Below are 72,089 nucleotides of genomic sequence, written 5' to 3' on the forward strand. Positions count from 1 at the left end.
AAAAATGTGTCGTCTAAAATTGTCGCTTTATATTTTTCTTTATGAATGTCCGTTGTCCAATTTTTTAATTTCCAAGGGGGGAATGAAATCCAAAAAATAAAAAACCCCACCTTGATACTCTCCTCTTTCTTCTTCTTCTTCGTATGTTGTAAATTTTTTTTTCAATAAAAAGAAACCCTAAAAGCATTGTGTGTAAAAAATCGATAATTTCACACCTGAAGTTCCTAAGATCTTCATCGATCAAAAGAAACCCTAAAACCCCGTCTGATACCCACCTCAACTACCTCCAACCTACACCGATTCTTCAGGCCTCGCATGACGACGATGTACCAGCCCTACCAAGCACCACTTCATCCACCATCACCATTTGCAACTCTCTCACCCCATCCTCAAGGAAACCGAATCGCTAACCCTCACGAAAGCGAAAACAAAAATGACCTATGATTAGGATTACTTGATCGGTTTTGTGGTCAAGATATCGAATCACTATTGCCACCACCTCTCGCCCCCTCACCATTTTCGTTGCTACTCTGTTATATATTGAGAGGTAACACTCTTTCCCAATACAATTTCAATCTGATATCAGATTCATCATTCGATTGAAATTTGAAATTCTTCTGCAACAACGATGAACAAGGGACCATGACTCTTCTTCGTTATTAGCAAAAAAGCAAAAGATAAGTTAACTAATTTCAATAATCTGATTTTTTTATTAATATTCATCTACACCTTCTAATCTCAATTTTTTATTATTGTCCCTAACAGTGTGTGGATTTGAATGTGTTATTGATCCTGTTTTGTGCATAGATTTACTAAAAAGAGACTACATATTGGATCAAATGTTTTTTTTTTGTTTCAACCGCAACTACAAACGGAGCTGTAAGTATTATCTATTCATCTACACTCTAGATTTACATTGGTTGTTTAATCTTGAATAAACTTACAACATTAAATGCTCTACTCAAATACTTGTTCTTCTAATTCATTATCCAATTCATTTTTAAAGGAAATACATTGTATTTCAGATATTTAAAATGATTTTTGTATGTAGCTAATACCAGCAATCAATTTGCTAAATAATGAATATGCCTGCAGTCTGCACAGTGTGTGTACATGCTCAAGAAACTTGTACTAGATACCCTTATTAGTTTAATTTAAATTTTAACATACACATAAGCACACATGTTATATCATATGTGGCAGATCTATAAGCTTTATGTTTGTAGCTTGCTGGTGTTTTTGCTCTCGAGGTTACGGATAACTCTATTATTATTTTGTTCCTCGTAGAAAGGTATCTTCATTTGATCACATATTTGATTTTTTTTTTAATTTTTTCTCTTTCATCTTCATATGTTTTCCTTGAACCTAATTAAAGAGAATAAATCTCTAGATCATTTAGATCTTTCACAGGTATTTTAACAAAGAACAAACAATTCAATCACAATACGAATAAGAACACAATATGGCATCAATATGAAGCTTATGATTCAAATGTAGTCAGGCCTCAGCAGAGCTCGATAAAGAACTTCCACTGTGGAGGTGAGCTAGGGTTTACAATACTTTGATAAGAAAATAATTAAAAGCATTTTCGACTAAGGATGTGTCACACCCCAAAACCGAGAACGATGGAAACGTTTTGGGGCGGAGGACGTCATGTAATGTATCACAACAATGTAAAGTAGTAAACAAGCAACAACATCATCCATTGCATTAATAGTATAATTTTAATTACACATGTGTTCTTTCATAATATTCAACAATAAAATGAATAATCAGAATAAGATGAGTCTGGACTTCTCCGTCTTCACAAAACCTGGTCGTCGTACCTGTCTATTTGTGACCTGAGAATACAAGTTATTTTGACAGCGAGTATCAGCCAAAAAGCTGGTGAATTCATAAGTATTAATGTGTCTTTGATTTGTAAAACTTGTAATGAAAGTCTTTGACATTATTTTGAAAGAAAATCGTATAAGTATGTAAATGTTTGTAAGAAATGGAAAGCGTTTGAACAACCCTAGAAATCCCTATGATCCTTATAAAAGAAGTCTTCTACCAAGACCCTACTATTTTGAAAGAAGTCTTCTACCAAGACCCTACTGTTTTGAAAGTAGTCTTCTACCAAGACCCGACTGTTTTGAAAGTACGCATCTCTGTAAATGTGATGGTTTTTTCCTGTTTAACTATTAGTATAAAACTATAGTATACCTCATCGTTTATGTGTATGAGTCACAATATAAAGGTAATAAGGAAAATAGTTATCTATCTCAAATATATCCTACCTCGTCGTTTATGTGAATGTGTCACAAAGTAAAGGAAGAAAATAATATAATAACTTAAGTACTATCCTTTTGCACTAGGATAACTAACAGTGTTAACTTAAGACATCCGTAGTTGTACATTTACCTCTGTTGCTAACAGCTGGGTATAGGAATACTTAGTCCCTTAAATTATACCTGTAATGGTATCAACCTAAGACATCTGTAGTTGACAGCAGTGATAGGAATGGTTGGTCCCACAAAGTATCCTTTGGTACTAAGATACAAAGTCTAATCTATCTCATCGATTACGTGATTGATCATAAGATAAAGGTAAGAAGGAGAATTATATAATAGTATCTACACATATAATATGTAATAGTAACTCATCATATATAGCCTATGTAAAAGTATATGAACGTATACCTTTGCTACCCAAAGGTACTGAACTGACTGATTAGAACTATTATGTCTATATATGTACACATGATATATAACTGATATTTAAACGACCTTCGGACGGATACCCGATACCCTACCAGACCACATCCCAATGGGGAAAAGGAAATAAAGCGGGTTAGCCTTCCTAAGTCCTTGAAACATTATTTATATATCTATACATATACAGACATGCTTTTAACAAGGTATCTATGTAAAGGTATCATGTAAGTGTATCTCTACAAGCAACATGTATTCGTATGGACTCATGAATGAACTGACTATAGTGTAATTCCTTGTAATATGAATAGCAAGTAGTATCTCCTAACTATACCTATAATAGTTACTATAAATGTACAAGTATCAACGAAAGTATACCTTTGCTAGCCAAAGGTACTGAAGGCACTTTTATGTCTACATATGTATACATGATATATAACGAATATTTAGACGACATTCGGACGGATACCCGATACCCTACCAGAGCACATCCCAACGGGGAAAAGGAAATAAAGCGGGTTAGCCTTCCTAAGTCCTTTAAAAGTTTCTTATATAACTATACATATGTGGGCATGCATTTGATAATATAAAATCAAAAAAGAAGTTTTGTAAAACCTTTGAAAAAGATTAATGTCTAAGAAAAGATCGACTTGATGTCAACTTATAAATCGGTTTGAAAGTATTTGTTTGATAAAACCAGTTTAAGTATAAAGGAACCTTTGTTTGAAAACACATTTGTAACTGAGTTTAAAAGGAAACTTACAGTATGTAAGACAGTTTGATAAAGAGTTTTGAACATGTAAAAATGTTTAAGAAAGTCATTTGAAGAAATCTGTTTGGTAAAACAGCTAACGTATAGTAAATCCATTTGCTATAAAAATTGTTAGTTATTAATCACATGTGATTGATATAATAACTAGCATGTTTCAACTTGTATTCCCCCCATAAAGCATTTAAAAACATTTAGAAACATTTAAAAGGTTAATTCAAGGGGTATGAACTCACCTGCAGTGAGCGGATCGGAAGGGAGTGTCGGACAAGTGCTTGGTGTCAAGTGAAGACTTAGACATACACAATGATCCTAATAACATATGAAGACATATGTATATAACCAATTAGTGATTATGACACTAATTAAACATGTATGAACATCCTATTTCAAGGAAAACACTTTGGTCAAGTGCTAGGAGGCTATCAGGTTGCAACAAAGGAGTGCAAAGCCTCATACGGGAGTTTATGGTCCAATGACCATCTTTATTGGAGTTTACGGCCCAGGGGAGTTTACTCCTGGCCATAAAATATCCATTGGTCACCAAAAGGGGCTTAAAAATCTAAGGGGTTAATTGGTTAAGTGCTCCAAAGCTTTAAACAAGTGTTTAGGTGGGTTTAAGGTCCTAAAATGACCTTGCTTGGTGTTGACGGCCGTGGGACCACTCCCCCATGAGTTTACGGCCGTAAACTCATGGTAAGGAGTACCATTTCATGAATTGTGGTCCTTAAGTCCATGGGGTAAGGTTCTATGTCACTAACCAAAGCTTACTAAGGTGTTGGGTGTCATTTGCACCCTAAAAAGGGGTTTACGGCCCAAGAACATGCCTTGGCTGTAAACTCCTTGAATCCCATGATTTCTTATGTTTTCTAAGCTCTAAATATGATAAACATGGTGTAAAATGAGTTGGATCAAGAGTACTTACAATCTACGAGCTGATTTTGGCCAAGAACACTAGTGTGTGTTCTTGGTGCTCTTGGTGAAACTTGAAAATCTACAAAATGGAATGATTTCACGGATGAAATCATGTAAGATTACTAGTTCATGCAAGATATAAACTAGTTAAGACAATAAGATTATGAGTTTTGAAGATTGGGGACGAAGATCGGGATGATACTTGAGAGGATTTGGGCCAAATGGAAGGAAGGAATGAATAAATGGCCACCTCTTCATCATATAAGCAAGAGTTTACGGCCCACATGGATTTTACGGCTGTAAACTCCCATGTGTTGGCCGTGAACTCCTTGCATGAGTGTTTGAGGTCATTTCTTTGAGCTAAAACTTCAACCGATTAACCCCGACACTTATTCCTTAAGTGTACAAGGCTTAGAATGCTCAAATAAACTTCTATTTGTGCTAAAAGATAACAACAATGAGTTTGAATTTCAAAGAAGTGTTAGACTGAACTGGATGGAAATTTCGGGTTTTCACAGGATGCATGCATGCACCTTAAATACTAAAACACTAGAATAAAATAAAGCATGGTTGGACAGGCCCAAACCAGTTACAAAACTGGGCTAAGACTGAGCCCATGACGCAACACTATACAACTCAACAGCTTTAAACACCCGAGGAATGATAGCAAGAAGTGTCTGCCGAAATTGAATATACCATCGTAGCATGTCAGTAAACAACTTCTTGTGAACTGCAGAATTCTGATTACACCTATGATGATCTCCAGAATATGCTCCAAGCAAGTAGTTGAGAACAGGTGCTTATCACAAAGAGAAAAAAGAGATTTTTGATTTTCACCCCTGATGAACATCACTGTATGAAATTGGGGGTCGATTTTACCCTTGACCATCATGTTCACATTGCCAGTTTTCCCAATTGGTTTGATCGTTGGTCGCTTGTGAATGGCAGATGCAATTTCTTGATCCATTTTCGCTACTTCATGAATGTAGCAAGCAAGCATTTGCTTGATGTGGTCAATTATCGGCTGATACTCCTAAGGATTGGACAGCAGAATATTGTTGAGGAGTATCCAGTCGTGAGGGTTAAGGTTCAGTAGATCAACCAGGGAAAAATTATGAACCAAGCCTTTAGAGCCTCGGGTCACTTTAAATTTGATGTTTTCAAATTTCCCGGCTGAATAAGGCTTTAGTACCTTGAAAATAGTAATCTTCTGTGAGCTCCAGGTCAAGTACTATGGCTGAGCGAATTCCTGGTAAAACTCCAACAGATCCCGGTCCACCTTCGGGTCCGGAGAGGGAATGACAACAGTTGAGTTGAAGCAATGAAAGATAAATGTCTTTCAAGTTATTGGCATATCAAATTGCGCGTCCTTCGAGTTTTCAAGGTTGAACGACATAACAGGTTCAAGCCAACGAGTACTCAGTTCATCTATAGCTTCATTCTGGAGCGAAACAATGGTCCATTCTGGAAAAATGGACTTCTTTTTCTCCAAGAGCTCTTTTTCTTTTAGCTTTTTCTCGAGCTCAGCTGTTTCCTTCTCAATCTTTTATGCAAGCTCCTTGTCAGAGAGTTTTGTTTTCTGAAATGGTTTAGAGGGATTTTCACCCAAGGTATCTTCCAAATCACCATCATCATTAACATCATCTTCTCCAATTTTCTTCCTCTTCTTATCCTTTTTGCTGACTGACGCTACATTAACCTTCGGTGCAACTGTTGATTTGGGTTCGAGAGGAGGTTGAGTATTAAACTTTTCCTTTACCTTTTCTCCTCCTTGTTTCGGCTAGACAGAAGTCACAGAAACACCCTCTATCCGACTAAGGATATCCAACGCAGGTCTGACTTTTCAGCTAAATGACGTCTGATGGATATAGTCAGAATAGAGTCATGGGCGTCAAGAAGATGTAACAAAATGGAATGAACATCACCCACGGAGCTTCTAATTACTTCTTTTTCAGACATTAAATCATTAAGCTCAGTTGTGGTAGAACGAAGCTTAAGATTTTGAATTCTAAGCTGAGAAGTACGTTTGTCAAGCTCATCCATAATTCGATTTTCAACAGCCAGTTCGGCTTCCAGCTGAGTCAGACGGTCATTAACATTGGCATGAAGATTTTCATTGGCAGCTTCAATGGCCTTTTGAGCTACTTAAATATTAGTCCTTTCGTTTTGAAGAGAACTCTAGAGATTATCAACCGAAGCATTCACTATCTGAGAGTTCTTTCTAGCAGCAGCTTGCAATGAATCGAGGAATATCTAAGCCTCAGAAATTAGTTTTTCGACTTTTGCGGTCGCATCTTTGCATTCTTTCGTGGAGGCCTCAACAGCAAGCGAGGCCTTCTAACATTGAGATGTAGAGGCATTGATAACCTTTGCTGCAACAGAGAGAGAGAGGCATCATGCTCTTGAACAACTAAAGAGAACAAGGCCTTAAGAGCAACTTTGGAGTAAGCACTCATGGAGGAGGAAGAGAGTAGCTTATCAAGCTTATCAGTAACAGCCTTGAGGTGGTGCTTGGTAACTGGAGCATTGTCATCATCATCAATTTGAACGCGATAGGGACTGATGTAAGTGGAATCAAACTCCAAGTCATCTCCTCCAAGAACAGTGTTGGTTTCGGTAGATGGGGTAGGTGATAGTGGTTCGATAGTTACTGAAGGTTCGGTAGTGACAGGGGGTTCGGTAGTGACCGGAGGTTCGGGTGTTGAAGAACGAGCCCCCGTATCAGATATGTTGGTTCGAACTCCAGTAGTGGTGGTAGTAGTAGGCTCAGTGAAGATGTGTGCATAAATGGGAATGGTAGAGGATGGTTGAGATGTAATGACATGAAAAATGGGAGGGATGGAGACAGGTATAGAAACAGGTGGAGGAGAAGGTGCATGGGACCGAACAGGCATCTCTGGTGTAGACGAGCGAGGCGGTGTATCACCACACACCGAACCCTCATTGTCTGAGCTTTCGTTGTCAGATTCACTGGGAAGAAATGTGGGTTGATTAGGCGGCACATATTCTGAGTCAGAATCACTTGAGGATTGAAGAATTAGTGGGCGAGCGGGTTTCTTGACTTTCTTTGGCTTAGGTTGAGCTGGGGCTGCCTTCTCAGAATTTTGTGTTATAGGGGTTTGAACTTTTAAGGATTGACCCCCCTTATCTCCCTTTTTCACTTCTGGCTTTTTGCCTCCTTTGGCAGGTTTGTCAGCGTCTTCAATTGATTTCACCATGTTGGCAGTGAGTTCCCTTGGACCAGAGGAGGGAAGATTCTTCTATTCCTGAATAATCTTGCTCGAAGGAGGCACAAAAGCAGACATTGACTCAGGAATGGACCCAACAAAAACAAATTTTGAAGGATGAGTCACAATGATGTTGGTAGTGTGAACCATAGCAATGGAAGAAAGCATGGAGTCGACCATGATAGGAACATGAAAACGTTCCATTATCCATTGAATGATAACAGTCCAGAAGCGAGCATAGGAGATTTCAGTGTGGCGAGAAGAAGATGATAAACTCTGAATAAGTTGGAGCCATAAAACCATTCCATAATCCAGATTAAGACCATGGTACACCCCATAAAGTAGAGTCATGAAGGACTTACTTGCACCGTCGAAACCATCATTTCGTTCAGAAAGCCCTTTGAAGAGTAGAGTGAATAGGCCATTCCATTGAGGAGGAAGGCAAGACTTTTTGAACTTGGTCATTGTGGTTAGGTTTTTAGTATAACCCAAGTTGTAGAACGTTGAGAAGAGCTGACTAGTGGCAATAGAATCAGGATTAACCATGGAGTCTTCATATGCAAGCCCTAGAAGAGAGCAAAAACGATTCTTGGAGATTGAAGCTTTTTGGTTAAGAATATCGAAGAAAATTTTATCTGCCCCTTTGTCATACGTTGCAGTGGAGTAGATTTGAGAGAGACAGGACATTGGAACAACTTCGACTGAGGTTAGGGCTTTGGTGAGTAGGGAACATTTCAGACATTCCACCACTTGATACAAGTTCGTATCATAGAGGAAAGGGGAGAGATCCATCAGCAGGTTTTGATTAGGTTTGATTACAAGAAGAGTGGAGCGAGCAATAGTTTCTTGAACTGAGGATGATTCTGCCATTAATGAAGCTTGTCGAGGAAGAAGATGATCAGTGAGAAATTGATCGCCTGCTTTTACTCTAGAGAATTGAAGTGTGGTAAGGAATAGTCGCACGGAAATTAGCCCTTATATACGATCCTAGAGACAGAAAAATCATAAGTGATGATTTCTGAAATCATGGAAACGACTCTTGAAAAAGCATGATTTGACATCTTGCAACCCCGATAAAGTAGATATGACGCATGATGACCGATTCAAATTGTGGCGCCTTCGAAACTTATCCATCATTCAAATCGTCAAGCGTTTAAACTTCCTGCTGAGTCATCAGATGAATCTTCAATAAAATTTGTGATTTCCATAATAGCTCAAAAAGGTTACAGCAAACCATCGCTTTTAATTTGCAAACTGTCTGCATGAACTCACAAATAACCGAACAAAACCTTTTTGGGAATTTAGAAAGTGTGTGCATAAAAGTGTAAATAATAATGAAATAAAGCAAAGTTTTTGTGGAAATCTGTGATGTCTATTGAGACATTAAGCAGTTGATCTCGGTCACAAATCTCTTCCTTCAAAGTCAAGAGAGACTTCAAAGTGCTTGTGTGTAGGGGTGTAAATGAGCCGAGCCGAGCCCGAACATACCCAAGGTCGGCTCGAGCTCGTATGATTGTATGTTGGCTCGAGCTCGAGCTCGGCTCATTTCGAGCCCAATTTCAAATCTCGTGCTCGGCTTGTAGGAAAAATAAGAAGCTCGAGCTCGGCTCGGGCTCGGCTCGTTTAGTTTGTCATGCGAGCCTAAATGAGCTTAGGCTCGACTCGAGCTCGTTTATGGTTTTTGGGCCCATTTAATTTATTATCATATATTCAAGGGAATAATCCAAATTCTAACTTCAAAACAGACATTCATAGATTCTCCATTTGCATTGATTTAATGTCTAAAATATAACCAAATATAAGAACATAAAGAGTAAAAGCTCAAACTACAAAAATAGTAGTTAAACTCCTAATTACTGAACGACTAGAAATAGAAAAATCTTCCTTTATGCAACTTCACTCCTCAGATACACAAAACCTGCAAAATGTACAAAGGAATCATTTATTGAAATATTTTTCAGATTAAGAATTTGTTGTTTAACAGATCTAATTACCTTCAATTACTTTGTGTTCACCTCAGATAGTAAAACTTCAATAGGAAACTCCTCCTTCTACAAAATAAAAAGGTTGACAATTAATAATTTAAACTATTAAAATAACAATTATAATGTGGTTTTGATTTTTTCAAATATACCTTTTATTTTTTCTTGACTCCATGAACTTGCCTAATCCAATCTCCTCCGCAAATCAACATTTGTACCGTGTCGGACCCCAATGAAGCTCGATATGGATCAATAACTCTACCGCTGACAATAAAAGTTGCTTCAGATGCAACCATAGAAATCGGGATTGCAAGTACATCTCTAGCCATCAATGATAAAACACGCTACTTTAACTTGTACACATTCCACCACTCTAAAGCATTAAATGCTTCCATTCCTGTTTGTCCTTTCTCGCTATAAACACCTTCTTCTAAATACATATCATGCTTTGACTTTTCTGGTCTCTCTAAATCTGCAGTCTTTATGAACTCTCCAAATGCCTCCCATCTAGATCCAAGTGATGTACCTTCATTCAACCCTAAAACATTTCTTTCATGTTCTCTTCCATGTGCTGCAGATTCCCTAACTAATGTATCATGCATCTCTAAATACTCTGAATACATTTCATAAAGTGCATTCTTCACTTCTTTAATGTTCTTGTATGAATTTTGATAAAGTGTTGGAAAGAAAAATTCAACCAACTTCATCTTGAACCGTGGATCTAACACATAAGCTATTGCCATTACAAGGTGGCACTCACCCCAATACTTGTCAAACTTTTCCTTCATTTTCTTCACCATATCACAAATAAAATCGTTTGTACATAATGAACCTTTATCAAGAGTTTGCTTCACTCTAAACACTTCAATTAGATATAAATTAGCAGTAGGATAATCACTGCCCGAGATGATATTCGTGCACACCTAAGCATAATCGTTGATTTAGTCAACAAAGAAAACCATTTATTTTTAAAATATTATGCATATTAAACACAAACCTTAAAAACCTTCAAAATTTCACATACGCTTTGAACATTTTCCCAATCTTCGTCAGTTGGCAAGTGATGAAAATGTGGTTCAGACTCTTCATACCTGAGAAAACCACAATTAAAGTGTTAGTTAATATGAACATGTGTTAAAAACTTTAAGGTATATTTGACTATACCTTGGGAAAGCATCTTCGAACTTTAAAGCCATGCATAACATATCATAAGTTGAATTCCATTGTGTTGGAAAATCAAGCATTAACTTTCGATCATGTATTTGCATTTGATGTGCAGCCTTTGAAAAATTTAGACGTCTACCCTCCTAATTGTTAATATAATTCATACCCTCACGAACATCACTGATGATATGATCAATTATTGCAAGACCATCTTTCACTAGAAGATTCAATATGTGTGCGCAACATTGTATATGAAACAATCTACCACCACATGAAAGTTTTCTTACACGTGAAAAAGTTTCTTTCAATCTTCTTAAAGCTTTGTCATTATAAGCCGCGTTGTCAACTGAGATGGTGAAAATCTTATCTTTAATTTCCCGCTCTTGCAAACACTTGTAAATACCATCAGCAATATCAACCGTACTACGAGGAGGAGGAACATGTACAAAACTTAATACACGTTTCTATAAACAATAGAAAAACGTTGAGATATAAATTAAAATATGATAGAAAGAAAAAGATAAATAATTAAATATTAAAATTGAGCAAGTTGTTAAACCTCCAATTATGATCTAGAAAGTGTGCAGTAATAACCATAAACTCAATTTCCTGATGCGAGGACTTCCAACAATCAATTGTTAAACTAATTTTAGAGGCAACTTTCGTAAGGGCTTTCAACATTTTCTTCTCATGCTCGTATACCTTAAAATAGTCTGATGTAATTGTAACTCTGCTTACTTTCACAAACAATGGAGTAGCTGTCTTCATCATTTTCACAAACATGACATCTTCCACAGTAGCAAACGGTTGCTCAATACTTAGTATCCAATTAGCTATGGCCTCCCTCATCTTGTTTTCATCATATTTTGTATCCAGTCCGATCAATGGTGGCATAGAATCCACATCACACCCACTAGGCTGAAAATTTAGTATTTGTTGGTTTTCTAGCGACTGTTTATGGGGGATGCAGCTGTTTTGGTGTCTTTTATATGATGATGTAGGACCTGAACCAGTAATAGCCAACCTTGACTTACAATGTCTGCTGTTTTTTGATGTTTTTTCCGTTTTCTCCTTAATTGTACTTCATCTTCATCGGTTTCATTATTTTTTCTCTCACATTTTCATTTCCATTAGGAATTTGACTAGTTGTTTCTTCATTTGGAGTGGTTGTGTGATCCATACCATGTTTAGTTTGTAATGACAGATTATCAATCCCAACACCTGTTTCAACCCCCATTCCTTTGTTTGGACTTAATAGGTTTGTTGTAGACCCTCCATCATCCATTGAATCTTCATAAGAAAACAATACAAATCATAGATACTTCAATCTGAAATAATATTTATGTAACAGTAAACAACTCACTAGAACACCATGAACACCAACAAGTACACATAATATTTTGTCACACTCCGAAACCGAAGGCATAATCGTTCCAGGGTGGAGGTGACTTCATATTGAGTATCATAATCAATGTACATAGTAAGCAAAGTAAACAACCATTATATTACATATGAAATTTACAATTGTTTGAAAACCAAGTGTTACAGGTGTCATATATATATATATATATATATATATATATATATATATATATATATATATATATATATATATATATATATATATGAACAAAAGTAAAGACGTATCTTCTACGTACTCCGTCTTCGCCAAAAAGGATCGTTGCATACCTGACTAATGCTGACCTGAGAATACAAGCAGTTTGAAAATCAGCATAAAGTTGGTGAGTTCACAAGCAGTTTTGTTTTCTGAAAAATGAACAAGTTTCCTTTCGGTTTCTGAAAAAGTTACGAATCCAAGAAAAATCCCATATTTTCTTATATGTAAAGTTTGGTTATCTTTTTTGTTACACAAATATGGTTATGAACAACTGTTAGCCTAGGAAAATCCCATATTTTCCTAAAAGTTGGTTACCGAACTGAAATGTAATGTAAAAGATGTATTCTGAAAACCTGGTTATCCTTGTGAAGTGTATTAGTTTTATCATGTATATAAAACTAATAAGTATAAAATAAACTAGTTACCAACCCATCATTAATTAACAAGTAAATCTCTGTTATCAAAATTGCGAGTTCCATAACCATACAATAGACTAGATATGGCAATAAGTAGACCACATCACTTTATGACTTTCGTCACCCTTGAACCTTTCGGTTTGGCTGTAGCTAGCACCCAGGTGTGGGGTAGTCAGCCTCGTATAGATCTATACACTCAAGTCACGCTCCCTATCTAAGAGATTGTCGTTACAGGCGCAGTCCTCCACTCGCGTATCTCTGTGGAGTGTTTCCGATGACGTGTCTCCAATTTATAGGAATAACAAATTTACTAGTAATAATACAGAAAAATCTGTTACAACCAGTGAATCCTCCACTCGCGTATCTCTGTGGAGTGTTACCGAGAGCAAATCAAACGTACCAATATGTTGCTTTTAAAAATAATGATATGGAACTAATCATTTGTGAAATATAAAACATAATAGTTTATAAAGAGTTTCACAAATAGTTTGAAAACTGACTGTACAGGTTTAACGTTTGGTTAATACTATTTTCCAATGCTAAAAGCATGTGAATATCAAACATTTTAAATGTAATAAATAGTTTAAGTACAAGATATTATTGTACTTTTGATTGTATTCTCCCGCTGAAAGCATTGAAAAACACTAAAAAAGGGTAGGGGTATGAACTCACTAGACAAGAAAACGTATCGGTTTGGATGCTAAGTGTCGGTTCGAGGCTTGATAACGCGCGAGGTTCCTATGTAGTATGAAATGATATACAAATGTATCTAATTAGACTTTAAAACACTAATTAGATATGATTTTACACTCCAAGGTGCGAAAACACTTCAAATCAAGTGTTTGGAGTGACCCGGGTGACATCTACGGACATATAGGTCTTAGATAATGAGTTTGATCTTTAAGAGTAAACTCCTTACGGAGTTTTCGGCCCTAAGACCATGACCACATGAGTTCACGGCTGTGAACTCATGGTTGATGGGTTTTAAGGTGCTCAATGGTCAAATATCACTTGGGGAAAGTTGCTAGGATTTAATCTAAGGCATAGGAAGGACTTAAACCACGAAAGGAACCATCAAAGGGAGTTTACGGCCGTAAGCTCCTATACCTTCCTTCTATTAGTGATTTGGTGGCCTTAGATCATTCACATTTGATTCAAACTAATTTTACAAGCCTTGGAATGGATTTAAGACATCATTTAGCCATGATATTGGAGTTTACGGCCCAGGAACCCATCCTTGGGGGGTTTACGGCTGTAAGCTCCTATGGAGGTAGTTTTCATCATGTTTCAGGCCCCTAAATCGAATGTGGTTTCTTCTAGACTTTAATCCAAGGCTTAGGAGGTGTTTAAATGGCATTTTAACACCTCAAAAGGAGTTTACTCCCCAAATGTTGAGTTCAAGGTGTTCCAAGTCCATTCCATTAAGTCTTTAAGTCATTTCTAAGCTCCAAATGTGATTTGGGAGGGTTTTTGGGCTCCAAAATGCAACTTATATGTGTTTACGGCCCATGAGTGTTCCAGGGCCGTAAACACATGTTTATGGTCCATTTTCATAGTTTGAACACGGATTTGGAAGCTGAAAAGGTTCTACTACGAGTTAGGATGATTACCTTGATGATTTGGAGCTTGAATTTGGATGATTTTGGCCATGAAATGAGTTGTAGAGAGAGAGAGAGAGAGAGAGAGTAGTGAGAGAGGGTGCAAAAGCTTCAAATGAAGTCAATTGAGCTTTATATATGGTTCAAGTTTTGGACACAGTGGAATTCTAGCCGATACTGACGTTATATGATGCTTTTGGTCGCACCCAATAAAGTTGTCGTAAACCGATATGGTCGAAACTAAAATTTTTCTAATTGTTGATTTGGAATATTTTCGTAAGTTATTAACGTGTTTAAGCACCCATTAAGTCATAATAAATGACTCAAATTTAATGACTTAATTTAATAACGAAATGGAAACAATTCAAAAACGATGAATTTTATTGACGGAACGGGTTACAATGACGGAAAGAATTTCGGGTTGTCACATTATCCCCCTGTTAGAGGAAATTTCGTCCCGAAATTCAAGATTAAGATACAAATCATGGATTTGAAAAGAGATGCACATACTTCTGTTTCATCGAGTCTTCACGCTCCCAAGTGAATTCCGGTCCCCGCCTGGCATTCCAGCGAACCTTCACTATCGGGATGCGGCTTTGCTTCGTACGTTTGATCTCTCGATCCATGATTTCAATTGGTTCCTCCACGAAGTTTAGGTTTTCGTTGATCTCGATTTCATCAAGACGAATTACTAGGGTTTCATCGGATAAACACTTTTTAAGGTTCGAGAGGTGAAAGACGGGATGGATGTTACTAAGCTCTTGGGGTAGTTGAAGTTTATAGGCTACAGGACCGATCCTGGTGAGGATCTCGAAAGGTCGATTGTACCTTGGGTTAAGTTTCCCATGCTTTTCAAAGCGTACCATGCCTTTCCAGGGCGAGACCTTCAACAGGACACGGTCTCCAACCTGAAACTCCAGAGGTTTCCGTCGTATATCGGCGTAACTCTTCTGTCTATCTCGTGAAGCTTTCAACCATTCCCGGATTTGGATGATCTTTTTGGTAGTTTCGCGGATAATTTCAGGACCAGTGAGAGCTCTGTCGGGGAATCAAATCTTGGCTAGCTGCGTGTCTCCTACCTTGGCCCAGCACAGAGGGGATCTGCACTTGCGACTGTAAAGGACCTCAAACGGAGCAGCCTTGATACTGGTGTGGTAACTGTTATTATACGAGAACTCTATCAAAGGCAGATGTGTGTCCCACGACCTTCCGAAATCAATGACTCATGCTCTAAGCATGTCTTCCAAGGTTTGGATAGTTCTCTCAATCTGTGCATCAGTCGGAGGATGATAAGCCGTGCTCATGTCTAGTTTAGTTTCAAGAGCTTTCTGAAGGGACTGCCAAAACCTTGAGGTAAACCTGCTATCTCGATCGTAGATAATGGATGCAGGCACACCGTGCAGTCGGACTACCTCCTGGATGTAGATCCGCGCGAGTCTTTCCATCTTGAATGATTCTTTGATCGGAATGAAGTGAGCAGATTTTGTCAAACGATCGACAATTACCCAAATGGTATCGTACCCACTCGGACATTTGGGTAACTTGGTGATGAAATCCATGGTAATCATCTCCCATTTCCACTTGGGTATCTCGGGCTGCTGGAGCAAACCCGAGGGTTTCTGGTACTCAACTTTCACCTTGGCGCAAGTCAAGAGCTTGCCCACGAATGTAGCTATCTCGGCTTTCATGTTTGGCCACCAGTATTGTTTCTTGAGATCCAGGTACATCTTATCTAAACCCGAGTGAACATATTATCTGGTCTTGTGTGCTTCCTCCATAACAACCTCCCTGAATCCTCCGAGGTGACGGTAGACTCTGTCACCTCTGATCTCAAGTTTCTTATCCATTCCCCTCAAGTCTTCGCTTGACACGTTCTCTGGTTTGAGGGCTTCTAACTGGGCATCTCGGATTTGCATGGGTAAATGGGAATGGATAGTCAGCGTCAGTGTCCTTACTTTACGGCTTGAACTTTCCTTTCGGCTAAGGGCATCTGCTACCACATTGGCCTTGCCGGGATGGATCCACGTGAATACCCTCCTCGCTTACCACGTGGCCGAGGAAAGTTTCCTTCCGAATCCAGAATTCACACTTGGAAAATTTCGCGTACAACTTTTCGGATCTAAGGGTTTCCAACACTGACCTTAAGTGTTGTTTGTGATCTTCTTCGTTCTGATGTAGACAATTATGTCGTCAATGAACACGATGATGAACTTTTCTAAGAAGGGACGACACACCTGGTTCATCGGGTCCACGAACACTGCCGGTGCGTTGGTTAGACCGAAGGGCATCACTAGGAACTCGTAGTGTCCATACCGAGTCCTGAAGGCTGTTTTGGAAACATCACTCTCATGAACTCGTAGCTGATGGTACCCTGACCTAAGGTCTATCATTGAGAAGTAGCTGGCTCCCTGAAGTTGATCGAAGAGGTCATCTATTCGCGGAAAGGATATCAGTTTTTGACGGTTAACTTGTTCAACTCACGGTACTCGATACACATCTGGAAGGATCCATATTTCTTCTTCACAAACAATACCGGAGCTCTCCAGGGTGAGGAACTCGGTCTGATGAACCCTTTGCTGAGTAGTTCGTTGAGTTGGCTGGATAACTCCTGCATTTCTGCTGGAGCTAAGCGATATGGAGACTTGGCTACGGGGGTAGCTCCAGGGATTAGGTCGATGCGAAACTCAACTTGACGTTCAGGAGGAATTCCCGGGAGCTCTTCAGGAAAGACGTCAGGAAAGTTGCAGACTTCGGGGATGCTCGCGAGGTCTTCAACTTCCTGTTTCTCGTTAATGACATGGGCTAGGAATGCTTGGCACTCCTTCCGCAGAAGCTTTTGAGCTTTGATGCAGGAAATGATACGAAGATTGGAGCTAAGCTTATCTCCATAGATCATGAGAGTCTGACCAGAGGGGAGGTTGAGATGGATGGCTTTTTCGTAACAAAGGATATCAGCATGATTGGTACTCAACCAATCCATGCCAATGATAACATCAAAGCTCTTTATGGAGAATAGCATAAGATCAATGGGAAAAGAATGGTCGTTCAAGGTAAGGATACAACCTATGAAGATATCGCTAGTGTTTTCTTTCTCACCATTAGCCATCTCGACGGTAAACATTTCGGTTAATGGTTGAGGATTATGTTTAAGGTTATGTTTGAATGAATGGCTAACAAAGCTTCTTTTAGCACCCGAATCGAAAAGGATACTAGTATAAGAGTTGTCGAGAAGGAACGTACCCGAAACAACGGTGGGATCGGTGACTGCCTCCTCCCGTCCCATAGCTAGGACTCTTCCAATGTTATCAGCTGTTGCCTTTTTGGGGCAGTTTCTCTTGAAATGCCCGAATTCTCCACAATTGTAGCAGGCTTGACCAAAACCTGCTCTGGAAGATTGATTGGCTTATTGCACTGGTGCTTTACCGAATCGAATCGTATGCCCCTTTTTACCACAGTTGGTGCATGACAGTTCACGGCAGGGGCCGGGGTTATGGTGGTATTTACACTTTTCACATTAGGGAAGGTTACTAGCATACCTACTAGTAGGTGTTTGAGCTGTGGATCCCACGGCAGAAGCAGCAGCAGCAGGGATAGTAGCAGCATGGACTGCTACAGTTTGTTGTTTCTTTGAGGATCCTTGAGAAGGATGACTCTTCTTTTTCTTCCAAAACTTTATTTTCTCACAACTCCTCTTGGTCGGTTCAGGAGTAGTGATTGCTTCTTCGTGGTCATCACTGTGGTCAATCAGAGTCTGGGCTAAGCTTTTGGTGTTGTCATATCTATTCGGCCTTGCAGCTAAGACATTTGCTTTGGTCGGTTGGGTCAGCCCCCAAATGAATCTCTCGATCTTTTTACTCTCTGGGGTAACCAATCCCGGACAGAGTAGCGGCGATATCATAACTCTTCATCTTTAGGTTCCAGAGTTCATGCTCCAGCTTTTGTATTTCGCCCCGAGGGCAGTACTCAGCTAGAAGAAGTTCCTTCGTGGCCTCCCAAACCATAGCATTAGCTACAGTTAGAGTTAAGGATTTGACTCGGCCATTCCACCAAGTCAAAGCTTTATCGGTGAAGGTACAAGCGGCGAACTTCACCTTATCAGACTCCGAACAAGCACAGATTTCAAAGATAGATTCGATTTTCTCGAACCATCGGGTGAGGGAAATGACACCTCCAGTGCCATCGAAGGACGTGGGTTTCGCGTTCATGAAATCTTTATAGGAACACTCCTTTCGGTGTCCCTGGCTACCTTCCTGGTTTTGGGGCTAGGGACCACATCTTGAACCACCGGGGTTCATTTGAGACATGGCGGCTGCCACTGTGGCAGTAACAACTGCCTGGAACATCATAGGATCAAATTGAGGAGGAGGTGGTGGCGGAGGAGGATTGTTGTTCTTTGAGCTGGGTCTCTTTCTTGGAGGCATCTTGATCTATAAAGATCAGGAAAGAGAGGAAGGTAAGTCCTCCGAATTAAATCAAGAGATATGACAGATATTGAATTCTATTAAGCGATAAAGTAGGAATAAGTTATCAAAGCAGATAAATTATCGCTAAAAGAATGATCGAGGAGCAACGTGGGAATGAGGATTTCTATAACGAAGCTAGCTCTAGAAATACTCCCATAGTATTTCATGATTCGCTGCGACGACGGCTCATTGTTTTGGTATCGGGTAAGTTTTAGGCATGCTGAACACTACAGTCACTCCCAAGCACATGTTGGCCATGTCTCGAATGAATATAGTTGGCCAGGCTATATTGATCCTACACACGACTACATAACTGCCCAGGTTTAACCGCATCGTAGAACTCCCATTTACTTATGTTTTGTTCTACTTGTAGTTACGGATTTCGACAGTTAGGTATACTTATATACTTTTTAAAAATACTTATATTTTAAAGTATACCTTTAGTTCAGAGCACTTAGGCCCCTTAGTGTTTATAGTCTTATACCATGTAAGGTTTGGTATACTTAGTTCACTATAAACAAGGGCTCTGATACCTATCTGTCATACCCTGAAACCGAAGGCGGAATCGTTCCAGGGCGGAGGTGACTTCATGTTGAGTATCATAACCAATGTACATAGTAAGCAAAGTAAACAACCATTAAATTACATATGAAATTTACAATTGTTTGAAAACCAAGTGTTACAGGTGTTATACATATACATATATATATATATATATATATATATATATATATATATATATATACATATATATATATATATACATATATATATATATATATATATATATATATATATATATATATATATATATATGAACAAAAGTAAAGACGTGTCTTCTACGTACTCTGTCTTCGCATAAAAGGATCGCTAGTTACCTGTCTAATGCTAACCTGAGAATACAAGCAGTTTGAAAATCAGCATAAAGCTGGTGAGTTCATAAGCGGTTTTGTTTTCTAAAAAATGAACAAGTTTCCTTTCGGTTTCTGAGAAAGTTACGAATCCAAGAAAATCTCATATTTTCTTATATGTAAAGTTTGGTTATCTGTTTTGTTACACAAATCTGGTTATGAACAACTATTATCCTAGGAAAATCCCATATTTTCCTAAAAGTTGGTTACCGAACTGAAATGTAATGTAAAAGATGTATTCTGAAAACCTAGTTATCCTTGTGAAGTGTATTAGTTTTATCATGTATATAAAACTAATAAGTATAAAGTAAACTAGTTACTAACCCATTATTACTTAACAAGTAAATCTCTATTATCCAAATTGCGAGTTCCATATCCATACGATAGACTAGATATGGCAATAAGTAGTCCACATCACTTTATGACTTTCGTCACCCTTGAACCTTTCGGTTCGGCTGTAGCTAGCAGCCAGGTGTGGGGTAGTCAACCCCGTATAGATCTATACACTCAAGTCACGCTCCTTATCTAAGAGATTCTGGTTAAAGGGGCGGTCCTCCGCTCGTGTATCTCTGTGGAGTGTTTCCGAGGACGTGTCTCCAATTTATAGGAATAACAAATTTACTAGTAATAATACAGAAAAATCTGTTACAAACAATGAATCCTCCACTCGCGTATCTCTGTGGAGTGTTACCGAGAGCAAATCAAACGTACCAATATGTTGCTTTTAACAATAAAGATATGGAACTAATCATTTGTGCAATATAAAACATAACAGTTTATAAAGAGTTTCACAAATAGTTTGAAAACTGACTGTACATGTTTAACGTTTGGTTAATACTGTTTTTCAATGCTAAAAGCATGTGAATATCAAACATTTTAAATGTAATAAATAGTTTAAGTACAAGATATTCTTGTACTTTTGATTGTATTCTCCCCTGAAAACATTCAAAAACACTAAAAAAGGGTAGGGGTATGAACTCACCAGACGAGAAAATGTATCGGTTTGGATGCTAAGTGTCGGTTCGAGGCTTGATAACGCGCGGGGTTCCTATGTAATATGAAATGATATACAAATGTATCTAATTATACTTTAAATCACTAATTAGATATGATTTTACACTCCAAGACGCGAAAACACTTCAAATCAAGTGTTTGGAGTGACCCGGGTGACATCTACGGACGTATAGGTCTTAGATAATGAGTTTGCTCTTTAAGAGTAAACTCCTTATGGAGTTTTCGGCCCTAAGACCATGGCCACATGAGTTTACGGCCGTGAACTCATGGTTGATGGGTTTTAAGGTGCTCAATGGTCAAATATCACTTGGGGAAAGTTGCTAGGATTTAATCTAAGGCATAGGAAGGAGTTAAACCATCAAAGGAACCATCAAAGGGAGTTTACGGATGTAAACTAGGAGTTTATGGCCGTAAGCTCCTATACCTTCCTTCTATTAATGATTTGGTGGCATTAGATCAATCACATGTGATTCAAACTAATTTTACAAGCCTTGGAATGGATTTAAGACATCATTTAGCCATGATATTGGAGTTTACGGCCTAGGAACCCATCCTTGGGGGGTTTACGGCCGTAAGCTCCTACGGAGGTAGTTTTCATCATGTTTAAGGCCCCTAAATCGATTGTGGTTACTTCTAGACTTTAATCCAAGGCTTAGTTGGTGTTTAAATGGCATTTTAACACCTTATAAGGAGTTTACTGCCCATGATATGGAGTTTACGGCCCAAGCATGCTCTTGGGCAGTAAACTCATGTTTACTCCCCAAATGTTGAGTTCAAGGTGCTCCAAGTCCATTCCATTAAGTCTTTAAGTCATTTCTAAGCTCCAAATGTGAATTCGGAGGGTTTTTGGGCTCCAAAACCCAACTGATATGTGTTCACGGCCCATGAGTGTTCCAGGGCTGTAAACACATGTTTATGGTCCATTTTCATACTTTGAACACGGATTTGGAAGCTGAAAAGTTTCTACTACAAGTTAGGATGATTACCTTGATGATTTGGAGCTTGAATTTGGATGATTTTGGCCAAGAAATGAGTTGTAGACAGAGAGAGAGTAGTGAGAAAGGGTGAAAAAGCTTCAAATGAAGTCAATCGAGCTTTATATATGGTTCAAGTTTTGGACATGGTGGAATTCTACCCGATACTGATATTATATGATGCTTTTGGTCGCACCCGATAAAGTTGTCGTAACCCAATATGGTCGAAACTAAAATTTTTCTAATTGTTAATTTGGAATTTTTTCTTAAGTTATTAACGTGTTTGAGCACCCATTAACTCATAATAAACAACTCAAATTTAATCACTTAATTTAATAACGAAACGGAAACAATTCGAAAATGACGAATTTTATTGACGGAACGGGTTACAATGACGGAAAGAATTTCAGGTTGTCACATATTTATGCAAAAGTAAACAAGTCAATGTGATTTGAAAAATATGTGTGTCATTTTTTAGCATTTGGTCAAACATTAGGGTCAAAAATGTGAATTGAAAACAACCAACATGTGATCACGTTGCAATTTGCAAACAGGTGAATTAATATGATTATATGAGCATCTTACAGTTAAGAAAAGAAAAGGAAACTAAGTATATGAACTTTTGATTTGAGGAGTGCCGATTTTAATTACAAAATTTGACAAACAGGTACCTCTTGAGTTTGTCTACTTACAATCGATTCATTCAATCACATCACGAATACCAATCGATTCATTACAAACTGCGTTGGAATGAAATATTATTAATACCTGTTGAGTGTTGTCGTTTGAGAACGAGATGGACTCGGGAGGGCAACGTCGACTGCCGACCGTAGTATACTCAATTGATACATCCACTCGATTCAGAAATCCTTTGTTACGTACTTACGTCGATCGTCAATTGGAAATCATGGATTAATTATCGTCGCCCTAGATGGTAAATGGGTAAATCTAGAACATAAGGAGTGAAAAATAAGGGTATATGCATTGAGGGTATTGACGGTGACCCATTTACCATCGTAATTGGTCACCGTCAATGCATTAAGGGTATTGAGTTGTGGGTTTCACTTAGTACATAGTGACACGAGACTAAGATCATAAACACAGATTTTTGTATAACCATAAACCTTGGTGGTAAGTGCTGAGAGTCTCAAGGGTTACATTAGTGAGATGAAGTGTAATGGAGAAATATTATGGAGGTAGTTTAAGAAGCGAATGTACCTCTGCTATAAAAGGACCAAGAAGAAAAATCTAAAATCAATATGAGAAGATTAAGGTAGCTCACGATTAGAGTGAACGTAACAGCCTAGTTTGGGAAAACATGATTTGTATATATCACATTATTAAGGCTTCACTCAAATCTGTTGAGGCTTTGGTCAACATGCAGCAGCATGCATCTAGGGACACTTAACTAATTTATAGAAAAGGAGGTATACTTGCTTGAGATTTACCATCTAGAGTAGCATTTATACAAAGAAAAGCATGAGAAAAATGAAATAAAAGAAAAATTATTTTTGTATTTTGTGAAAAAAAAATTAATGAAACAAAAATAAAAATATTTTTGGATTTTATGAAAAGAAAAAAATGAAAAGAAAAACATAAAAATGAGTATGGAGAAGAGTATACAAACGAATACAACCGAAATCCCTTTTAATGAAAAAGAAGTGAAAAAGTTCAGAAGGACCGAACCCGAAATAGACCGAGCGTTCGGTTCATTTCGGTTCTCGGGTGAACTGAACGCGAAATAGACCGAGCGTTCACTCTATTTCGCTTCTTACCTTTAATGAAGTGAAGGCGATTATGGTACGGATTCTGCTTCCATCATTCCTAGTCCTTGTAAGATCTTGTTGAAACTTGCTTCTGGTAAAGCCTTAGTGAATATATTTGTCAGTTGATCAGTGGTTCTAACGAAATGAATTTCTACATTACCATCTTCCACATGATCTTTGATGAAGTGATGCTGCAATGCTATGTGCTTTGTCTTTGAGTGTTGCACTGGGTTATGACAAATCCTAATTGAACTTTCAGAGTCGTAATATAGTGGGATTTTCTTCATGTTCAGCCCATAATCCCTAAGTTGACTATGTATCCAAACAACCTGAGATGTGCATGAGGCGGCGGCTATGTATTCAGCTTCATCCGCGGAGAGAGAAACACAGGTTTGTTTCTTTTATTGCCAGCTAACCAATTTACCATCAAGAAATTGGCATCCTCCAGTAGTGCTTTTTATGATCCAATCCACAACGACCTAAGTCAGCATCTGAGAATGCTTGGACAAAGAAACCTGAGTTGGCTGGATACCGTAGGCCGAGAGAGGAAGTTCGCTTCAGATAGCGAAAGATGTTTTTCACAGCTAGCATGTGAGGTTCGCATGGGTTAGCTTGGAATCGAGAACAATAGCAGACTGAGAACATGATGTCTAGCCTGCTGGTTGTGAGATACATCAGTGACCCAATCATATGACGATAAAGCGTCATGTCAGCAGCTGGCTTTTCCAAAGATGGTGTAAGCTTAGTCCCAAAAGCCATAGGAACTTTCACTTTGGAGTCTCCAATCATGCCAAACTTGGCAAGCAATATATTTGTATATGCCTCCTTATTGATAAAAATGCCTTCGGGTCCGTATCTAATATTTAAGTCAAGGAAAAAGTTAATTGGACCCATTGAGCTCATCTCAATTTTAGTTTCCATCAACTTTCCGAATTCAGCTGTTTAGCTAGGATTCATGGAGCCGAAGATGATGTCATCAACATAAATTTGGACTATCATAATGTGGTTACCTTCTCTATTACGAAAGAAGGTTGGGTCAACCAACCCTTGTTTAAATTTGGACATTTTTAATAATCGAGTGAGAGTTTCATACCATGCTCTGGGAGCCTGCTCAGGCCATATACTGCTTTGTCTAGAATGTAGAATTGATCTGGATGCTTCTCGTTCACGAAGCCTCGCAGTTGCTCAACGTACACAGTTTCTTCAAGTTCTCTATTGAGAAAGGCACACTTTACGTCCATTTGATAGACTTCAAAGTTTTTGTGTGCAGCATATGCAAGGAAGATTCAAATCGAATCTAATCTTGCAACTGGAGCGAAGGTCTCTTCATAATCTATACCTTCTTCTTAGTAGTATCCTTTTATGACAGACCGGGCCTTGTTACGAATCACATTCCCTTCCTTATCCATGTTATTTCTCAATACCCATTTGAGACCGAAAACCGAAGCATCCTTTGGAGTTGGAATTAGATGCCATACTTTGTTTCTTTCAAACTCGTTCAGCTCGTCTTGTATGGCTTGAACCCAATCAGAATGGTCAAGAGTTGAATTCACGGTCTTCGGTTGAACTTTGGAGACAAAAGAGTTGAACATGCAAAATTCTACTTGAGAGAATAGTGCAGCTTGTTTCGCTTTGATTTGTGATCGAGTTAATACCTTTTCTGTAGATTCCCCAATGATTTGACTTTGAGTATGGTCTTTGGTCCATTTAATGAGAGGAGGGCAATTTGGATCACAAGAGGGATCCAGTTCTGCATTGACTTCTTCTTCCAATTCTGATTGTGTATCATCATCATTGACATTTGTATTCCCCCCCTTGAATGATGACTCTATTGCAATTTCTGGATCAGAACGTTCCCCTTCGTTTGGACTTTCGGTTGAGCTAGATGATTGAGACGATGAGTTTTCCCCCTGAATTGATGAATTCTGATCATTTGGAAGTGACAAACCCTCCCCCTGGATATAAGAACAGTCACCATAAGGTTCGCTTGAGTCAGGCCTTTCGCTTGCCTTTGGTTGTTCAGTTGCCATCTTCTGTGCAGCATCGTCAATAATTTGCTTCAAACTGTCGACTTTGTTATCTTCAGCCTTGGATTCAGAATCGATAGCTTTTTCAGGTTCATCAAAGAGAAGAATATATTGCTCAAAAAGATTTGAGATAGGCACAGTGACTTGACTAGACTTTGGAAAGATTTCCTGCATTGCACCTTCAGGCGTCTTCAACTTCTTGACATAATTGTCATCAAAAGTGACATAGTTTGTCTCTTCATTCTTCTTTGAGCTTTTATTCAGAACTCTATACGCCTTAGGGTGCAAGGAGTAGCCCAAAAAGATCCCTTCATCAGCCTTAGCATCAAACTTGTTTCAATTCTCCTTTGAATTGAAGATGAAGCATCTTGAACCGAACACGTGAAAGAACTTCGCATTAGGCTTGCGGTTGTTCAAGTTCTCGTAAGGAGTGATAGAGAATCGCTTGTTTAGATACGATCTATTCTGAGTGTAACATGCAGCAAGAATAGCATCAGCCCAGAAATATAAAGGCAAGGAAGCGAAGCTTAGCATAGTTCGAGCCGCTTTGCGCAGAGATCGGTTTCGCCTTTCGACGATTCCATTATGCTGTGGAGTATATGGAGCACAGAAATTGTGAGTTGTTCCCTTCTCAGCCATAAAATCTTTGAAATCCTTGTTTTTGAATTCCAAGCTATTGTCGCTTCTTACGTTATGAACCACTTTTCGCAGTTGAACCTCTACTTTGTTTATGAAGAGCTTGAGCTTAGGAGTTGCCTCTAATTTTTTTTCTTCAAGAAAAATACCCATGTGTAGCAAGAGAAGTCGTCAACTTTGACAAGAATGTACTTGTTCCCACCAATGTTTTCAATACAGAAGGCACCACATAGATCGATATGTAACAGCTCCAATGGTACTATCACCTTTGTGTTGATAATAGAAGGATGACTTTGTCGACTTTGCTTTCCAATTTCACAAGCTGCACATAAATGTTCTTTGTCAAATTTGAGAATTGGAAGACCTCTAACATGATCTCCCAGTACCAGCTTGCTGATATCTTTGATAATGAGATGAGAGAGCCTTCGATGCCATAACCAACTTTCGTCTGAGTGTGCCTTTGTTAGCAAGCAAACTGCTGGTTTCCCTCGAATTGGATTGAGATTTAAAGGGTACATTTCCTCCTTTCGCTTCGACTTCTGCAGTATGTTATTTGACTTCTTTTCAATAATCTATGAGCTTTCATCATCAAATGAGAACTTCGATCCGGTTCCAACTACTAGCTGTGATATACTGATGAGGCTGTGCTACAATCCTTCAACGTATGCGACCTTTCTGATTGAGAAATCACTATTTGTAATCATTCCATAGCCTTTGATAGTTCCAAACGAATTGTTGCCATAATTCACTGTTCCACCATCCTTGAGAGACCGAAACTCCCTCAGTTCTTCCCTTTGTCCTGTCATGTGACATGAGCAGCCATTATCAATGTATCATTCTTCGTCAAACTACTCGTCACATATAACCTGCAAAATATCAAGCAAATTTAGGAACCCAAAGTTTCTTGGGTCCTTGTGAGCCTTTCACAAGACAGGTAATAGTAAGAGAAACATCAACCATATAAGTTCTTTTTATTAGAGTTGTTTCATCTTTTCTTTTTATTGTAAAAACTTTGATTTTGTTTGACTTAGATTCATTTGATTTAGATGTAGGATTTGAAATTTTGACGTCTGCATGCTTTGGATCTCTTTTGGGCATTTGTTGTCTTCTGGAAAGAGCTTTCCTTTCCCCTTTGATTCTTTTGAAGAATAAGAATTAGAATGAGAATGAGAAGAATAAGGTTTGGAAGCAATATTAGATCGTCGATCATTGCTCTTCCTTGGTTGAGAATGGAAACATTCTTCCCTTCGATTCTTCTGATTGAACCTGGTACAGAACCCATCCTTTATACCTGCCGAGGACCGAAACCCTCCTTTCGGTTGCTCTAATGCGGAGGACCGAAGCTTTCCTTTAAGTTGAACCCATCCTTTATACCTACCGAGGACCGAAACCCTCCTTTCGGTTGCTCTCATGCCGAGGAACGAAGCTTTCCTTTAAGTTGCTTCTTGGTTCGCCTCGTGACTTACGTGTCTTTTCATACCTTACGTAATGAGGATTCTAAGATCGCCAAACCTGTTTTCTTTCTGAGAGATTCTTCTTATATCTCAGATTACGTTGGTGTTTTCGTTCTGCCACCTGTTTTGGATTTTTATGAATATTGGTCTTTTTCTTCGGTAATCGAGCATGGCTTTCACTCTTTGATGAACACGTCTCACTGGACGTTACCACTTGTTCGCCCGAAGATGTTTTGGTACCACTTGTGCTTGGTAAATCATATCTTGTAGGTTCATTAAGTGGTTCTGGCACATACCTACCCTTCACTCTCCTTGAGGTTTTCTGAGATAGGCCTTTTGTTTCATCGACATTATCTATTGGTGCTGACCAGAAGAACTCCTCACATCCATTTGCATTATCTTCTTCTACCATTGCTGTTAGTTCTGCTGTTTGTTGAGGTGTAAATCCCTAAACTGTGTAGACTTCATTTGGAGTGGTTTGAACCTTTTGATATACAACAACTTTTTCCTTGAGGATTTTGGTTTTGTCTGTCGATGAGCGAGCGAACTCAACGGAGTTTTTAGAGATCAGATTTTTATTAGGTTCGGGTTCACTTTTGACAAATTCAGAACAATCCACCACGTCCTCTACATAGATTTCACTCATGTCATCACCCTCATTAAGTTCAGATGCACTTTCAACATTAATTTTATTTTCTGAACTTAATTTGGCATTCAACGAGTCAAATTTCTATATAGTTTCGGTTCTTAGTTTCAATTTATCATTTTCATCTAACAGATTTTTGAGCATGTCCTTATGGTCTTTTGACTTTATGTAGGACTCTATTTTGTCAAGACCAATTTTGTAGGCAGGAGAGATTTCGTCAGAAGATACAACATTTTCACAGTTGTAAGCTTCGACATCGACTTCATCCTCCTTTAACTCAAGGAAGGGTAAAATCATGCGATGTATCTTCTTTCCTATTTCACAATCGAGATGTAACTGAGTGATATTAAAATATAGTCTTTTCACAATCAAACAAAAAATGTTTCGTTGTTTTAAAAGCTTAAGATTATGTCGTTGCAAATAGATTGACTCATCCCTAGACCTAATTAATTCTTTCTCCTTCTGCTTAATCCATATCCTCCACTCCTCACGCTTCGATGATATCCTGCTCATTTGATCAGTCATGTTAGAGTTTGTGAAACGAGTTTGGGTAAGACTACTACTTACACTAGAAAATTTAGATTTTAAGCTATTCAGTTCCTTTTCATAGTTAGTAATAGGGATTTTCAGAGAAGTAAGAAAATTTTATACTTTCTTGATCAACTCATCACATTCGTTGATCTGTGCACTGACAGGTTTCGCAGCGAAACACCTGTCCTCTCACTCCTTCTCATCTTCCAACCCATCATCTGTTGTGCATCCTCGCATCTGTGATACACCATCTGTCACCATCAAACATCTTCCCACAACATTTTCTTCTTTCACCAGCATAGCTTGGCAATGAGTCGGCTTTCTCACTTCTTCGTCCTCTGAATCTATGGACCACACCTGTACTCCACCAAATTCATGATTATCACCTGTAACCTGTACAATCAAATAATTCATGGTGTTATTGTTAGCTGCTGATTTCCTTTTCTTGATCTCCTCCAATCGTCTCAAGAGGTTCGCTTCCTCATCTTCTTCATCAACCTTTTCAAACTTTTTCTTCAGCATGCAGTCTTTGGCAAAGTGATTCTTGCCTCCACAATAATGGCAATCAAAACTTGAATCACCACCAATCTTCGTCTCCTTCTTGGATTCTTCTGACGTTGAACCCATCTTCGGTTCCTCCTTCACCTTTTCGGAACTATAACTTCCCTGCCAGTTTTGGTTCTTGTTGGATGGGAACTTTCTTTTGATAAATATTCTTGGATTAGAAACCATTAGGGCATACTCTTCACCAGTCAGATCACAGTTAGCAAGATCCAATTCTTTTTCTTCTTCAACAGCACCATTTCCTTTTGAAATAAGAGGTAACAACCCCAAACTAGAAACCACGTTCGTTTCCTTTGACACCGCACTTTCATGGGACTTCATAATTCCCACTAGTTTCGCCATAGAGTATGATTTGAACTGCTCGTGTGCCTTCACTGTGGACACAACTGCCATCCATTCGGGTCTAAGACGTTCATGAAGGTGACCTTCTGCTCAATAGCCTTCCTTTCGATCCCATGCTTTATCATCTTACTGAGAAGATGATTAAACCGATCAAAGGCCTGAATGAGTTTCTCTTCGGGCTTCTATTTTAAATCACCGAATTCCGAAAGCAACAAGGTTTGAATTGAATGTACCAGATCTTCATCAGTAGAATATAATTCTTTTAACGTATCCCATATCTCTTTTGTTGTAGCACATGAACTCACCAAACGAAACGTGTCCGATTGTATAGCAAACCTAATCATTCTTAAGGCTCTGATGTTGCACTGAAACTTCTCTTTGTCGTCTTGAGGAATATCTTTCACATCATTCATGAGACGATATTACTCTTTTTGAGTGTTGACAATCTTTGAAGTCCTTGAATGAGCAAACGGACCAATGATGATTGCTTCCCAGATCAAGTACCCATTATCCTCTGAGCCGATTACATAATCTTCGAAGTGGTGCGTCCATACTTCATAGTCCTGAGTGTATAAGATTGGAATTGTTGTTGTTGATCCAATATTGTTGGATATGTTGATTGGATTGGATTGAGAATCGTCCATAGACATTGTGACGTTTGATCGATAACCTGTTTAAGATTAGACTTGTAATTTATCGTTACGGCAAGATCGACAATTAATGAGATACGCCAATTTGGAATGACGGCTCAATTAATATCAGTCAATGCGGAAAAACCCTAATAATTTCTTCAACTGAAGAGATGTGTATGAATTACACAGCCTCCTGCTTTGATACCAATTAAAGAGAATAAATCTCTAGATCGTTTAGATCTTTCACAGGTATTTTAAAAAAGAACTAACACTTCAATCACAATACGAATAAGAACACAATATGGAATCAATATGAAGCTTGTGATTCAAATGTAGTCACGCCTCAGCAGAGCTCGATAAGGAACTTCCACTGTAGAGGCGAGCTAGGGTTTACAATAATTTGATAAGAAAATAATTAAAAGCGTTTTCGACTAAGGATGCATGCATGCACCTTAAATACTAAAACCCTAGAATAAAATAATGCACGGTTGGACAGGCCCAAACCGGCTACAAAACTGGGCTAAGGATCGAGCCCATGACACAACACTATACGACCCAAAACTAATTATATATTTCATCCGTTTATGCTCAAATTTTGTTAGAAATCTTACTCCTTGATAAAAGCATGTATAAGAATATAATGGGAATTTACTCCCTGTAGCAAATTTACCTCTCATAACATGTTCTATCTTTAATTTCTCATAGGACTCTAAGATCTCTCCTAAGGAAGGAAGACTCAAAAATTCTACCAAAGGTTTTTTATCCTACTTTTTTTACATTAATCGTTGTCTTACGTAAGAAGTGCAACCTTTTTTTATTAGTTTCTTAGTAGTTAAAAGATGTTTCCTGACCAATCTGCAAATTATTTAGGTTATTCATGTAATGTAACAATCCTAAAGTTTTTAAAAATGGATAGACTTAGATAACATCTTGTAATACTTTTCAACAAGCAAATCACAAATTATTTGTTCACAATATCTCAAGAAGTAAGTGAAAGCCTCGAAGATTGTTAATCCCTTAAAATTTAATATATATATATATATATATATATATATATATATATATATATATATATATATATATATATATATATATATGAAGTCATAGTTGTTTCGATATGTTGATATGTAAAATATATGTTTCAATATATGTGATATTTAGAGACTACACTAGTCTTATTCTGTCCCAAGTGCAGGAAATAGCAATGTACTTTGTTGTTTCTTACATTTAAGCTCCTTTACCAAAAATAAGTAGAAGTAAGATGCTATTTCATGCATTTAGGCTTTTTTTTGTAAAATTGCAAGAATTAGCAGCAAACTTTAATTGATTTGACTTAAAAAAACACAACTTGTTTTTATTACACAAGTCCCTTTATGTCCCCAAGTACCAAAAATTGCAATGTACTTTGCTATTTCTTGCATATAAGTTTCCTTTACCATAAGTAGAAAGTATGTTGCGATTTCTTGTATTTAAGCTTGTTTTTACCATCGTGTACTTTATAATTCTTGCATTTAAGCCTATTTCACAATTATTGTCCTAATTTTATTTGGTTTTTGGGTTTACAGTGGCCATTACATTCTTGACTTTTGTTAGACAACATTTTGGATGTTAACTTAATTCTCTTGTTATTTAATGAAACAGGTGGCTAGTCATCTGGTAGCTGGCAGGGATGAAATGAGTGCTTTAGAATCTTCTTAACCCGATCCTACTGGTTTCCATGATCAGGTAATGCCAAATAGCAACACACTTCCCTTTTGTTGTTCATTATAGTCTAATATGACGTCAATGGTTTAAACCATCTGGTAGTTAATACAAGTCTAGAAGGATTATTTAGTAATTTCATCTGAGATATTGGATATAATCGAAACTTTAGACATAATCTATTCATGTGTTGCATCTACACTTTATTCAAGTTGATGATAAAGTTTGCAGGTGTTGATTGATTTAATAATAGAAGAAGTGAAGGCCAAACATCCAAGAGTTACATACGCTGACCTCTATTATGTGATTAATTAATTGTTTAAATACCTACTTGATTACATGCTAATAGCTTTAATTTAGTGGTTACATCATTCTTAACCATTATGCTGATTTGCTGATATTTAATTTGTCTACAAAGGTGTTGAAGGAGAATCAACTCAATGAGATGATATTCAAAGAAAACTCGGGAACTTACCTCCCAAACTCCCTGCCTTCAAATCCGATCCTTTCACTCTTGCAGAAGACGAAGATTCTAAACTTAAAACCGTATTTCAGGTCGATAACAGGACAGAAGAAGAACTCAAAGATTTAGAAGATGATCTTGATAACAATTGTTTCCTCGAAGAATACAGGTACTTCCTACTCCCTCAATCCTAATCTCATTTTATGAGGGCATTAAACTTCATGTGATATTTTCATGGTTTTATTTTCTTTTATGTTCTTGAAGGAGAAAGAGGTTAGCAGAGATGAAGCAAACAGTGAAAGTTGCAAAGTTTTGGTTAGTTATTCCCATTTTAGGATCCGATTTTGTGTGTGAGGTTTCACAAGCTACATCTGATGTGTGGGTGGTTGTTAATCTATACAAAGATGGGTAATCACTAATTCACTACTATCTTGTTTCTTATTGATTAGCAATTGATTTTGATTATATGGTTGTTAATGGAAACTTGTGATTGAATAGGTACCCAAAGTGTGGAGTTCTAATGCAGTGTATGGAAGAAGTGCCAATAATGTATTCAGCTACCAAATTTGTCAAGATTATATCAACTGATTGCATTCCTAATTATCCAGATTGTAATATTCCCACTATGTTGGTGTATAATAATGGTGTAGTGAAGGCAAACTATGTTAGGTTGCATACTTTTGGTAGCAGATGCACTCCAGGAGGTGTTGCTATGATTTTATGCCACTCAGATTCTATTCTTCATGATGGACTCAATGGCAAAGCTTCTAGAGAAGCTGTTCCTGAAGGAGTAAGGAAAAGGTTTATAGAGATGCACTCCAGAAGGCGTTGTTTTCTTAATGTTTTATGTTAAAGTATATATGTTTTATGTTAAAGTATAATAGGTTTTGTTTAGTAACATGATTTGAGACATCAATGTCCTTCAAAAATATGGATGATGGCCGAGACTTACTTTTGTTCTTTTTTATTTTTAATATGTGCAGCATAGGGAGACATCAATGTCCTTCAAAACTATGGATAATGGCCTAGTCTTACTCTATACAGTAAGTACTAAAGAAATAGCAATGCACTTTCATTCATTTGTTTCATATTCTTTTCACAGTTCTCTAGCGATATTTTCCTTGTGTCATAGAATGATTGGATCCTATCTTGTTTTTTGTTATTTATACACAATTTGTTTCTTAACTCGGTGGTGGTGAAGTTCAACACCATGGTGAGGTTGCAAGGCTTAAAGATGCGATGAAGATTGTCAAAGGATACATTACTCACGAGTTCCTTTTAATGTTGTACATGTCTTGTTTTCTTATAATAAATATTATGCAATATTAGCAATGTATTACATTTACTTACTATTGGAATGATAATTTCTATTTAACATATTAGTGAAATGAATTATCTTTCTTATTTATTGTATTTTATTTTGTATTATAATACTTTTAATGTGTTATTGAATTTGGAAATTACTAAATCTATCAAAATATATAATTTTTAAAACATTTAAAATTATGACACGCAAAAATATGTGTCGTCTTTCTTTATGATAGGGGTTTTAACGACAGGGTCTTTCTTGACACGCAATGTGTGTCGTAAACGTGCGTCGTAAATTCGTGTCGTAACTGCGCATTGTAAATTGATGACGCGCAAAAGTGTATCGTCTCTCTTTATGAGAGGGTCTTCCTTGACACACATTTGCGCGTCGTAAAAAGTTGTTTTTCTAGTAGTGTTATTTCAATTCTATACGGGTAAAAACGGCTATGTATAAATCTTATTTCAATTCTATACGAGTATGTATTATAGGTATGGTTTTCTACTTAGTGACTAATTAGTATACCTACAAGTTCCTTGTACTTATAGTATAAGTGTTCGGGAAACTTGTACTTAACATTCATACTTGTATATCGACAAAGTATAACGCTTGTAAAGTTGTGCTACCATGAGTCCGTAACTGCGGCTGTATGACTAGTTTCAAACCTCTGCTTGATGCTACAAGTTTTGCATTTTAAGATAAGTTCCACGCTTCATCAAAGTCGGAACAATAAACAAATAAAAGGACAGTTCATCACTCGCTTAAGTTTGGTTGTAGCAAGAAACCACCGATGGGGTTGTCAACCCGTATCTTATTCATACACGACTTCCTCGCTCGCACGGGATTAGTGGTTACAGGTAAGAGGATTTTACCTAAGATTGCCAATCTTAGTTGATTAATATAATAACTCATGTAGAATTGTTGAGTTCCATTAGTTCTAATAGTAAAAGCATATTCGTGTCTAAAACCATAAGTTATTAGACTATGCTTTATGCATTACTCCAAATATTTATAATACTTAGGCAGTACATCATCTATAATTCGAGTTAACACCAGGTTTTATCTTGACATAAAACCAACAATAGCAACATACCTAACAAGTATATATTGAACTCCTGAATATACCTTCAAGGTTATATTAATAACATAATAGGTTTTATCTTGACATAAAACCAAAAATAGTAACATACTTAGTAATTAGTATATAGAACTTCCGAGTATAACTCCGGAACTATATCGTAGACAACATATATATAGAACTCCCAAGTATAACTCAAGGTCTACATTAGTATAATATCATGCAAACAAGTTTACGATAGTTATATGTTTTCAAAATATCATATCCAAAACAACTATATCCCGATTAATATAACTATCTATGTTGATACAAATATACTATCATATAGCCATAATATTAAACATAATACAATATTTAGCATGTGTTTTCCCCCAAAAACATTAGAAAGTAGGGTCGTGAAACTGACCCTAGTAGCGTGATCTATAGAATCTAGATGGTCAGAGGCTCATCGTTGTCAGGCTCGAGATGGGAAACGACCTTCGGAAACGAGAGAGAATGAAAGGAGAAGGTGTAACGATTGAATGAGCTTTGATCTCTATTTATAGGTTGTTTTGGGCCCATTCACATCGTGAACATGATAGGTTTACGTTGTGAACTTCCATGAGTCATCCTGTAGCCTTAACGTGTGTTTTCTAGCTCCGAATAGTGTCTGTTAACTCCTCACGTCGTGAGAAATCTTGCTCACGTTGTGAGTTCAGTCATATTAGGGTTTCTGACAGATGTATCTTCGGAAGGTAGTGACTTTTGCATACGAACTCTGTTTTTGACGTTCTTTATATCCACACGTAGGTATTTACGAGTACTACAAATCTCTTTTAGACGCAAATAGCTAATTCTAAGTTTATTTTAATTTCCTTTTATTATAGAGATTTATGGTGTTAGGGTTTATCATAACTTCTTCACGGGAAGTCATTTTTAGATGTTCTCTATATTTTTGGAATCGTATGGACGTATACTTTGAGTTGTATCATAAATTATGTATGAAAGTTCATACTTTAACATGAATTACATAGTAAGTTTATCAAATCACTAGTTTAACAAAATAACATTACATGATTGGCATAGTCACATGTGATTGTTATTGACCTATTTTGACTGGTGTTACACCCCCTCCCCCTTCCTATTCGACAAATTTAACCAACACCATTAAAAGTAACTAAAGCAAGTTGTCTTGCTTTCCCCCATCACAAGCAACAAATTTTCAGGCTTCTCTGACCAAATTCACAAGCAACAACTTGTTCAACCTCTTAAAACATAAAAACATGTTAAAAACGGCTCAATCGAACCCAACCTTAACTCAAAATATATGCAAATTAGATGTTGTATTTGTTTAGGTTTATAAAATCCAGAAGTTGGATTTGTAGTTTGTCGATCTCCCCTTTGTTGTTATCATGACCAAGGATTCAGGTGTTTGTTGTGTTGCTTGGATCTAATTGCAGGCGGTGGTTATGAATCTGGAATGAACTTGGAAAGAAGATGAAGATGGTGGTTATCGTTTTAATGAACTAGAACAAAGATGGTGGTTGAAAAGGGTGGTTGTGGGTATAATGAAACCTGAGGTGAAGATGAAAGATGATATGAATACCACATTCATTTTCTGGGTTTTATTTGCTTGTGATTTTGTGAATTTAGAATGAAAAATAAAGATAAATCATTGTGTTTTTATTTTTATTTTGCATCGGTATTTGTGGTTGATTAATTTTGATCCTAGTTTTGATTTTGTAAATACGATCGAGAAGATGATAGAATGGAAGGAGAGAGGTGATGGTTGTGTGGTTTTTTGTGCTTGATTGATGTTCATAGGAGATGTGTCTGAGAAGATGATCAAATGGAAGGGATGATTGATGGTGAGGTGGTGGTTTGTTGTGAGGTGTTGGTAGCCATTAATACATATAAATGATTAAAAAATTAAAAAAATAATAATAAAATGATAAATTATAAAATAGGGGTAGCTTGGTCATTTTATACATATTTAACGGAGCTTTTGTAACGACTTTAGATGGAAGGACTGTTTGTCTAATTTTTTGAAATCATATGGATGTTAGTTATCAGTTTTTCAAAGGTTAGACTACAACTGTAATTTACTCTTAGTTTTATATATATGATAAAATTGTGAAAATTATCTATGTGGTTTGTCGAAAATTGGTATTTTTATCCAAAAGGTTTTAGGACTTACACTATTGATCCAAAAAATTTGATTTGATGTGTTATTTTATCCAATTTGTTTAGATTTTTTTTTAAATAACAATTTTGTCCTTTGTATTTCATTTTTTAATTTTTATTTAATTTATCTATTTTATAAATTAAAAAAGAAAATAATCACACCAATCCTACCTATTACTAACCCACTTACCTGTTTCCCACCCTCTCTCTCTCTCTCTCTCTCTCTCTCTCTCTCTCTCTCTCTCTCTCTCTCTCTCGGAAACCACTGTCAAGACTGTCAGAATCTACTACCGCTACCATAAGAAATGACCTGCCACCGTCATCATTCATCTTCTCCGACTCACGACTGCCGCAAAGCACCCGTCTGTTAGAAATCTGAAGAGAGACTGTGGGTTCTAAAACCCTTGCTCCGGAGATCTTCATAGTGGTGGCGACCTCTAGATATAAAAAAGCTAATGAACAAGATAGCGAAATTTCAATTGTTTTGGTGTTTCAAGGGTGGTTCTAAGACAAATCTGAAAAATTAGAGAATTGTGGCAATGGAGATCTAGAGTTGTTTATCGTGATGATTTAAGGTCTGTTAAATGGCCACCATAAACTTCATACACATGATGACTAATCTTTCTTCCATTCGGTCGGTGACGTTCTAGATTAGGATATGAAGAACATCCATACTCTTCTCCACCGATTTTGTATTCAGAAAACGTATTTGATTTGGTTTTTATTCTCAGTTTCTGTAGATTTTCAGATTCTTTGTTTCGAGATCTCGAAATCTCAGATGTTGTTTTCGTTTTCGTATGTATGTCTAGCAACCGAATGATTCCAAGGTTTTCGATTTTGCATGTCTGAAAAATTTATTCTTGTTCTTAAGATCTAAAAAACTTGAGTTTGTAGAGATATCTTGTTCCTGTGTGTTCTTGACTGCTCTGGAGTGTTGTTGAGTAGTCTTGTTTAAGTTTAATTCATTTAGAAAAAAATGAGTTTGCTGAAAAATTGATTGTTCATGTTTGAGATTGTCGATCTAAAAAGATGAGTATTTTATTTTTCAAATAAAAAATTTTGTTTGACCAAAGCTGGTGGTGGTGGTGGTGGTGTTCGACGGAAGTGGTGGTGACCGGCGGTAGTGGTTGTGGTATTGATCGGGGGTTAAAGGTGGAAGACAAGTCTTGTAGGGGAATAAGGAAATGAGGGGTTACATTTTCTTTATTTTTTGTATAATTTTTAATCAGAAAATAAAAAAAATAAAAAAAATAGAAAAAAGATAATAAAAATGGCTAATTCAACATTTGAAATATTTTAAGAAAATTTTAGATGAAGCTCGTACCAAAATCAAATTTTTGGACTAGTGTTGCAAATCTGAAACTTCTTGGATCAAAATGACAGTTTCCGACAAATCATAGGGACCATTTTAGCAAATTTGTCTACATGTGTATATGTGTATGTGTGCCCGTGTATAAAATTTTTGATATTTTTTTTTTAAAAAAGGACATTTGATTTATTTCAGAAAACATGAAATTTACAAAAAAAAAAAAATAGAATTTTTTTCTTTAAAAAAAAAACAACATTTTTTCCAAAAAACTGAAATTTAAAAAAATGTAGTTTTAAATAAAAACTGCATTTAAAAAAAATTGATGAGTTTAAAAAACTATATTATAACAGATAGATCACGACAGCGAAAAACAGCAATATAAAACACAAGAATGAATCTGAATATGTCGAATGATTCAATTGATTCAATCCTCAGCAGAGCTCGACCAAGAACTTGCGCTGTAGAGGGTATTAGGGTTACAAAAGATAAAGATCAAAATACTTGACAAAATAATTTCCAAATCTCTCTCGTACTAGGATGCATGCAAGCACCTATAAATACAAAACCCTATAAAATAACTCACGGATGGACAGGCCCATACCGGAGACTAAATGGACTAAATAGCGAGCCCAAGACGCAACACCTTCTGGACCTAACAATCTCCCCCTTTGCGTCAATTGGAGCGAGACTATCTCTTCGGCTTGATGGGTCCAGCTGCAGGAACTTTCTTAGTGGTATCAAACAGACGTGGGATGAGAGCAAGGATAGTCTGTCTGAATCGAATGTACCATGGAATCATGTCATCGAAGTACTTCTTGTCGTCTGCTAAATTCTGCTTGCATCGATGAATGATACCTAGAACATCTTCCAAGCATGCAGTGGTGTAAAGGTGTTTGTCAGCCACGGCGAACAAGCATTTCTGGCCTTCGTTCCTTGTAAACATGAAAGAATTCCGCTTCGGGTCAATTCTTCCCATCTGCATCATGTACAAATCACTGGCAGAGCCTACAGGAGAAATAGTAGGCTTTTTCCTGAAGATGCTAGCGATCTCCTGATCCATCTTGACAACCTCCATAATGTAGCATACGAGCATCCTTTTGAAGTGATCAATAATTGGACCATACTCAACTTCGTTGGTGAGGAGGATGTTGTGCAAAATAATCCAGTCTTGTGGATTCAGGTTGGGAAGATCAGCAAGTGTATTCGCGTGTTCGGTTTTAGCAGAACCTATCAGCACTTTGAACCGAACGTTCGTGAAGTTCCCCTCACGAAACGGCTTGAGGAACCGAACGTTGACGATCTTCTGAGCGCTCCAAGTTTGATACTGTGGTTGAGCAGACTTCAGATAGAATTCGACGAGTTCCCTATCAACCTTTGGATGAGGATGAGGGACATCAGCAACGTTATCAAAGGCATGAAAGATGAAGGCTTTTCGGGTCAGTGGCATGTCGAACTAAGAATCGACAGAGTTGATACGATCCAATGAAATCACTGGTTCGAGCCATAGAATGCTGGGAGTTTCAATAGCCTCTTTCAAAAGTTTCTCAAGAGTCCAAGGAGAAAAAAGAGTCTTCCTACTCTCAAGAAGGTCATGAGCCTCCTTCATTTTTCTTTCGGTCGCCTCAGCCTCTCTGGCAACACAAGCGCTCATGTCAGCATCTTTATCACAACCTTGTTTCTTTAAGAGATCTGCAATCGTCTCTTTATCATCATCATCACTATCTTCAAAATTTTGCTTTCCTTTGTCTTTGATACCCAAACCTGAGGCTTGACCTGCTGGAGGAGGTTCGGTTGCTTTGGTTGCTGTAGAAATGGGAGGTGGTTGGGAATGAGACACATCTTCTCCCCCTTGTTTCGGAGTGGACACAAACTCTAGGAGCCCTTCAAGTTTTCTTAAGAGAGCAAGGGCAGGAGCAAGCTTTTCTGCAAGAGTGCGCCTCACCGAGTAGTTCAGAATTGGATCATGGGCTTCAATGATGTTGGAAAGGGCGGCGTGGACATCCGAAACACACGAAGAAATAACTTCTCGCTCAGATTGAAGAGATTCAACTTCCTTTTGAGAATGGAAAAGCTGAAGACTCTTGACCTTGAGAGCAGTGGTCTTACGAGCGAGAGCGTCCATTACTGAGTTCTCGGCAGCTAGGTCTTCATGCAGCTTAGTTAGGCGCTCCTCAATAGTCGCCTTAAACGATGTGTTGTCATCACTGAGAGATTGACGAAGACTGGAAAAGGACTCCAGTTCGGAGGCAACTGAAGTGGCCAGCTTGTTGACAAGAGAGTCAAGCTTCTTTTTATTGGAATCAGCAGTTTCCTGTAAAGACTGCAAAATAGAAGAAGCATCAACAAATAGTTTTTTGACTTTTTCGGTCGCAGCAGCACACACCTTGGTGGAGGCGTCAATAGCAGCAGTGGCAGAGTTGATAGAGGTTTCATGAGCCTTAGTAAACGTATCAACAATCCCCTGAATAGCAGCCTCTGAGATAGTAGAGTGTGAGGAAGAAGAGGAGGAAGCAATGAGATAATCGATTTTCTCATGAAGCTCCTTGAGATGCTTCTTGGTGACTGGAGCATCATCATCATCGCTTTGCATTTGATACGGACTGTAATAGACCGAGTCAAATGTCATGTCCTCTCCTCCCAGAAAAGGTTCTTCATTACCTGCTGAGTGAGCAGGAGATGAAGGTGATGGTGCAGGCTCGGTTGTGGAAGTAGGTTCGGGTACGGATGTATGTTCGGTAGTGGGAGTGGGTTCGGGTGCTGAAGTAGGAGCCCTCGTATCAGATACGTTGGTTCTAACTTCAGCGGTGGTTGTTGTGGTAGCTTCAGTGAAAATGGGAGGTGGTACAAGGATAGAAGTGGGTGGTATTTGAGTAGTGGAGGTTATGAGGGGAATGGAAATAGAGACGGAGATTGGGGGAGGAGAGAAAGATCTAGTGGAAACATGTACCTCAGGGGTAGGCGAACGTAGAGGAGTGTTACCACGTAGGGACTCTTCAGAGTCTGAAATCTCTTCCTCAGATTCACTGGAGGAGGAGGCAAGAATAAGCTTTCGCCTAGGTTGAGTCTTCCGCTTCTTTGGTGGAGGAGATTGAGCTGCTTTGGAGGGTTTGTGTTTCTTCGGAGAAGGACCTTTCGCTCCTTTGACAACCTTCTTGTCTTTTCCCTTGTCGTTCTTCTTTCCCCTGGGAGCAGGCTGATCAGCATCATAAACTGATTGAATCATGTCAGGAGTGAGCTCTCTAGGACCCGAGCGACGAAACTCCTTGTAAGTCCTGATGATCCGGCTGTCGCTTGGAACATCCCCATACATTGACTTAGGGATTGAGGCAATAAACTGAAACTTAGAGGAATCAGAGACAATTATCTTCGTAGTGTGGAAAGTACCTATCGAAGAAAGTGGAGAATCAGCAACAATTGGAACGTGATACTTGTCCATCACCCACTTTGCGACCAGCGTCCAGAATCAAGCATAGGAGATCTCTGAATGACGAGAGGTAGACGCTAGACTCTGAATCAGCTGCTGCCATAGAACCGACCCATAGTCAAGGTTGATTCCGTGGTACAGGCCATAAAGAATGGTCATAAACAGATGACTCGCCCCGTCTGAACCTGCACTTCGTTCTGATAGCCCCTTGAACAAGACGGTGAAGAAGCCGTTCCACTGAGGAGGTAGGCAATATTTCTTGAATTTCGTCACCGTCGTCAAAATTTTAGTGTATCCCACGTTATAAAACATGGAAAACAATTGTCCCACCGGGATGGATTCAAGGTTAACCCTAGATTCATCGGGTGCAAACCCTAAAAGCGAACATAATCGTTGCTTGGAGATGGAGGCCTTGTGATCAAGAATGTCGAAGAAGATTCTATCAACAGACTTGTCATAGTGGGCTGTGGAGAATATTTGCGAGAGACACTCCATTGGAACTTTTTCGACCTTGGTGAGAGCTGGAACCAGCGGCGAATACTTGAGACATTCCATGATTTGAAACATGAATGCATCGTAAACTTGAGGAGTGAGGTCGATAATCAAACTTTGTTGAGGATGGATTGGCAGAATGTGAGAAGTAGCATGAACTGATGATGAGTCTGCCATTGAAGAGAATAATTTGGGAGGGATGATGAACAGTAGAAGAGTCAAAGCTTTTCTTGCTCTCTAAAGGTTTGGTGCAGTAAAGTGGTAAATTATGGTAGAAATTACCTTTTATACCGTGGTGAGAAGAGAGAGAAAAATTTGTTCCCAAATCTTCAAGGGAAATGCGAAGAGTTTCCTTAGGTGATTGACGCGTGACAGTTTAGAGCCCCGACGATTACGCAGGAGAGAGAAAAACTGTCCCGTTTCACACGCCTTCCCATCAGGCGCCATTTGAAATGTCAAAAACGGTTCCACTTCACACGCCTTCCCATCAAGCACCTTTTGAAATATCAAACCGATTGGGCTTTCGGCTGAGTCAGCAACTTATCCCTTTAGAGTGAGCTGTCGTCATAAAGTAAAATAACCACGTGTAACATTGTGAGCCACATCTCTTTTATAACGTTAAATCCCATAGCCAAAAATTGCTTGTAAGTAATGAAACCAGAATTATGGAAAATCAAAAAGATTTTCGTGCATGGAGTGTAAAAGAAAAGAAATAAAGCAATACATATGTGGGAAATTGTGATGTCAATAAAGACACGGAACAATAGATCCCGGGCACAAATCTCTTCCTTCAAAGTCAAGAGAGACCTTAAAGTGTTTGTGTGGTTTCCCGTTGAATTACGATCAAACACTTATTAAGAAGTCTTGAAAGGCATCTTTTAATAAGGCTAATGTGGGTGGCTTTCGCTTCAGTTCAGAATTCCTGATCTTGACATAAGACAGAAATCAACTGAAGTACTTGTGAGACCAATGTAGTCTGTCGAACAAGTGGGTGTGAAGAGAATTTAAGTGGCATGTGTAAAATACTTTTAGGTGAAATCTCAAAAAAAAAAACTCGATTCTAAGGGAAGAAATGTTATGGGATTTAACAATTTCATAAGAATAACACAAAAAGAAAATTTAGAGATTTCAAGGTACGGCCCCATGGGTGACTTCGTTAATTCATTAGTGAAAACTAGAGCAAATTTAATTGTTCACCGTCAATGCATAGTAGGTATTGAATTGTAGGTTTCACTTAGCACGTAGTGGCACGAAGCTAAGATCATAAACACAGAAATTGTGTAACCATAAACCTCTGTGGTAATTACTGAGAGTCTCAAGGGTTACTTGTATGAGGCGAATAGGATGGAGAAAAGTATTGAAGATGGTGTAAAGAAACCAAAGTACCTCTGCTGTAAAATAGGGACCAAGCAGAAAACTCTTTTCTCTTGTGAGAAGAGAGTAAGGTAGCTCATGATTAGAATAAATATAAAAGCCTAATTGGGAAGACAAGGGTTGTATATACCAAGTCAATAAGGCTATTATTCAGAATCAGGTGAGGCTTTGGACACATACAGCAGCATGCTTTTAGGGACACTTAACTATTAAAAATGTGAGAACAAGAATTGCTCCACAATTATTCACAAAAAAAAAAAAAATTAACGAACACAAGCAAACAAAAAAAATGTTTTTGAAGTTTTTGATTTAAAGAGAAAAACAAACAAAAAAAATATTTTTGGAGATTTTGATTTAAAGAGAAAAACAAACAAAAATAAATATTTTTGGAGTTTTTGATTTAAAGAGAAAAACAAACAAAAATATTTTTGGAGTTTTTGATTTAAAAATAAAAACAAAGAAAAAAAATATTTTTGGAGATTTTGATTTAAAAGAAAGAAAGAAAAAAAAATTTGGAACCGAACCTGAAATAGACTGAATGCTCGGTTCATTTCAGTTAAAAAAAACTTTGAAAAAGTAAGAAAGAAATGAGAAATAAGAGTACAAAAACTTTACAACCAAAAGTTTACCACTAAAGAAACTACCTTTAAGTGAGAAGCGAAGATAAGAGAATAGGACCGAACCCGAGCGCTCGGTTCATTTCGGCACTCACGGGAACCGAACCCGAACGTTCGGTTCATTTCGCTTCCAACTTTTAGTTTTGAGAAGTAGTTTTTGGTACTGACTCCGATTCCATCATACCTAGCCCTTGTAGAATTTTATTGAAACTTGCTTCAGGAAGAGCTTTGGTGAAGATGTCACCCAGTTGATTAGTAGTTCGAACAAAATGAATCTCTACATTTCCGTCCTCTACGTGATCTTTAATGAAGTGATACCTCAATGAAATATGTTTGGTTTTGGAATGTTGCACTGAGTTATGACATATCCTAATTGCACTTTCTGAGTCACAATATAGTGGGATCTTTTTCATGTTGAGTCCGTAATCCCTGAGTTGACTTTGAATCCAAAGCACTTGAGATGTGCAAGAAGCGGCTACAATATATTCTGCTTCGGCTGTAGACAGTGAAACACATGTTTGTTTCTTAGATTGCCAGCTTACCAACTTCCCGTCGAGGAATTGACATCCTCCTGTGGTGCTTTTCCTGCGTAAACCACATCTTTCAAGGTCTGCATCTGAGTAGGCTTGAATAAAGCACCCTGAGTTTGAGGGATACCAGAGACCGAGAGAGGTGGTTCGCTTCAGATATCGGAGTATGTTTTTCACTGCTAGCATGTGTGGTTCACGAGTATTCTCCTGAAACCTAGCACAATAACACACATAAAACATTATATCGGGCCTGCTAGCTGTGAGGTACATCAGGTATCCAATCATTTGTCGATATAGCGTTATATCAACTGCCGGTTTTTCCAAGGAAGGTGTGAGTTTGGTGCCGAACGCCATTGGAACTTTGACCTTTGAATCTCCCATCATCCTGAATTTAGCAAGAAGAGTCTTGGTATATGCTTCCTGGTTGATAAAGATGCCTTCGGGTCCCTGTCTAATGTTTAAACCAAGGAAAAAGTTAATCGGACCCATTGAGCTCATTTTAAATTTCGTCTCCATCAGCTTTCTGAATTCAACTGTTAAGCTAGGATTCGTTGAGCCAAAGATGATATCATCGACATAGATTTGAACTATCATAAGGTGGTTAACTTCCTTCTTTCGAAAGAAGGTTAGGTCAACCGAACCTTGTTTGAATTTAGACATCTTTAGGAACTTTGTTAGTGTTTCATACCATGCCCTAGGCGCTTGTTTCAGACCATAAATTGCCTTGTCTAGAATGTAATAGTGATTTGGATGCTTTTCATTCACAAAACCTGGAGGTTGCTCCACGTAAACCGTTTCTTCAAGTTCTCCATTCAGAAAGGTGCATTTCACATCCATTTGGTAGACCTCGAAGTTCTTGTGTGCAGCGTAGGCAAGAAATATTCGAACAGATTCCAGCCTTGCTGTGACAACCGTCAATTTTCGGTCAAGTCAAAGTCAACTAAAGTCAACAAGTCAAACCGGTCAACCCAATTCGCCGTGAGTACTAGAGTTTACGTTATATAACTTCTAAACAACTCTCTATTCTAATGAGAGATTATAAATCGAAAAGTGCGTACATCTAGATCTCCTTAACCTAAAACAGTGGTACGTGGCGAGCCAAACCGATAAAACAATGTGCATACTCATCGGGAGTATGCAAGATCCTTAAACAAGGCTTAACGGGGTTTAAGGACCTTGCAGTGCATAGCCGGACACTCTAAAAGGTCACTAGTGAAAGCTCTTCCACGTATCTCTAAGTATGTGAAACCTCTCCCACATATCTCTAAGTATGTGAAACCTCTCCCACATATCTCTAAGTATGTGAAACCTCTCCCACATATCTCTAAGTATGTGAAACCTCTCCCACATATCTCTAATTATGTGAAATCTCTCCCAAATATCTCTTTGTATGAGAAATCTCTCCAAGTATGCCAAATCTCTCCCAAATCTCTCTAAGTATGTCAAATCTCTCCCAAATCTCCCTAAGTATGTGAAATCTCTCCCAAATATCTCTTTGTATGAGAAATCTCTCCAAGTATGCCAAATCTCTCCCAAATCTCTCTAAGTATGTCAAATCTCTCCCAAATCTCCCAAAGTATGTCAAGTCTCTCCCAAATATCTCTTTGTATGAGAAATCTCTCCAAGTATGCCAAATCTCTCCCAAATCTCTCTAAGTATGTCAAATCTCTCCCAAATCTCCCTAAGTATGTCAAATCTCTCCCAAATATCTCTTTGTATGAGAAATCTCTCCAAGTATGCCAAATATCTCTTTGTATGAGAAATCTCTCCAAGTATGCCAAATCTCTCCCAAATCTCTCTAAGTATGTCAAATCTCTCCCAAATCTCCCTAAGTATGTGAAATCTCTCCCAAATATCTCTCTGTATGAGAAATCTTTCCAAGTATGTCAAATCTCTCCCAAATCTCCCCAAGTATGTCGAATCTCTCCCAAATCTCTCTGAGTATGTGGAATCTCTCTCAAATCTCTCTCGAAATCTCTCCCAACTTTCTATAATCACTCGGGGCATCCCGACCCTCGAATTTGGCGAAAATAGCCCAAAAACGGAAGTCTACGCGAAAAACGGACTTAAGGAAACGAACCCTCCGAACCGAAAGTACTATTCATGAACCGAACCGAAAGCACTATTCATGAGGGTCTGAACCGAAAGTACTGTTCATGAGCTGAACCGAAATCACTGTTCATCCGAACCAAACCCAGCACTGAAGGAAGGTCCGAACCGAACCAGCATAGAAGGGAAAATCCGAACCGAAAGTACTGTTCATTACTGTTCACAACAGTACCTTCGGTTCTAGCCTGACCTCGGACCGAACCTTGCCTTCGCGTCGGACTGCCTCCTTTCGGACCGAGCCTCGGACCAGACCCTCGCCTCGCCCCTTCTTCTGGCTCGCGCGTTCGCTTCCGAGACCAGCCACCCGCGTCCGAACCAAGCTCCGCCTGACCGGACTTCGGCCTAGGGACCGAGCTTCGGCCTAGGTCCGAAGAAACTCGCTGGAAATTACATTTTTCGCCCACTTTTGCATATTTTTGCATTTTAAACCTATTTTTAATTATTTTAACATAGGATTTTCACCCAAAACTTTATTTTAAAATATAAGACCCCTAAATTAATGATTTAATCACATTTTAAGGGTAAAATCTTATCCAAATAAGGTTAGGTAAAGTACAAAGGTAGAGTGTTGACTTTACCTTATTTTATGACACAAGCAACCCCATACCCACTCCATGATTAACCCACACTCCTCCCCACCATACCTTGTCACTTCCTTGTACTTTTTACCTTCCTCACAAGCCATCTCCATGTTTTGAGAGCTGGATATCCATCCTCTCTCCTCTTTTTCTCTCATTTGTTCTCATTTCACAAGAAGATCAAACTCCTTTCTCTCTCACTTTCTCTCTCTAGAAATCTGAGATTCAAGGGCTGATCTTGAGAGTTTCCTCCACCTTTGGTAAGCATAATCCATTTCCTTTAAGATTATCTCGATTAATTCCACTCAAATCATGAGTATCTTACACAAACTCCATTAAATTTGTGTTAGAGCTTCGAATCTTCAAGCGATTCTTCAAGTGTTCTTGGGTTGAACACTTATCTTCTTCAACACTTATCCACTGAAATCACACAAGGTGAGTTCATACCCCTACTTTTTCATGTTTTCTTAAGATTTTAGGGGGGGGGGGGGGGGGGGGGGGGAATACAAGTTAAAACACCAAGAACATAACTAAATTCTTCTAACAGCTTTCATCAGAAAAGTTGGACTCCATTCACGGACTGTTTTGGACATCTTAAACACTTTAGTTTTCAAAACTGTTTTAGGTGCATGTAGTTCCACTTCTTAGCTTTAAAATGACTACTTGCACACCTCCATACGATTTTTCTACAATTTATGGTGATTTTTACAAAACCGACTATCATTTCAAACACCAATCCGGACCAGTCTGTGATTATGGACTTTTTCACCTAAGTTGCAGGTCATTAAAAATCATGATAAAAATTATGAGTAAACTAGACACATTTTGGGAACTCCCAAAATTTACGGATTTAGTTTTCGACTTCGTATGATTTTTCTATGAATTTTCAAAAACAGTGTAGAAAGGCTGAAAATTTGTTAACAGCTTGTAATTTTTATAACACTTTGTATTATGTTGAGCAAAGTGTATAATGTCAAGTTCTAAGTATTGAATGTGATACGTTGTAAATTTTATCATCATAAACTGAAAATAAGTCATTCATGATAAGATTATTCATTCATTTAGAACACGCATATATATTTATAAACTATAATAAGCATAGTTTAATGGATTTCATAATCCTAACGCTTTTTCATAAAAGAGTTCTTATATATTACAAACGTTTTGGATAAAACTATAATAGGTATAGTTTATGTATCATTACTTCTCAAACTTATTTATCGAAAGTTTTCCGTGTAGTTCACGTAAATCTGTTAATGAATAAATTTGTGAGTCATTTCCTTCGGGTTACTTCCAAAGTAACAAAACCAAAAAGTCCTGTAAATTGTAACCAGAGTCTCTTGTAAGGAGAACGTGATAGTTGTGTATAGATCTATATTGGGTTTGACAAACCCACACCAGAGCTGCTCGCTACAGCTAGACCGGCAGGTCTGTGGTGACAAGTGTCATTTAACGGCGACGCCTGAAGAACGTCGCATTACGAGGCCACCCAAGTCAAGTATGGTTACGATAGCTCACATGTGGTATTAACAATCATAAGATTTACGGGTTCTAACCTTAAGTTAGCGAGTTAGGTCTAATTAGCTCACTGAAATTACTTTAAGTATGGAAAAATACTTGTACGCTTTCATATCAAACAAAAAGGGTTTTATGTCGATTTAAAATCACATTTTATATCAACAATTACATACTATATTGTATACTTTTGGTCTTGGTATTTAGGACTACCTAACTTATGTAAGGAAAATATTGGATTTTTCTTGGTATCATACATCTCTTTACAAAGATCGATTTTCAAACTCTTACTGTCAAAAGCTTATGAACTCACCAACCTTTGTGTTGACACTTTTCAAAACTACTTGTATTCTCAGGAATTCAGTGAAACAGGAAATCAACCACGTTTTGAGGATGGGACGATAAATCGTCGAACAGTTCACTTTGTATCATAATGTAATTGATTTGAATCATGTAAACATATACTTTGGTGAAACTTTTTCAATTATATTTATCATGGTTGTATTTACTTTGAGCACTATTATACTCGTTGTTGTGATACTTTACATGAAGTCCTCCACCCCCGGACGTTTCCGCCATCCTTGGTTTGGGGGTGTGACACTTGCTACCAGAGCAAATGTTTCTTCGTAATCAATTCCTTCTTCCTAGCAGTATCCTTTCACCACAAGACGAGCTTTATTTCGAATCACATTACCCTCCTTATCCATTTTGTTTCTGAATACCCGTTTGAGACCAACGACTAAGGCATCTTTAGGTGTTGGAATGAGGCGCCATACCTTGTTTCTTTCAAATTCATTGAGTTCATCTTGCATAGCCTGAACCCAATCAGAATGGTCAAGAGCAGAATTGACGGTCTTCGGCTCAACTTTGGATACGAAGGAATTATACATGCAGAACTCTACTTTGGAAAATAGGGAGGTTTGCTTTGCCTTCACTTGGGATCGGTTCAGGACCTTTTCAGATACATTACCCACTATCTGAGATACAGGATGATCTCTGGTCCATTTAATGAGGGGAGGATAGTTTGGATCATTGGATGGATCCAATTCGGCGTTGACCATTTCTTCCAATTCAGATTGACTATCGTCATCATAGAACATATCGGAATTCTCCCCCTCGACTGATGATGAATCATTTGGATTTTCAAGTTGGTTCAGACCTTCGGGTGCAACAGAACTCTCAGGTGTAGCCGGACTGTCGGGTGCTATTGGAGTTTCGGGTGTAGCAGGGCTTTCGGGTGCTATAGGACTTTCAGATGTACTTGGGCTTTCGGGTGCTAATGGAATTCTCCCCCTGAAAGTGTGAGTTCGGTTGATTTGAAGAAAATAGATTCTCCCCCTCAACTGAAGTGTCGTGCTAAGGAGGTTCTTTTCGAACTTGTTCTCCTTCTCCCATTTGTTTGGCTGCATCTTCGACAATCTGCTTCACATGATCGATTTTGTTGTCTACCGCCTTGGCTTCTGAGAGAGTGGCTTTCTCAGGTTCATCGAACAGGTCTACGAACTGATCAAACAAATTAGCAATCGTGGCTGTGACTTGACTTGTTTGAGAGAAAATCTCTCCAATTGCTTCTTCAGTAGTCTTTAGCTTCTTGACGTAGCTGTCATCGAAAGTCACATAATAGGTTTCTTCAATCTTTCTAGAATGCTTATTTAAAACCCGGTATGCTTTTGAAGTAAGAGAATATCCTAGAAAAATTACTTCGTTAGCTTTAACATCAAATTTGTTACGATGTTCTTTGGAGTTGAAGATGAAGAACCTTGAACCGAACACATGGAATAATTTTACATTCGACTTCCTGTTATTAATGATCTCATAGGGAGTGAGAGAGAAACGCTTGTTGAGATAAGACCTGTTCTGCGTAAAACAAGCTGCAGCAATAGCATCAGCCCAGAAATATAAAGGAAGAGAAGCAAAACTTAGCATAGTTCGGGCCGCCTCACACAAGGATCGGTTTCGCCTTTCGACAATACCATTATGTTGAGGCGTGTAAGGGGCTGAGAAGTTATGACTGGTTCCTTTTTCTGCTAAGAAGTATTCGAATTCTTTGTTCTTGAATTCCAGTCCATTGTCGCTCCTAATGTTTCAAACGACTTTTCTCAGTTGCACTTCAACCTGCTTGATAAACATCTTTATCTTAGAAGTGGCCTCAGATTTGTGCTTCAGAAAGAATACCCATGTAAAACGTGATAAATCATCAACAACAACAAGAATGTACTTGCTACCGCCAATGCTCTCGATTGATGATGGACCACACAAGTCGATGTGAAGCAACTCAAGTGGTTCAACAACTTTTGTGTTTATAATTGATGGCTGACTTTGACGACTTTGTTTTCCCATTTCGCATGCAGCACATAAGTGTTCTCGATCAAACTTAAGCAATGGAAGACCCCGAACATGACCTCCGGTGACAAGCTTGTTGATGTATTTGAAATTGAGATGAGAGAGCCTTCGGTGCCACAACCAGCTTTCGTCAGAAGGAGCTTTGGACAAAAGACATATGGCTGGATTTCCTTTGATTGGTCTGAGATTCAGAGGAAATATTTCGCCTTTTCGATCTGATTTGAGAATGACCTTGTTGGATTCCTTGTCTATAATTTCTGAGCCTTCGTCGTCGAATGAAACTTTGAGACCGGTACCTCCAACCAGTTGAGATACACTGATGAGGTTATGCTGCAATCCTTCTACGTATGCCACCTTTCTTATTGTGAAGTCTCCATTGGTTATCATCCCATAACCCTTTATTGTTCCATAGGAGTTGTTACCAAACTTAACATTGCCACCATTTTGAAGCGATCGAAACTCCCTTAGCTCTTCCTTCCTTCCTGTCATGTGACGTGAGCAGCCACTGTCAATATACCATTCTTCGTCAAACTGCTTGTCACTAATAACCTGCAAAAATTAAGTAGATTTAGGAACCCAAAGTTTCTTGGGTTCACGTGAGCCTTTCACAGGAACAGGAATAGTAAGAGAAACATCAACAAGATATGTGCGTTTTACTAAGGTTGTTTCATCTTTTCTTTTAATAGTAAACACTTTGATTTTGTTAGAATTAGCTACAGGTGTTTCGGATTCAAATTCTGGTGTTTGAGCACTAGACTGCTTTCGATCCTCCTTGACTGAGGAAATCTTCGTTTTTCCTTTCAAGTTCGTTGATGATCTTGAATTTTTTGTAGAGACTGAATTTGGGTTAGAAGAGGGTTTAGAATGAGAAGAATTAGAGAAATGACCCTTTCGTTTATGGTCATTAGAGGGACCGAACCTGGACCTTCGGTAGCTGCTCGATGATGAGCCGATGTTGGATTTTTGGTTGTTGTTGGCTGGTGGTCTGAAACTTGGTCTTTTATTATAAAAGCTTGATGGACTGAAATCAGGTCTTTGCCTGTTATTACTTGACGGACCGAAACTAGCTTTTCGGTTGTTGCTGCTTTCGGGACCGAACCTATCCTTTCGATTCTGTGCTTCGTGTGGCCCGAAAGTCTTTCTCTCTGACTTAGAATCTTTATCATTGTAAGAGTAATGAGGATTTTGAGAGCGCCAAAACTGCTTTCGCTCAGAGAGATTTTTCTTGTATCTAAGATTTCTCTGCTGCTTTTGATTTTTCACCTGTTTCGGTTGTCTGTGAATATTGGCTTTTTGTTTCAGCTTCTTGGCAGCCGGTTCACTTTTCATAGATGAGGATTCGCTTGTGGAGGTGACTTCTTCTACATGAATTTCTTTTGTGCCACTTGTACTTGGTACGTCGAAGTTGGTAGGCTCATTCAGCGGCTCGGGGACATATCTACCTTTGGTCTTCCAGGATGTTCGCTCCGACAGCCCAACCGTTTCGTCTGCATTGTCTATGGGAGCTGACCAGAAAAACTCATCACAACCATCTGCATTGTCTTCGTTCACTATGGCAGTGAGTTCGGCTGTTTGATGTTCGGTTACTCCTGTGACCTTATACACCTGATTGGGAGTAGTTCTAACCTTCTGAAAACACAACGGCCTTTTCTTTAAGGGTTGGGGACATAGTTTTGGATAAACGAGCGAATTCCACATAATTTTTAGAAATCAGATTTTTGTGGTTTTCGGGTTCGCTCTTGACAAACTCAAAACAGTCGACTTCAACTTCTACATAAATTTCACTCATATCATCGTCCTCATCAAGTTCAGATGTGTTTTCAACATCAATTTTGTTTTCTGAACTTAAATTGGCACTCAATGAGTCTAATTTTTGTATGGTTTCGTTCCTGAGTTTCAGCTTATCGTTTTCATCCAAAAGATTTTTAAGCATGTCCTTATGGTCTTTGGACTTTATAAAAGATTCTATTTTTTCCAGACCATACATATAAGTGGGATTAACATCATCGGAAGATACAACACTTTCACAGTTGTATGCTTCGGCATTGATTTCATCCTCCTTAAACTCAAGGAAGGGTAGAATCATGCAATGTATCTTTTGCCCTATTTCACAATTTAGATGCAATTGATTAATGTTAGCATAAAGTCTTTTAGCGATCAAACAAAAAACATTCCTTTGTTTTAACAATTTCAAATTGTCTCTTTGCAAATAAATGTTTTCATCCCTAGACTTAATTAGCTCCGACTCCTTCTGCTCAACCCACATCCTTCGCTCCTGACTCTTGGATGACACCCTGCTTATTTGGTCAGTCAGATTAGAATTTATGACTCGAGTTTGAGTTAAACAACTATCTAGATTTGAAAGTCTTGAATTCAAGTTATTTAATTCCTTTTCATATGATTTTTGTGGAATTTTAAACGAAACAAAAACAGATTGTACCTTCTTGATCAGTTCATCAAGTTCACTGACCTGCACACTGAGAGGTTTTGTTGTAAATCATAAGTCCTCTCGCTCCTTTGTATCTTCATTTCCACCATCAATATTGTATCCCCTCATCTGAGATACACCAGTCACCATCAGACATTTTCCACTGCTTTCACCACCTCTTGCGACATAAGCCTTTCCATGAGAAGGCTTTCTCACCTCATCATCTTCTGAGTCGGTCGACCACACCTGTACGCCACTGAACTCGTCATCCTCTGCTGAACCCTGCACAATAAGAGCATTCATAGAGGGATTAGTAGCAGCTTTCTTCCTTTTAATCTCCTCCAACTTTTTCATAAGAATTGCCTCTTCATCTTTCTCCTCATCTTTCTCTATCATTTTCTTCAAAACACAATCTTCGGTGTAATGATTCTTTCCTCCACAGTAATAACAGATGACACCAGAATCAGCTTCTACCTTCGCCTCTTTCTTTGGTTCTTCAGTCTTCGGCTCCTCCCTCACTTTTTCAGAACTATAGCTTCCCTGCCAATTTCGGTTCTTATTGGTAGGAAACTTCTTCTTGATGAACCTTTTGGGATTGGACACCATCATAGCATAATCTTCTAAAGTTAGATCGTAGTCCCCCAGGTTCAGATCTTCGTCTTCTACTGCATTCTTTCTTTTAGACAGAAGGGCCAAGGACCCAAAGTTTGAGACCACACTCTTCTCTTGCAACACTGTATTTTCCTGGGATTTTAGAATTCCCACTAGTTTAGCCAGTGAATAAGATTTAAACTGTTCATGTGCTTTAATCGTTGATACGACCGCCCGCCATTCAGATTTTAGACCATTTAAAAAGGTAACCTTTTGTTCGATCAACTTTCTTTCAATGTCATGCTTGATCATCTTACTGAGAAGATGATTAAACCGATCGAATGTTTGTGTAACTAACTCCTCTGGCTTTTGCTTGAACTCTCCAAATTCAGACAGAAGTAAGGTCTGAATTGAGTGCTCCAGATCTTCATCTATAGAGTACAGCTCTCGCAGCCGATCCCAAATTTCTTTAGCAGTACTACAGGAACTAACCAATCTAAACGTGTCAGATTGAAGAGCGAATCAAATCAGTCTCAATGCTTTGATGTTGCACTGAAACTTCTCATTTTCGTCCTGAGCAACATCTTTCACATGTTTTAACAAATCATTATAATCCTTTTGAGTTTTAATAATTCTGGATGTTCCTGAATTAGCAAATGGTCCAGACACAATAGCTTCCCATAGCAAATACCCATTATCTTCAGATCCAATGACATAGTCTTCGAAGTGATGCGTCCAAACCTCGTAATCTTGAATGTAGAGAATTGGAATCTTGGTTGTAGATCCTATACTGGTTGAGATGTTGATAGGATTGGATTGAGAATCGTCCATGCTTGATCGTTTAACCTGTTGTAAGATCAGACTTGTAATACTTAATATTAGGGCAAGATGAATAATTACTGAGATTCGTCAATTATGGAGTGACGGCTCAATAAATATCAGTAAATGCAGAATTAACCCTAATAACTTCTTTCACAGAAGAGATGTGTATGAATTACACAGCCTCCTGCTCTGATACCAATTGATGAGTTTAAAAAACTCTATGATCGTTTAGATCTTATAACAGATAGATCACGGAAGCGAAAAACAACAATATAAAACACAAGAATGAATCTGAATATGTCGAATGATTCAATTGATTCAATCCTCAGCAGAGCTCGATCAAGAACTTCCGCTGTAGAGGATATTAGGGTTACAAAAGATAAATATCAAAATACTTGACAAAATAATTTCCAAATCTCTCTCGCACTAGGATGCATGCAAGCACCTATAAATACAAAACCCTATAAAATAACTCACGGATGGACAGGCCCATACCAGAGACTAAATGGACTAAATAGCGAGCCCAAGACGCAACACCTTCTGGACCTAACAAAAACACTGCAACTTTTTTCAAAAAACTGTATTTTTTATAAAAAAAATTGCATTTTTTTAAAAAAGTAAATATTTAAAAATAAGTAAATTAAAAAAAAAACTAGAATATATAAAAAAATCTAATTTTTTTAACCAAAAAAATAAAAGTTTTAGTTGAATATACGTATATTTTTTCAAATGCATATATGCATGTTTCTTATACTATAATATTCATAAGTAAATCATAAAAATCTAATTTTTATTAATCAATCTATAAACATAATAATAAATAAATTTTATTTGATACAAAATAAAACATAAAAAATAAAAAATGCTACAAAGATTCACAGTATTGTCATTTCTTCATATCGAAATTTCCATATTTTCTTCAGTGTATCACTTTTCACATCCTCAATATTATCCACAAATTCTTCAAAATCTAAAATAAAATTAAAAAAAATTGATTAATGCAAGAACACTCACAAAAATGCACATGTATATATATATATATATATATATATATATATATATATATATATATATATATATATATATATATATATAATGTAAGATAAACATGTTGATTATATAATGTCATATTCACATGCGATTGAATACATTAAGATTTAAATGTGAAATTGACAAGAAAATTTTAAAAAATTATTAACAAAGAACACACATACAAAATGCATGTGTGCTTGTAGACGTAATTAATATGTGATTCACTTGTGATTTACATGTGAATGACATGTAATTCATATGTTATTCACTTGTGATTTACATGTGAATCACATGTAATTCATATGTGATTCACCTGTGATTTACATGTGATTAATATGTGAATTACATTTGAATCACATGTAATTCATATGTAATTCACTCGTGATTTACAAGTGATTCATATATGAATTACATGTGAATCACAATAATTCATATGTAATTCACTTATGATTTACATGTGAATTACATGTGATTTATATCTGAATTACATGTGATTTATATGTGAATCACATGTAATTCATATGTTATTCACGTGTGATTTACATGTGAATTACATGTGATTCATATATGAATTACATGTGATTTACATGTGAATCACATGTAATTCATATGTGAATTACATGTGCTTCATATGTGATTCACTTGTGATTTTCATGTGAATTACATGTGATTTACTTGTGAATCACATGTAATTCATGTGTGATTCACTTGTGATTTACATGTAATGCATATGTAATTTACATGCGAGTCACATTTAATTGATATGTGATTCACTTGTGATTTACATGTGAATTATATAATTCATATTTGATTCGGTTGTGATTTACTTGTGATTAATATGTGAATTATATGTGATTTACATGTGAATTTGTAACACCCATAAATTTTGACGCCAAATTTAAACTTTTTCAATCATAAATAAAATCAAATAGCATCGTTTACAAAAATGTTTTCAAATGAACATCCATCAGAGTGTCGCAAAATCATAACATAAGGATGAGGAGCGGCACGGTCACACCTTCGCCTTTCCATGATCTCCTGAAGTACCTGAAACAATAAACTGAAAATTGTAAGCTCGAGGGCTTAGTGAGCTACCCCGAAAATACCAATACCGCACTCGCAATGCCATATTAGTAACAATCTTTCAATCAACATGCATACTAGGCCATTGGCCTGACTGGACCGCCCTACCTGGCCTACAGTCTATCTGAATCTATCCCGAGCCTTCGGCATGACTGGTCCGCCACGTGGGCCTGCAGTCTCCCCGGACCGCTCATAAGGTATGTTGGCCTTCTACACAAAGCAGGACCACCTCAACCCAACCACAAGCAAATAACCTTGTCCGCATAACTATCATATACTGGCATATACAAACATCAAACATATCTATCTCACTAATCTTCAATCATAGAATTCTCTTGCAACTATAGTACCGACCTAGCAGGTCACTAACATACCAATCCTTACGGATCATAAGAGCATAACATACCATCTACCCTGATTCCGATCTAACAGATCATAACCACATGTAGGTTATCGTGACAATAACAACTAAAGGGCCGGCCTTGGTGCCGTAGACCCTATCAATATAGTGAGGATAACTCACCTTGTAGATGTCGACTCGGAAGATAAACTCAAACTCTCGGATCATGTGACACTGGCTCCACTACCTATGATCATAGTACAATATACTCATAGGTCCACAACTTTATAAGGTACTCCATAACCCACTAGTCAACCCCTGATCAAAGTCAAAGTCCTCAGTCAAGGTCAACAGTCCATGTTGACCCCGAACTCGCTGAGTACCCTCGACTACTCGTAGAGTTCCTTGAAGCACATTCCAACTCGCCGAGTCATTAGGGTGACTCGTCGAGTTCCTTCAATTCTTGCCCAACCTTTAAGTTCACTCGTCGAGTTCACTCCTTGCAACTCGACGGATACAAACGCATACATATCCTAGGGAGAACTCATCCGACTCGTCGAGTTGTTCTTCAACTCACTGAGTCTTATGGTAATCTTCATCGGACTCGCCGAGTTATTCATCCAACTCTTCGAGTTCACGACCATCTTCATGTGACTCGTCGAGTCAACCTTGCAACTCACCGTGTCCATTCAGTCCTTTTCCCATACAGACTTGATTTGAGCCATGCAGCGACTCCAAATCACAGATCCAAGCTTCTAGGGCATGCATATCACATAAAATTGTAAACTTTACGTGCATGAATGGCTATAAAGGCTCTAAATGCCCATTTTAAGTTCTTAATGGAGCTTCATGCTCAAGAGGGACCTCAATCATGACCAAAACTGTAACTTTATGCTTTTAGAATCCAAGGAGGGTCCAGATCTGAAGTTACAACCTCAGATCTAGCCCATAGCTCATCTTTCCAACTTAATATTCCCACAAAACCCTAAAACTCAACCAATAGAAGGGACTCACAAAGCAATGAGAACTTATACACAAAGCAATAGCAATTGTACATTTTATGTAACATAAATTTTTAAGCTATTTAATTGAAAGTTATTTATTTAAATTATGAGATTTTACCTAAGGGTGTTTCTGATGGGTTTTGAGCATTACATCAATCCTATGGTGTACATGCAACCATAATGCTTTGGATCTAGTTTTTTTATCAAGTTATACATGCAATAACAATTATCTAAAGCATGAACCATAATCTAGCAAGCTATATTTCAAAATTTATATCTAATACAAAGTTAGAATATTACCTTTTAATTGTAGCTTGCTTGATCTTTGCCTTTCAAGAGCTTAATACCTCAATGCGATACCTCTAATAGATTACAAACACCAAGAGCAAGTTGGAAGAATATGAGAGTGAGAGGCTAGGGATCACAAAATCGGTTGGCTATCCTTCTCAGGGTTTAGTTGCCGAAATTAGGAGTCCCATAGGGTCTTTATATAGCTTTGTTGTTAGGGTTTCATTCAAAACCCTAATCTGATTGCTTAAGCCTTAAGTAGTCCAGTGGATCCTTCCAGAAGGCCCTTATGGACAAATTCTTCTATGGGCTTCCGTAGAATTCGTCCACCTCCTTCTTTTAGGAGTCCACAGCCCATCTTGGAATTATCTTATAATTACAATATCAATCCCATTAATTTAATTAATATCTTTTGATCGCTAAATTAATTCCAAATTAATTCTTGACCAATATTAATTAAATAAAATGATTTCTCAATTAATATATTATTATTATAATATATTAATAAATAATTAATCAACCTCTTTTTCCATAATTCATCCAGTCAAGTTGCTATGCTGAAGTCAACCCAAAAGGACCATGCTACTATCGGGTCAAGTACATAGCAATTATAGTTATGGGCTTAGACACCTAATCCAATAGTCTCCCACTTGGATAAGTCTAATAACTATAACTGCAACTACGACTTCATAATCCGATTAGCAATCGTAGCTCTCAAAAGTCGTTGTCGAAGTCTGACCTAGTCCATGACACGTTCTTTAGATAAGGGATCATACAGTCCTCTGTTCTTCAAGATATCATGTGGATAAAGACATGGAATGGATTCATACTCATTGTCCACTGTTTGTTTCTTGGTTTCTGATTAGTTTGACATATAACTTAATTGAACACATCAATTATGTCCTGAGCGGGCCTGACACATAAGTCAACACAAAATCATCGAGGGGCCCAAGATATCACTTTTAATCCTCTTAGGATAAAAGGAACATATAAACTTTGACTAATATGCTTGCACTATTTACTCATTAAATCATACACAACAACACATTTTTATAACATCAAGTTACTGATGTGTTTACGCATTATCAATGGACAACCAACTCGTAAACAACAAATCATATATCTCGGTTTAAAAACTATACGATAGTATCGTCTCACAATCACTCGTGATAAATTCCATGAAGTGATTCATGTGAGCGTGAGTATAATCTAATACTCAACTCTTATTTCAGGAGCACTCATAAACGTTGCAACAAACTTTTTCTATGTCTACACACTTAGACAATCTACATGCCAATTCATGACAGTCTTACCTCAATACCTACTTCCAAGGTATGATCGACTGTGGATAGCTTGAATAATCCTATTATTCAGGAAGTCAAAACATGCAAAAGTGATACAATAGTAACAATTGACACAAGATAACTTTACTCATAGATAAAACTCCATTATTTAATCATCAAATGTCAATTACATTTTATCTATGACAAGTTTCTATATAGCTATCTAATCACTAAAAATAATATCGTCCTTCAGCCCAATACTCCTAGCATGTTGCAAGTGCTTAACCCTACTCAGTCCCTTCATAAGGGGATCTGATGGGTTCTCCTCTGACGATACCCTATTTATTACGAGGAGTCCCTCTTCTACCCGATGTTTGATAAAGTGATTTTTTCTGTCGATATGCCTGGATCTTCTATGATCCCTCGGTTCCTTGGTTAAGACGACCAGACCCTCGTTATCACAGAAAATTTCCATAGGTTCCTTTATGGCAGGTACAACTCCAAGGTCTCCAATGAAGTTCTTTAGCCATATTGCCTCATTTGACGCTTCGCTCGCTTCTATGTACTCTAATTCGCACGTTGAATCAGCTACGGTCTCCTGCTTGGAACTTTTCCAAGTTATTGCTCCTCCATTTAGGGTAAATACCCAGCCCGACTGAGAGCGGAAATTATCTCGGTCGGTTTGAAAAATGTCGTCACTACACCCTCACACTCTCAAGTCATCACTCCCACCGAGGATAAGAACCCATTCCTTAGTGCTCCGCAGGTGCTTAAGAATGCTCTTTACCGCAATCCAGCGAGCTCTACCAGGATTCCCTTGATATCAACTAACCATGCTCATAGCACAAACCACATCAAGGAGAGTACACATCATAGCATACATGATCGAGCCAACGGCAGAAGCATATGCTACTCAACTCATTTCTGCCATTTCAACATCAGTACTCAGACTCTGAGTCTTACTCAGTTTTGTATTGCTCTGGATAGGCAATTCTACTTTCTTGGAATTATCCATGTTAAAACGTTTCAACACCTTGTCCAGGTAGGTGTTTTAACTAAGTCCTATTACTCTTTTATTCCTATTTCTCAATATCCTTATCCCTAGAATATAAGTACCCTCTCTGAGTTCCTTCATAGCGAAATACTTCCCAAGCCAGGACTTAACCTCCTACAAGGTTGTGACGTCGTTTCGTATGAGTAAAATGTCATCCATATACAATACCAAGAAGCTAAATATACTCCAACTAGCTTTGACATACACACGGAACTCATCCTCGCTTCTCGAAAAACCAAACTCTTTTACTTTCTTATCGAAACAAAGATTCCATCTGTGAGACGCTTGTTTTAATCCATAGATGGATTTCTCAAGTTTACACACTCTATTAGGGTAGTTCACATCTACAAAACCCTCTTCCTAAATCATGTAAACATCCTCAGCCAACTTCCCATTAAGGAAAGAGGTTTTGACATCCATCTTGCCATATTTCATAATCATGAAACGCAGCTATGGCTAGCATAACCCTTATAGACTTGATCTTTGCTACTGGTGAGGAGGTCTCGAGATAGTCAACTCCAGGAGTTTCAGTAAAGCCCTTTGCAACCAATCGCGCCTTATAAGTGTGTACTTTCCCATCCATGTCAGTCTTCTTCTTGAAGATCCATTTGCACCCGACTGTCTTACGACCTGTTACATTGTCAACCAAATTCCAAACTTGATTGTCATACATGGTTTGAATCTCACTGTCCATCGCCTCTTTCCACTTTGCAGACTCTTGGCCCGCCATGGCTTCCTTGTAGTTGTTAGGTTCATCCAAATTTATTAGTGTACTATCACTAATAAACACATCACCTTCAATAGTAATATGGAAACCATAAAACTCAGGTGGAACGCTAACTCTGTTGGAACGTCTTAGGGGTAAGGACTTGTAAATCGGTTGAACATGAGTTTCCTCCTTGGGTTGAGCGCTATTGTTTGAGGGTCCTTAATCATTTGATTCTTGAAGATCTTCAAGATCAATTTGCCTCCCAATGTCCTCTTGGCATATGAGTTCTCTCTCTCGGAAAACCATTATCCTCGCAACGAAGACAACATTGTCACTCGGTCTATAGAACAAATATCCAAAGGACTTATATGGGTAGCCGATGAAAATATAACGCTCAAAACAAGGTTCGAGCTTGTCGTGAGTCTGTCATCTTATGAAATCCTCGCAACCCCAAACCTTGGTATGTGCTAACAAGGGAACCTTCCCTGTCCACATCTCGTGAGGTGTTTTGGCAACCTGCTTACTTGGCACTAGATTAAGGATATGGGCGGCAGTCTATAAGGCATATACCCAGAATGAGATAGGTAACAAAGATCAGCTCATCATGGAACAATCCATGTCTAACAAGGTTCGATTGCGCCTGTCAACCACAACATTTAGCTGCGGTATCCTAGGCGACGTGAACTGTCAAACAATTCCATATTCCTTAAGATTGTCGTGGAACTTGATATACCCATATCTGCTATAGTCATTGGTAAAAGTCACATAGAAGCGGTTTGCATCCCTTGTGGTGGATGTAAAGTTCCCACACACATCGGTGTGTATGAGATCCAATAATCCCTCACCCCTGTCACAAGTGCCGGTAAAGGGTGATTTAGTTATCTTTCCAAGTAAAAAAGACTAGCACGTGTCATCGGACCTAAGGTCAAATGACTCCAACACTCCATCCTTTTCGATTTTGGGCTATGCATTTCTTGTTGACATGTCCAAGACAACAATGACATTAGCATGCTTTTTCCAAACCATTGGACGAATCAATATGCAACACATTATTTCCTATGTTATTTACAACATTCATAGTTTCATATACACCGTTACAAGGCAATGCTTCAAAATAAAAGTACCATTATAGAAAGCATTTATAGAACCAATTTCATTATTAAATGAAAATCTAAAACCTTGTCTGTACGAACCATGAAAAGAAATAACGTTTCTCGCCATTTTCGACGAGTAGCAACAATCATTCAACTCTAACCCTAACCCGCTACGAAGAAATAAATAATAAACTCCAATATTGGTGATAGGCGACGCTTTCCTATTCCCCATGATCAAGTTCATCTTCCCGTGCTCCACATCCATACTTCTTCTTAGACCCTGCAAATTAGAGCAAATGTGAAAACCACATCCTGTATCAAGGACCCAAGAAATAGCATGTGATGAGTTCTTAGATTGAATAGTGTAAATACCTGCGAAGGTGGGCTTTATCTTCCTATCCTTGATGTCTTGCAAGTATTTAGGGAAACTTCATTTCCAACTCCCTTTATCATGATAGTGGAAGCACTCTGCATCCTTTGGATTAGAGGAAGGAGCAGTAGAATCACCTTTGGTCCGACTAGAAGAGGATCCATCATGGGACTTTCCTTTGTGACTCTTAGAAGGAGCCTTCCTCTTCTTTCCTTTCCCTTTTCCAATTGCCAAGATAGGGTAGCAGCGGTATGAGTGGATACAACAGACTTTCCTTTCAAACTACTCTCAGCAATTCTTAGTAGGCGTTGAAGCTTGCTTAGAGTGACTTCCTCCTTGTTGACATGATACGTCATTCGGAACTGATCATAACAAGGAGGCAAAGAGTGTAGGATAATGTCAATAGCCAAATCTTCATCGAAGTTAACATTTAACTTCAGCAAGCGGTCCACAAACCTTTGAATCTTTTGAACGTGGGCCATAATGGACTCTCCATCCTTCATCTTTGTTGTTATCATGGAGGAAATGAGTTTATATCTTTCCTGTTGAGCACTTTGATGGTACCTTTCTATCAAGTCTTCGTGCATTTCGAAAGGATAGTAGTCCTCGTAGGACTTTTGGAGTTCAGCAATTATAGTGGTAAATATGATACACGTCACCTTTGTCGCGTCCTTCTCATGCACCCTATACTCGACGATTTCTTCAGGAGTAGCAGTTTTTTCATTGATCTCCTTTATCTCTTTGTCGAGGACACACTCCTTTTCCGTGTAGAAAGTGACCATGCGAATGTTACGAATCCAATCATCAAAACTGGATCCATCGAAGACCACCCTCCCATATAAGTTCTTAAGGGAAAAGGAGCCAGAAGTGTTGTTTGAAGTAGAAATCTGAAAAGAAAAGGGACAAAGTTTAGATTAGATAAGAATCCTTAATATAACACCCAAATGAAATATTAAGGCTAGGACCCAACATAATATTTCACAATTCGGAAGAGGGATGCCGTAATCCAATTGGAAAATATTTGAAGGTAGGTAAATGAAGATTTACCAATTTTCACCATGAAAAACGAAAAGGAGTATTAAGTTTTAAATGAATTGAAATTCCTAGATTCTTTTGAGATTCATTGAACTTTTCAATGGCATGTTTTAAGCTTGATTATGCCCTTCAAGTTTGTGACTGGGATACCGAGGATCACAAAAAAGGTGTGAATAAGCATTCAAATATGCGTGGTACTCTCAATGTCGTTTACCACCTAATGAATGTGCCGGTTAGCCACACACGCTCCATTGATCTATGTTAATTCTCTAGCTACCCTTTTCCACCTTTGTTAGTCCCAAATTAGCATACCGGTTAGCCACACACGCTCCACTAACGACTTGGCAAGGTTCAAAGTGCAATTTCATGGAATAACATCATTTTCACATTTTTCCAAAAGTAACTAAGATTAGGAATTTATGAAAACACTTAGTTTGTCCTATCCTACTTGTTCGGCTAAAGACCCTCCACCAATTAAGGAAGCGGTGGGTGAGAGTGGACACTCATTCAACCGCCATTTTATAGGTAGTTTGCTTATACCCCCTATAAATCGGCTTAGTGAATGAGGCCTACTAACGGTAAGACTGACTCGTCTTATACATATATATAATTATTAATCCTTTAATATTATAATAGTATAAGGGTTGAATTTTAAACTTTTCAAACTACAGGGTTTAGAATTTAAATACTTCAAAATCAAAACATTTTACTCAAAATTTAAATTCGAAAAAGTTGAAGGCTAATTTTGAAATTTCCAAAATCTTTTAGATAAAAAACAATTATATTAATCATCTGATTTATTCTTATCTAAATTTGACCTAATCCAATTTCCTTTTATTTTGGCAAGATAATTACAAATTATAAGCTCTATCTTCATCTTATTTTGTTCAAGAAGACATTTTATGATACATTTCAGTTATCATCATACAACGAATGTGAAGGAAAATGGGCAACAAGTTGCGCCGCTAAACCCTTTTGTATGGTAAAACCGATTCTTTTGAAGACTACATCCATAGATATAGGGGATATAACATTGGTATGCGTGATCCATTGTAGTCTACTAAGAAGCTCCACCGCATCTGGCGTAAGGAAACCAAACATATCAAATGCAAATGGTATGAATGCGTGTTGATTTTCCATGCACGGTTTCTCATGTTTGGTGACCTTGCATGTAGCAGCTTTTAATGCAGCCCGTCCCACCATGAAACCCCCATGCCCTTAAACTTACGATAGGGGACACCCTTGTAAGGTCCATACATGCATGTTTCCCTCCAACCCATCCAAAAATCAAAACGTCAGCCGGTCTAAGGGTTGAACTTCCTTCAGTCGGGTCAGTCAGGAAATTCACAGGAGCCTCTTTCTTTGGGGAAACCCCGACACTCTTACATATGTCGACCAAAACATCCCTAACCATATCATGCCTATATTTGAACCCCGGGAGTTATTTGCAATGAACTGCATGCTCTCCGAAAGAGTCCAAACATGCCTTGCGACACACCGGACATATCCCGTCAGCTGGGAATATTGGAATCATGAGTCGATATATGAGGATAGTACGATACTCCACCGGAGACATATGTTGGCCAAGCCCATCTATAGGGATGGCTAGAAGAAAATCTTGAGCATGTGGTGCACGTAAACACTGGAAAATTGCTTTTTTCTGAGCCATCATATTGAAATTTACTTCCATATCTTGGATAATTTTTAAAAAAAGGGCACTTGCCAGTATATTTTGGAATTTAAGGTGGGCCGGTGTCCTTAGTAGTAAAACTTCTAAGATTAATGTTTGGAATCTTGTTACAAAGAGAATCTAAGGCAAAAGCATAATCAGAATCCATACCATAAAAGTCGCTATCCCGTAAGATGTGGTCTTGAAATACCCAAGATTGGGCCCTTGAGGCAACAAAAGCATATGAGGTAGCCTCTACTGCCGAGTATAAACCTAAACCACCAAATCGAATGGGTAGGGAAGCAAGTTGCCACTGTAAGTGGCCAAAGAAAGGGCCACCACCAACCACAATATCCTCAATCGCCACATGTAATACATTATCGAAGAACAACGCCTTCTCCTCCATGTGAACGGGTTGGCACGTTCTCAGCCCAAAGAAAAGTTTAGCAATACCCATACAAGACCAAAGTAGAAGGAGCTCACTTTGCGGGTCAGACAATTGTGGAATAAGGCACATCAAATTCACAGCACCTTCAGCTCTCTTTATGGATAAGTTACTAATGAAACTAGCATCTCTGCTAATAGCTCCCCCCCCCCCCCCCCCCCCGAGAAGTTTCACCCCCAATGTCGGCCTCCCGATGCGAACCGGGAATAGCCCCTCACGAAGCTTCCTTCCAACACCCGAGGATCAAAAGAGCTCGGTTTTCTTAACATTCAACTGAAGGCCTAATTTTGGGCCAATAGCCTAAACGATGTCTAAGGCTTTGGGCACCTCCTCAAAATCTCCAATAAGTGTACCATCATCCAGGCACCAGGCATGGAGAAGAAGCTTGCAATTGTCTCTAATATTATGTAAGAGCGGGTGCAATACAAGGGCAAAGAGAAGTGGTCCCAAGGGGTCTCCTTGTTGAACTCCAGTAGAAGACCAAATATGTGTGTCCCCTAGATATAACCTTAAAAATTAAAATTTACAAATAATTAGCTTATCACATAATCTAGTAATTATCTAAAATTTTAACCATTATCTTCCATTTAGATTAAGATATGCATTACCACAATAGATAAAAACAAATTTTAATTAGAAAAACAATTTATGGTAATTATCCAAATCCAATTTTAGCAAAAAGTGCAAAATTATACTGTTAGAACCAACTTCACGTCGTGACAAGCTTTTTTCACGTCGTGAACGTGGTGCAGAATCGAAAATCGAAAATTTATAGCTTTGAAAACATTACTTTTGCATCCTATAACATAAAAACTATCCTAGGATCTGATATCATTGATGGGTTTTCAGCATTACATCAATCCTATGGTGCACATGCAACCTTAATGCTTTGGATCTAGGTTTTTCTCAAGTTATTCATGCAATAACAATTATCTAAAGCATGAACTAGCATGTTGTATTTTGAAATTTATATCTAATACAAACTTAGAATATTACCTTTCTATTGTAGTTTTCTTGATCTTTGCAGTTCAAGAGCTTAGTACCTCAAATGCAATACCTCTAATAGATCACAAACACCAAGAGCAAGTTGGAAGAATATAAGAGAGAGCCTAGGGATCAAAAAAATCGGTTGGCTATCCTTCTTAGGATTCAGTGGCTGAAATTAGGAGTCCTATAGGGTCTTAATATAGCTGACCTCTTAGGGTTTCAGTCATAACCCTAATCTGATTGCTTAAGCCTTAAGTAGTCCAGCAGATCCTTCTAGAAGGCCCTTATGGACGAATTCTTGTATAGGCTTCCATAGAGTTCATCCACCTCCTTCTTTTAGGAGTCCACAACCCATCTTGCAATTATCTTATAATTACAATATCAGTCCCCTTAATTTAATTAATCTCTTTTGATCACTAAATTAATTTCAAATTAATTCTTGACAAATATTAATTACATAATATGATCTCTCAATTAATGTATTACTCTTATAATATAATAATAAATCAAAATTAACTTCTTTTACCATAATTAATCTAGTCAAGTTGCTATGGTGAAGGCAACCCAAAGGACCATGCTAGTATCGGGTCAAGTACATACCACTTATAGTTATGGGCTTAGACACCTAATCCAACAGTTTCGTTAGGAAAGGTACAAGTCAAAACCTCCAACAAAGCCGACATTTTCCGCCGAAATCCACGGCCCGAAAAAATTACTCATCCAATTCTTTAATAATCTCCAAAATGTCCTATTAGACAAGACGATAAAATAACCATAAACAAAAATCATCTTGCAATATCCAATCAAATCAATAGGTATTAACCTATCTCACGATTAATAGATCCACCAATGTCTCATGTTAATTTTCACAAAAAAACTTCCAAAACAAATCTCAAATTCTGTTACATGGATGAAATATATGATTTTTATATGCTTTCAAGTTGCACCACAATAATAAAATACCAAATGGTTCATAATCTCTTTAAGAAATTGACTTCTGTAATGAAAAGTTATAGATTAATGGATCATGAAATATTTTTCTCTAACAAAATAGCACAAAAAGGTTATAGTTCTTTACCAACATAATGGTTTACTAATTTTTATGTAACCAAAGATTCAACTTTTAACTTTCCAATACAACACCAACTTAGAAAATATATATATATATATATATATATATATATATATATATATATATATATATATATATATATATATATAAAGAGCACCAAGACCAACTACAACTGCCCTAAACAGGAAAAATATGTATTTTTTATTCCAATTCCAAACTGAAAAAAAGAATTACAAAAGTTCTTACTATTGTTCCAGATGATGTCACTTTTTCAAGGTATAAAGAGATTAGCATAAATCCAGATATTGTTCCAGAGTGATAAGAACTTGATAAGTATGCATGATCAACATTTTAATAATTGCTTGAATCTATTGCATCAAAAAACCTAAGCAAGATCAGATTTTGTTGGACGACATAGTAGTTGAGTTTCTACATTGGTGTCAATACCTCAATATGTTGCAACCATAACCATTTCAAACATTTACATGATGTCTCTTTTTTACTAAGTTTCAATGATTTAGGATCCTTTTCTTTTTAACTCAATCAATCCAGACAACTATTATGACTTTCTTTTTTACTTAATTTTAATCTGGACACAATGTACTATAAGTTATGTAAAAAAACTAGGATTAATGTATCAAGACACTAACCCTTTAACATATTTGATGAATATCATGAAGATTTATCTAGTCATACAACACGATAAAAAAAACAATAACTTAAATTTCAACCACTTTAGGTAGAATGATATAGTTAGTACCTGTGTGATGGCTTTATTGGTAACGACTTCATCGACATTTCCGATGTTGACTTGGACAAAATCCTAAATTGGAATTGGCTCATCATTCATGAAGTCAAACTGAAGTTCACATGTGATATTTCTCATTGAGGCATTTCATCTAACATGTTGAGTGTAAACAAATATCTATGTTTTTCAATAATACAGGTGTCTATTTTTATACCTACAACCAACACAATAATTTAACTCCTTTTAAAAACATATTGACTAAACAGGTTCAACTTAACGATTATGCAAAAACAATTCATAAAGGTCAAACAAAGGCTAGGAGTCAACAATACAAACAGATGATACCAAAATTTTGATCGACAAGGAATCATCTTCTTCGTTCAGGTGTTCAATCCACAGTGGAGGCCCAGATGAAGTCAGCGATTACGGTGTATTCTAGGGAACAGATTGATGGATGATAAACCGATTCAAAATCAAAGCGTCTTCACCGAAGTTTCTTCTACGAAGAACGTGAGATCAAGGAGTTCAGCAACAATGAAACTTCAATTGTTGGGGGATTTCAGATTTCATATAGATTGATGATCGATGATGATAATTTGATCGATTGGGATCTGGTAATCGACGATAAATGTGGTTCTTCGTTAATCTTCATCGTATTCGTGTGGGTAGAAGCAATTTCAGAATCAAAAGCATGGAATTGGATGAAGGATTGGAGGCAATTCGACAAAGGTGAGTCGTCGGAGGATGGATCATAGGTTTGAGCGAGAGAGGAAAACGGGGAGGAGAGAGAGAGTGAGATGAAAATTTATTTTCTCAGATATTAGATATATGAAATCATTTAATTATACTTTTATTCCTATAATACCCCTTAATGAATAAATTAAGATACCCCTCCTTTTTTGTCTACTTATTTACAAAAACACCACTTCGCATCTCGACCCTTCCTTTTTTTGGTCCAAAGTTCCACCTTTAGTTCTCGGGTTCTCGGGAAACTTTGAGTTCTCAAATGATCATTCCTCTCTCTCTCTCTCTCTCTCTATATATATATATATATATATATATATATATATATATATATATATATATATATATATAATAAACATTTCATGGGTTTTTTTCCGTCATCATCGTGTTGGACAAATATTTTATGCGTTAAATTTGGACGAAATCAAGTAGATCCATATTAGCGGAAACTAAGAGAATTCACATATCTTTGGTATCCACGATTCAACCCCTTCCCCATGTTCTTTCTTGAAAGGAAAGCTCCACATCCTCGATGTCACTTCTCCTTCAACCTCTCGTGAGTTCAACTCCTTCCCTATGTTCTCACTATCCCACTATTTATTGTGTCTGGAAGTTTTTTTCAAGGAGTATAAAGGCTTCCAGCTCATATCATTTTTTTTCCTTTGTATTTTGTTGATGTTCGTGCTAATTTGATTTGATTTAATGTGCAGGTCTCAAATAATATGAAAAACACATGACATCAAATCCCTCTTAACCCTCGATCTTTTGCTTTGAATCTTTTTCTTTCTCACGATTTTCTTTTGTTTAATTTGATTTTTATTTACTAGTTTTAAGTTTCTAATTTCTTTTGATTTTTTGGTAGGTTTAGAATTAATATGAACAAGTCAGCTTATATTTGACTGTTAATTGGATGCTTCGTGCTTCAATTCCATTTTCATCCCATCAATTTGTCTATGATGCTTGCCGAACACGCTCACTACTAGAGAAATAGTCTTTAATGACATTCATTGCGTGTCATAAAAGGGTACATACGATAGGAAAATGTGTGTCAACGAAGGCCATGTCATAAAGGAAGACGACACACATTTTTGTGTCGTAGCCTTACAACGCGTAATTACGAAACACAATGTGTATCATTAAAGCCCTGTTAAGAAAGGCAATGTCATAAATGAAGATGACATACATTTTTTCATATCATAATTTTAAATGTATAAAAAATATTATATATAGATTTACTAGTTTTCAAATTTAATTTGGATTTAGTGTCACATAGTAGAAAATAAAATATCATATATATAAAATATAATCCATTGCACAAATTTTAATGTCATACAAATGGTCGTTCCAATAGTAGGCAAATATAATTCATCAACAAAAAATTGCTTAACTATAAGAACTTGTTTACCACCTTCAACTAACAGCATCCCGACTACTTTCATTGACACTATGCACGTCAATAAGAGCTATAAATTTAAATCATGCAACATTAGATTCACATAAATAAATATGGCACATATCTCTACATATAGCCTACTAGTACTACTACTACCCTTCCCGACTATATAGAGAATAAGTTTTGGAAAAAATAAACTAATTTTAAGTGGGAAGACTGGTAATTAGCTTATAGGCAATGATACATAGGGAAGGGAGGGAGGAAAGAAAGACATTGTTAGAATATGTATACAGGGGCATAAAACAGAAAATAAAATATTAGACAAACAAGCTGTGATTTTAGCAAGGGCAAAATTGTCTTTCTTCCAAAAAGATGTATACAGGGGATGTTTGGTAAAAAAAATACTACAAACATATGATAGCAACTGAATTTGCATTCTAGGAAAATTATGACAATTACAAGGGCATAAAATTTAATTTAAATTATGTATACATGTGCAATTTTTAGTCCATGTGATGAGCCTAAATCAAGGGCATATTTGTCTTTATATAATT

General features: G+C 37.6%; 2 pseudogenes; one reads left to right on the plus strand and one right to left on the minus strand.

The window, feature by feature from the left end:
• Positions 1-9,930: 9,930 nt before the first annotated feature.
• On the minus strand, positions 9,931-25,711 carry LOC145066364 (zinc finger BED domain-containing protein RICESLEEPER 2-like; annotated as a pseudogene).
• Positions 25,712-32,448: 6,737 nt separating this feature from the next.
• LOC145066373 (uncharacterized) lies at positions 32,449-33,638 on the plus strand (annotated as a pseudogene).
• Positions 33,639-72,089: the final 38,451 nt, after the last annotated feature.

The sequence above is a fragment of the Lactuca serriola genome, chromosome 1 (assembly GCF_051521515.1).
Source record: "Lactuca serriola cultivar US96UC23 chromosome 1, Lser_US96UC23_V15, whole genome shotgun sequence".
Taxonomy (NCBI): Eukaryota; Viridiplantae; Streptophyta; class Magnoliopsida; order Asterales; family Asteraceae; genus Lactuca; species Lactuca serriola.